Here is a 56,862-nt window from a genome sequence, read left to right as displayed (position 1 = left end):
CTGCAGTGTAGGTATCATGGTTGTGAAATGAAGACACCTTGTGTCGGCACAACCATCAATCGCACCATGCTTGAAGTTCTTTTTCCCACATGTGTATTTTCACCTGTGCCACCTTTCATTATCTATATAAGTATGCGCGAGCCAACCCGGCGTAGGCGGAATGCATGCAGCACCGATTATCACCTTGACACATTGTTTGCTAAACTATGTTTTATTCAGGTTTTTCAAATACAAGAACCCTTAATACAAAGAGATAACCATGAAAAACCGTGTGGTGCATGAACCACGTAGAGGTGCAATCCGTGTTGTATTAAATGAACTAAAATTTCAAAATCGCATCACTTTTTCAAAATTAGTTCATTTGTTTGAACCAAAGATAAAAGGCACCCTTATGATCGATCATTTTGCACCTCTGCCCGCACTTCCTTTGCAGAGGGTAGCATCCGACGAGGCTCCCCACGTCACAAATATGCGATAATCATGGGTCGGGCCACGGACCAGTCAAACACGCATAATGGTGTTCTTTCTATTTTTTCTTGAGATGGCGTGATGGAGTATTTTGGTAACTTGGGAAGCTATCATCACTTCATGACTTCATCGGTGGTAATCCTGCTGCTGTGCCAGATACGATTGGGGAGGAAAAGGACAGGCACTTGATAGAGTGCCGAGCTGATTTGCTCGTGTCCCCGCGGCGCGCAGCAAGGAGGAGTCCGTTTGTTTTCTTAGTTAGATGATGAAAAGAATATCGCTTTTGCTCACTCTTAGTTGCCTGAAACTTTTAAAATATAATCACACTATTATACAAAAAAATGGATCAGAATGTTTGCAAGTTTGTTTTGTTGGTTACAGAAGTGTCTTTTAAGATTTACCCGCAAAACAAAGTGTCTTTTAAGATGATGATGATCATCTGATTTGAGTAAATATCAAGGAACTAGAATAATCAGGGTTTCAGTTTCCGGAAACCACAATATTTGAATTTTTTTACTTAATCAGAAGGCTTAGTGTTACTTATCTGAAATCCAAATCATGGGATTAGAGGCATTTGACTAGAAAACTGATTGGTGGTCTCCACTGTCAGACACCACATGGCACTTAAGGAAAGACAGAAATCGGAGGCGTGTTCTCTCAAGAATTCAGTTGATTTCTGCAATGACGTGCGGCAGGTTTCAAATTTTAAAAGAGAAATACTTCAATACCAAAAAAAATACTCCCTCCGATCCTTATTAATTGTATCAAATTTGCCCAAATATGGATGTATCTATGCCTAAAAAGCATCTAGATACATGTAATATTTCGACAACTAATATGGATCGGAGGGAGTATTTGAAATTTCAAATATCATTTCGAACAAATTTTATCAATTTTGACCAAGTTAGAATTTAGGTTAGGATCTAGTTGGAATTGTCGAGGTAAAAATATTTAGCCACCACCAAAGTTACCGAAATTACCAAAATTACCGAAATTTTAGAATTTGCGTTGAAATTGTGAACCCTAATGGACAGGCAGACTGGCAGACTTGCAGGGATCTCCGGTTTTTTAAGACACGTGGAGTCTAGTAGTGGGCCCTGTAAGTCTGTTTCCAAACAAACGCCCTTAATCTTACTATTCGATTTGGGTTTCATGATTTTCTGAAACTTAAACCCAAAGTCACTGCTGGAGTATGTTTTCTTCTCATTTGACAACCTTTGACCAACTTCATCCTACCAAGATAAAGTAGTTATTAACCTCTGGCTTCTGCACAGCCCTAAACAGCGTTGGTGAAAACAGAGTCCAAAGAAAGCTGTCTCTAGTACCTAGGGCAACGTCTGGGCAGATGACAGGCTCTCACAGTTCTCTCGGACGGGGAACCTTTTGCTCACCAAACTCACTTCACGTGAACGGGCGCGGCCAGAGTCCTCCAGCGGCCGGCCAGCACATAGGGCTCCGCCCTCCGCGGCTTTGCTGAATGTAGCAAGGACAACCAAACCTGCCACACACAGGACTGATCAATCATACACTAATCTCGGTTCCACATCATGTGACGGCGATAAGATAACATGTGCCCGGCCGGTTCAGCTGGCGCAGTGTGTCTGCTCTGTGCGTGCGAATTCGCTTGATTAAGAAAATCAATCCAAGAAAGAACACTGGCATTAGATAAAACTGCAGCGAATTGGACCGCGGTCTCGTCTTGGTATTGCAGCTCGTGCGTGTTGTTGCTTCTGCAGTAAGTGAACTGCAGTATCTTTTTTGACATAGCATAAGCAATTAAGCATAGTACCGGATTCCTGTGACTTGTAACAATGAAAGCAATTCTGCAGTAAGTGAACTGCAGTAAGAGGGAGATGGAAATAAAGGAATCCGGGATTAAGCTCTGTATGACGAGTCAGTCAAGCTTTTGCATCCCATCATTTCCATGCCTTCCTTTCCTTGTTTCCTTCATCTGTTCTTACCTGCACCGCACACTGCCAAGGACCACATACGCCAGTTAACCATCCAAAGCCTAGACACTTTTCTCATCTTCTCTTGGAAAAAGGAGCCATTTGAAGTCGATGCATTTGAATCCAACTAGGTGCTTCCATCCAGAGGTGAGAACGAGAGTTTCCGATACGAATAACAGCAGCATGATAAGCAGCACAAATCCTTGTGGGGATTTCCCTTTCTGAGACGTGAATTGGTCCTTTTGATGGACATGTTTGTGAGCAGCGAATATGTCAACTGGAACTGTCATGGGCAAAGGAACCCCCCATCTTTTTTATCATCGTGTAATAAAATAGCACTACTACTAGGTCCAGACTCCAGACTGCAAAGGGCTATAAAGAAAAGGACTAATTAGTTGCACACTAATATTCTATCACAGGCCGCAGCGCAACGCAGCCTAGATTTAGCAGTTTAACTATGTAGCTGCATCAGGAAAAGGAGAAAAGACATCAGGCATGTGTCTGCTTGTCACCTAGCTATGGTCTGCTCTGTTTAGATCTTGTCAGGGGGCTCCAAATACATGTCCCTAGCGGCATGACCGCATGGGAATGTGATCTCTTGAGTTGTTTTATACTGCGTGTGTGCGTGCTTGCGGCTGAACACATGAGGATGGTGACAAGGAGGAGGATCGATGCCCTAGATTGCCGGGCCTTGAGAAATTTGATAAGCTTGTGTACTGCACGCTTGTTCGGTCCAGCATCCGTTTATTTGAGATACTAATATGGTCCAGGTGATTTCTTGGAAGAGGTCGGGAGCCTAAATTTTGATAGTTTTTCGAACAGGAGTGATGAAGTGACTCAATCGGTTAGGTAACCGAAAGAGAATTGTCAGGTTAATTATCTAAAAGGGATTAAAACCGTTATAAAATGTCTATATTATTATCATAGAACATGCCGGCAACCAAGACATAACGGCCAAACTAGCTACCAAAACGAGCTCAACTGTCGTCAAGGTTGCATACATGTGTCATCGTCGTCATGGATCTTTACGAGTTCACAACTTTGACTTCACCATTGGCATGAGCCAACTCTTGCCCAAATCCGCCACCATACGTCCCGGTACATCCCATCCTATAAGCTTCCCCCGTCCTGGCCACACACGTGCCCTCCCCCACATTTTCTTAATTCTCTCACATGCATGATTAGCAGATGGCTCCTCCCTCCCATCTCTCTCTGAGCGTTTCTCTGCCCCCCTCTCTCTCACGTCTCCCTCTCTCTCTCTCTCTCTCACCCTTGCTCACCCCCACCTCTGATCCAGCCCCAGGACGTCGCCGGCAGGCCACCACGCGCCATGATTAGCAGATTGCTCCCCCGACGTCTGCCGACCCTGCTGTCCCCATCTGCGGCCTCTCGGCCTCGACGCCGTCCCGGGCTCCGCCACCACCGCCGTCATTCCGGCTGCCGCCATCGTGTGGATCTTGGTATTGATTTGATTTGTGTATCCCCATCGTGGACATGGATAAAGGTACATGAGATACTTTGATTTGGGATCTCGTGATTTCTGTTTGAACTAAGAGTACAAACATAGATCAATGAGGTACTTTTATTGGAGGTATTGTGATTGAGTAGGTACTTAGGAAGGAAGGGGATAGTGCAAACATGTGATGATGCCTTGTTGAATTCGAGTACTTAGGTACTTGGTTCTGTTGAATTTAAAATTGAATTCGAGTTTTACTCTTCGACTTCTTCTTTCTATATCTTTGATCCATCGATTGCTGATTGCTATGATTGAGGACTGATGAAGTACTTAGGTATCTGTGATGTGTACTTTAATGTACCTGTCATGTAACTTGATGTATCTGTGATGTACCTTAATGTACTTGTCATGTAACTTGATGTATCAGTGATGTATTCTGATGTATTCATCATGTATCTATCATGTACTGTGATTTTTTTTTCTGGATAAATGTGATGTATTTGTCTTATAAGTCCATGTATACGAGGTACTTAAAAATTAATAAGGTACCTATGATGTACCATACGATGTAATAGTCTCATAAGTTCATGTACATAAGATATTTGAAAACTGATAAAGTATAGTCCAATTAATTACCATAATGTACTAAATATGTACTTAAAAACATGGCATGTACCACAATGTACTTGAAAGTGGAAGTGCTTGACAAAAGTATTGCTTTCTCTTTATCTCTCTGCAGTATGTGCCAAATTTGGTGGTCCTGAGATAAAACATGTGGCTGGGAAGGGGGGTGTAGATAGTGTGGGGGGGGCACAGCCTCCGCGTTACGCATCCACCATGGAAGGAGCAGCCCGATGCGAATTGATCGATCCCATCATCATTCCTCTCCTGATGCTCGTCTACTACATGTTTTCCTTTCTATTGTTTCACTTTCAAACGACCCTCTCCATCCCCTCACCTTCCAAAGCGCCTCCCCGCATGTGGCAACTCCCTCTCCCTCTTCCTTGCCATCCTCCTACTCCATCGAGCTCAGGTCATGGATGGCAACCTTCATGGTGGAGTTTGAGTTCATGCCACAAAGCTCTAAAAGGCACCAAGATCGAGGAGATGAGTCCTGGATTGCTTGCTCCAGCCCCGTCGAGGTTTCGTGAAGACGATGCATCAAACATGTGGCTATGGGAGCTTATGGAAATTTTAAATCTAGATGTTGCATAAGTTGTTTTGACACGCTGCAAACCCATATGTTGTTTGCTGTGTACACAAGGACTATGTGTTGCAATGATTAACATATGTTGTAAGGATTGTTTCCATGCCTCAAATGTTTTTTTGGTGTTGTGTACGCTATTTCTAAATGTTATTCCTCCGATCCTAAATTGTTGTTGTTCAAATTTGCACTAAAACAACAACAAGAATTTTAGGATCAACGAGAGTACATACATTGTTTTTATGTTGTGATCTCTTTTCCATGTTGCATATGCAAGGTGTTTTGCTCCATGGGGATGGCTGAAGTGTTGCAAGGTTTTTATGTACTTCTTTAAGAGGCCAATGTTTGCATGATGTTGCATGCAAACGGGGTTGTCATGTTGCCACAGCCCACAATCGGTCTACATCCACTGATTTAGGTTAGATCAGAGGTCGTATCAGGTGAAAATATCACCCAACGAACACGTTGCATCGCCCCCAAAGAAAATTAGCAACTTGTAAGCACCGAAAGAACTTCAAGAAGTTATCTTCCAAACAAAAGAGAGCTTAACCAGTTACCACTAGAGGTTTTCACAGAACCCCAAAAAGCTTGAGCACTTTACATCTGATGCCACAGCTGCGTAGAAAAGATAAACCTGGAAGAAAACCTATCGTTTACCCCGCAGAACAACTATGCTAGATTTTAATAATTAACATATAACTACAGCTTTCTCGCAGAAAAAAAAAACATTTTACTACATCTAGAAAGACTGTTTCTCATAGTTTCTGCACAAGAACCTGCGATAGATTACAGGAACCCGATGAATGAATCATCAAAAGTTCTGGGCAAAATTTTCGCACTAAAGGTTGTCAAACCTGAACCCAGTGCAGTAAGTTGCATCTAGAGCTAGTTCCAAACAAAATAGAGGCAGAACAAGTGCGTGGCAGCATAAGAGATATTAGTTTAACTTCACAGTTCGATATTCTAACTTCTGTTCCATGGTGTCATCATCCTTCGCTATTGATGTTTGAGATGATCTGTCAAGGAGATATATGCAACACATCAGAATTGTGCATTCGATGAATATCCTAGTTGCAAGTTTGAAATTTGAGTTTCCCATGGAATCATGGATATAGAACAAAATGAAGCAACCTAATCTACTTGCACAACAGCAGAAAGCACCAACTCAAATGAGGTTATTTTCCACCCACACCCCCTCAATGGTGTATTGTTACATGAACCCTACTTTTAGATTAGACAATACGAAGAAAGATTTGAAAATCACTAGCAGCTTCAGAATTCATAGCTCAATTGAAGTTATTTCGTGAGCTGGGGTGTTACTCCCAAGAGTAGCTGCTTTGCTGAAAGAAGTTCACATCATATTTGTAGTGCTTGTGCTAAAATTTATAAGGTTGTTGGAACAATAGTGCTACACTTCTTGAAGAAAATGAAGACTTGTTACAGAAATCTACATTACCTGATCCTCATACAGTGATACGCCCATGTGTTTACCCAAAATAATCAGGTGGTTGTTTTACTTCCTTCTCTATCAGTAGAGTCTTTAACGTCTCCATGATATCAAAGCCTGGGTCTAGTTTGCGTTGCCAGCCCTACAAAAGAACAAATAGCCATGGTAAGCATAATATATGTATCTTCCATAAGGGCATAGAGAATGGATTAGCTTGTAGCGTACAAAAGGGTAGTAACAAAACCTATACTAGCTCACTAGGCAAGTCCATATTTAAACATAAAACAGAAAGTACGCTTTCATAAAGAAGGAAGCAAATATGACGAAAATAAATCAATCCTGAAAGTTAATCCTGCCTCTGGTCGGCCATACACAATAATTTGTCATGAGTTTTTTATAATATAATCATTTATGTTTTACATATTTATGTACATATTTATATAAAAAGTAATGGTCAAGTTGCATGTTAGAGAACCGTGGCCATGTCCAAAACATCTTCTTTTTTTAACAGAGAGTATAGTTTTAGTATATAGTCAGTCAGTCACAGTTCACCGAGTTGGTCAACTTGGACATGGCTACGTGTGATCACTATACGTCCATATGTTATTACATAATGGTCTGATTTTGCAGATGGAAAAAACTATGGAGGCCCTTATCAAGTACCTGTCAAATACACTTTTATAGACTTTTAAAATAACTGAACCCTTTGCAAATATTCTACTGATATCAAGTGTATAGGTTTTACAACAGAACATTACCTCAAGAACCAAAATGGTAACCATTACAGTACAGATGTTGCCATCAATGTTGACTTTGTGGCGACGAACTGTGTCGAGCAATTGATGCATGCATTCAACAGGATGAAAAATGTCTCCTTCCGGTGTTCCCCAGAAAGCAAATTTCTTATCCAGTTCCTACCATTCATGAAAAATAGAATTATTATTATTGAAGAAACAATGTGTAGCAATATAACAGAAAAATCCAGAAGACAATATGAAACTATCAAAGGCTAGATAAAAAATACAAACAACAAAGGAGATCGAACTGGAAGCTAGACTGCTAGGTTGGAAACCATATTATGTGAATAAAAATAATAAACACAGAAGTTAACATGTAAGCCAAACATATGGCGGCACTTCATCAAAGCTGAAGGAACGCATGAACCAGGAATGTCTGAGCTAACAGGGAAAAGGATCTTTCATTGGTCATTTTACCGACATGGCTACATCCCTTGTGTCAGCATATGTCAGACAAGAGTCAAGCCCGCAAATCAGTCAAATTTTATGTTGCCCAAGCCCCAAATCTAACTAATAGAAATTTCAAATATTTTCCAGTGTATAAATTATTTTGAACTCCCCGCGACAATCCATGACACTGTACAATATCATAATGTCTGCATATTCAGGCACCCAAATGCATAAAGAGCACCAGCATTTACTATTCTGATAAGTAACGTACAAAAAGTGAATACATGTGACTATAATATGGCATCTGATTGCCAAAATGAAGGTAGCTATACTACATAGTAAGCTCTAAATATGCCCTGCAACACAGTTTCAAGCTTTACCTCAGTAAAGGCCACTGGATCTGGACAGTTCTGGTGCTTTGATAACTGTAGCGTACACTTAGCAGCAGTGTGACCATCTCTGATAGCAACTGCCTTGAAGAATTGTTTTAAGTTATCACGGTCATCTGTGGAGAGCTCAGCAGTCATGCCAACGTCAAGAAAAACAATATGTGGCTTAGATCTGAAAAACCTTTTCCTCTTATTCTTGCTCTCATTCAGACGGACAAGGATGTTGCCTGGGTGCATATCCGCATGAATAAAATTGTCCTCCTACAGAAACAGGATGGAAATCATAAATGAGAACTCAGTGCTGAATTTGAGTGGGGGCATCTAACAAATGTGAGCAGCTATTTGTAAGGTTAACCCCACAGCCCCTATATGGCCATACCCACTCGACCAGTCAAATACAAACACCACAACTCAGTAGAAATGAGAGAGGATAAACAGAATTAGACAACATCATACCAGGAGCATCTTCAAGAACGCGTATGTCCCAATGTGGGCAAGATCTTTCTTTATCCGAGCATTTCCTTCAATTTCATCCACAAAACGGGCAACACTTTCTCCATTTTCAAATGACTCAACAAGGACTGCAGGATGCACAAGTGGATATAATGGCTCTGGGAAAGAAACATGTCTCCATTTACGGAAGTTGTGTATGAAACGATGCAAATGACCAGCTTCCCTAGAAAGGTCAACTTGAGACATCATAAAAACTGCAAACTGGCGGACACTTTCATCTAGCCTTAGCCAGCTCAATCCAGGAACGACATTCGAAACTTTTGCCATAAAATTGATGAGTAAAAAGTCCTTCTTGATTGATTCTCCCACACCTGGATGCCTCACCTTAACTGCAACATACTTGCCAGGATGTTGATTTCTTAATGTAGCCCGATGTACTTGTGCAATGCTTCCAGAAGCTACAGGATTCTCCTCAAAAGTCTCAAATATTTCAGCAAGCTTGCGACCAAATGCCTTCTCAATGGCAGCTTTGCTGTAAGCAAAACCATGCATTGGAGCTCCACTGTGAAGCTTCGCAAGCTCAACACAGAGATCACTTGGAAAAAGATCAGGCCGTGTTGCAGCCCATTGACCCCACTTAATGAATGCTGGCCCAGCCTTTTCAAGGGTATGACGCACAAGAGAAAGCCACCTTCTTCTAAATTCTATACTGAAACTATCAGCAAATGGAGCTAATGCAGTTGCAGGGAAGAACAGGAATGCCAAATGAACTGCTCTAATAAACAAAGTAATACCCTCCCAGACTGACCAAACCATGGATGACAATAACTGGCCAGTATCTCGCGTCTTCATGACAATGCTTTCCATTTTGGGCCTGTGTGACGATGAGTCTGCCAGGACAGGCTGTGACAGTGCCATCTTCCCAAAAGCTAAAGCCATGACCCCAGGGATGACATGGGATCTTGTTAAGGACAAGCTTATAGCACAGGCTGCTCTGCTCAGCAGTGGGAATCTGGGGCCAGTATAAGAGTACTTATGACTGAACCGCTTCAAAGCCAATTGGGCTTGTTGTCTTGCAGATGAATTTGACAGTGCCACAGAGAGGGAACCATAGCCTCTGGAAATCCTCTTTCTGTAGTTGTGATCCTCAACTTTATTTCTGACGATGACCTTGTAATGTGAAAACATTCTAGAGAAGACGGATGGGGTCTTTCGCGACAAGCCATTGTCTCTCACTATTGCGTAGTACCCACTGCCGTGCTTCGACTGGGGGAAATGGGTTGCCCGCCTATTAGTTCCGATCGCCAACAGCCTGCTTGCAAATGTAAGATCACATCATCAAATTGCAAGTTTTCACACTTATCTTGAACTTGCGATAACACTTTTTTTAAACGAAGTATATTTAAGCACTCAATTTGTAAAGCATAACCATGTAGTTCACGTGTGTTCTCCAATTGTATAATCACCAATAATTTCCACAAAACAGTATCCATTTTATTCGGCATATACGAAGCAAACCCCAACAATGCATTCATGAAACCTCACACCAATTAATTCAGCCAGTGCATTCATTATGCTTATTAGTGATACACATGTGAGAACTGATGGACCTAAGCCAGATTGGAAGCCCAATTGATCACCGTTAGTAACAATCCCCCAAGTTTCAAAGTACAACAGCTTCCAATTCCACGGGAGACGGGACCCATGCAAAATTGAAGAAATTCGTATTCCGTTCAACGCATTATACTAGAAAATCGAGGGCTGCGCGTACATACAAATTCAGCAAAAAAAAACGTGTTGGTTCCAATCTGGACCCAAACAAGGCGCCCAGAAGATCCGCCTTTCCCCCTAGGCCCCTACGAGAACCGCACCAGCAGCAATAGAGCTACGAAGAGAAACTAAATGAGGAATAAGCGCACCTCTCGCCGATCGACTGTAGCCGCAGCATCAGGTTGACCGTGCCAAGCCGCCAGAAATCATACCACCCACCGCCAAAACCCCACGAGGAGAGAACCCGCCCTCACCACGAGCGCGCGCGCACGGGGGGGAGCACGAACCAAGCCCGGCCGACCCCAACCCCAGGCGGGAGACGATGAGAAGACCGGAGCCGCGATCCCCACGGCCAGAGAGCTAATCGAAGCGGCGGCGGCGGCGGGAGACGAAACTGAGATGCGCTGCCTCCGGGTCGGTGGCGGACGGACGAGGGAGTATGCTTTTCGTTTCCCCTTGTTTTTGGAGATATTTGTTGTCCACGCTGGAGCCCCGGCCCTTTCTTTCTTGGAGGGGAGGGCATCCACGAGGGTTTATTCGCCCCGAGTTTATTAAAGTCGTCCGACATTAACTCGCGTACTACGGTGATGCAGGGTTCGGGTCGGAAGAGAAGAGAGGCCCGCTTCGGCGTTGTCTCGGCGCGCCGACTTGCTTGGTGGAAGGTCAACAAAGCCTGGACGGCACGGGGTGGGGTGATACGTCGTGCTCGCCAAGTCGGCAATTCGGTTCGGTATCGTCATCGCCCACGCGTGGTCTTTGAAGAAAGCAGATTGAACTCGTGCGTGTCTGCGTGATGTGCCGGAGCATGAAAAGGTCGTGCGAACCCAAGGTCACATTGATTCGTACCAGTAGAAAAAATGTATTCCTTCCCATCCCATGTTACTTGTCGAAATATTACATGTATCGCATAAATACATTCATATTTGAGCAACAATTAATATGTACGTACATCATACGGAGTATTGTGTATTGGTCGCAGAAAAAGGGCTGTGAGTTGATTGGTTTGATGCGATGTTTGATATTCCCTTCATTTCATAAAAGTTGGCGTATTTCGTTTCGTTAAGACAGTCCTTTGATCAAGAATTACTTTATTAATATGTAAGTTATATGATACGAAACCATGATCAGTAGTAAGAACTTCTAAAAACGAATCAATTGATATAAATTTCATGTATGAAAAAACACATATTAATAGAATTTTCATTGATCAAACTATTGTCTTAACGAAACAAAATACGCCAACTTTTATGAAATGGAGAAAGTATATACCTATGGACATTCATGTAGTTTTGTGAATTTGCTAAGAGCTAGCGTACACACAAAAAGATTGAACTATTAAGTGCACGTAAGAAATTAAACACAGTACACCTGGTGTGTTACAAGTTAATTTAAAATTTTACTACTCCATCCGATTCTTATTAGTTGTCAAAATATTACATGTATCTAGACATTATTTTATACATAAATACGTCTATATTGGGCAAATTTGAGGCAATTAACATGGATCGGATGGAATACCCTTTTTTAAGTCTGCTTATATCGTCAACTTTGTGTCGACGTGGGCTTCAAAATTCGACAAACTTTTTTCAAACCCTTTTGTTACCACATGATTGAAAAATATATACCTTATACAAATCCGAGAGAAGCTCCCAAGCGCAAAAAAGGGAAAGTAGTGATGTAAAGTGGGATTCAGTTTAGGTTTGCTAAAAAAATGTTGGATTTATTTGACAATCCTTTTTTTAAAATAGATTTTTTTAGAGCTTTTAAAAAATAGATAGGAGAGCAGAATTTTGATCAGCCAACGAAAGGCTAAAACCGCTACAAAAAATGCAGTTGTTTTTTTTTTGCGAGAAAAAAAAATGCAGTTGTTGGGATAGCATAAGTATAAGAGGCCTCTAAGTATAATCTATCGTAGAACCCAATGCGGCACAGAAGTATAATGAGGATTTTTCTCGTTGTGTAACCTTGAGGATAGAAAAGACTATGAATACGGAAACTTTGTACCGGATAATTCGATTCAAAAACGAACGCCCAACCCAACGCAGCCCAGTTGTGCCGCCATTCAACCCAACCCAAGCATAGGCCCGAGAGGCTAGCCTATCAATTATAAGCCCAAGAAGGAACGAGCAATTGGGAAAACGGGAAAACGCATGCATGCGTGAAGTCCAACCAAGGAAAACCCTACTCTGAAGTGTATAGGCCCTTTGAAAAGGTCGTTCGAACCCAAGGGCCTATTGATTCTCAATTGTCCTTGGTTTTCCTTGTTTTCCTTGGATTACCCAGCCCGGTTCGTTGCTTCGTTCCTCGATTCTCAATTCTCATACACGCGCAACATCCCAACTCGTTCCAAGAAGTGTATGGAAAGGTATGAACTGGGTCCTGACCGATAAAATAAATGGAAACATGTCGATCGATCGGGTTGGGTCAAGCATCCTTCTCTGTTCTCTCGTTTGGGAACTGTACAAGGGAAGAACTCGAGAACACACGCCAAAGATAGATACCAACAACAACTACTATGCAGGTTGCACCTACTGGATAGATTTGTTGGATGCCTCAGTTTCAATACCGAGTTGTCAAGTGATCCTGCAAACGGTTGCGAACATAGCAGTACTAGTATATTGACATTGGAGTTGGGCCGTAGGTGAAAAGCAGAAAGGGTCACCAATTGACGCTACCGCTTAGCGACCTCTCAACTTATTTTGAGGAAGCTCTAGCTATAACGGTTTGGTGTGTTGACAGTGACTAACAAAACTAATTGTCCATCGTGTTCTCTGATTTAACTTCAGGAGCTAATCTTGCTGTAGCGCACAAGTGATGTTTTGATTAAGCCACGCGCGCAACCTAACTTTGAGTGTGTCTATCTATTCTAGAGTACCTTGAATTCGAACAGACATCAAATATTTGCTATTTTCTTCAGAAATAACACACAAAATCATATTTTCTACATGTATGAATTTTATTGGATTTGTCGAAAACTTGCTTTTCTTACAAACAAAACGGTTCAAATAAAAGGCGCAGGTTCTCTTAGGAGAAGAAAATCTTCAATTTCCACTTTTCGGCAAGTCCTTTGCAACGGAAAACACACGTGACTATGCATGAAAATTGAACCAGTGGTGATCGATGGAATGCACTGGCTTTAGCCACACTCCAAAGCTAGAGAACTCTCCAGCTCAAGCTCCTACCTTGATCTTTCATCCATCGAATCACCAAACAAAAATTGACCATGCAAGCCTAAAAAAGATGGCGCGGCTGTACGTACGTAGTCGCTACACACGCTTAATTGCCGCCTCTTGTATGCATATATAAACTCAAGTGCTTGTTCCAGCATTCATCCCATGCATCCTCACCTAGCCATACATACATCTGCCACTCAAGAGCTGATCTATAAGCTAGCTCCAGCTAGCCTCCAGTTGATATAGAAGCTCAAAGCCTAGGCACCATGGCCATGGCAATCCCCTCCGGTGTTCCATCTCCTTGCTCTCTCCTCATGGCAATCCTGGTGCTGCTCATCGTCCAAGTCCAAGGCATCACTAGGCACTACGACTTCAATGTAATCCATAATCCATCCACGCTCTGCACGCATTTCCGGCGGTGCATAGTTTTGGGTTCTAACACGCGTTGCTGTTTTCGTCCCGAAAATCATAATCTGTGCAGGTCCAAATGGCGAACGTGACGAGGCTTTGCGCCACGAAGAGCATCATGACGGTGAACGGGGAGTTTCCCGGTCCGGCGCTGGTGGCGAGAGAAGGCGACCGCGTCCTGGTCCGCGTCACCAACCAGGTCTCCCACAACATGACGCTGCACTGGCACGGCATCCGGCAGCTGCGGAGCGGCTGGGCCGACGGGCCGGCCTACGTGGCGCAGTGCCCGATCCAGATAGGCCAGAGCTACGTGTACAACTTCAACATCACCGGGCAGCGCGGCACGTTGTGGTGGCACGCGCACATCTCCTGGATCCGTGCCACCGTTTATGGCGCAATTGTCATCCTTCCTGAGCTCGGCATCCCTTACCCATTGGCCGCGCCGCATGAGGAGGTCCCCATTCTGTTTGGGGAGTGGTGGAAGGCTAACACGGAGGCGGTGGTCAAGCAGGCGCTCCAAACGGGCGGAGCCCCAAATATTTCCGACGCGTTCACGATCAACGGGCTTCCTGGCCCACTCTACAACTGCTCTGCCAAAGGTATGAACGAGCTTGTGGTTAACAGTGTCTCGGAAAAAGATGGAAAAAAATATTTTGCAGTGCATAGAGTAATATATAGCAATGCTTTCATTTTTGGCCAGTACAGTGGTTTCATCATCCATGGAGATTTATAAAACGTGACAAATAATATAGTAACCGTGGACACGTTGCGGACACGTTCAAGCTGAAGGTGGAAGCGGGGAAAACATATCTTCTGCGCCTCATCAATGCGGCACTCAACGACGAGCTCTTCTTCGTCATCGCCAACCACAAGCTCACTGTCGTTGAGGTCGATGCCGTATGTGTCAAACCGTTCACCGTCAACACCCTCGTCATCTCACCGGGCCAAACCACCAACGTCCTCCTCACCGCCAAGCCCTTCAACCCCAAGGCCAACTTCTACATGTCCGCCGTGCCCTACTCCACGATCAGGCCCGGCACCTTCGACAACACCACCGTCACCGGAATCCTCGAGTACCACAACCCCAACTCCGGATCTGCGTCTTCAAGCTTTGACAAGGACCTGCCGCTCTTTAAGCCGACTATGCCTCGGTTCAACGACACCGGCCCAGTCACAAACTTCACCACCAAGCTCCGGAGCCTCGCCACGGCTACTTACCCTGTTATTGTGCCACGTTCGGTGGACAAGCGATTCTTATTCACGATCGGGCCAGGTACGCTTCCGTGCCCGGTCAACATGACATGCCAGGGGCCTACCAACGTCACGCGGTTCGCGGCAGCCATGAACAACGTATCCCTGGTGTTCCCATCCACGGCACTGCTACAGTCGCACTATACTGGTATGGGCATGTCCAAGGGCGTGTACGCGTCCAACTTCCCGACGGCGCCTCTCACGCCGTTCAGTTACACGGGGACCCCACCAAACAACATAAACGTGGCAAAGGGGACCAGGTTGCTCGTGTTGCCATTCAATACATCGGTGGAGCTCGTGATGCAGGAGACGAGCATTCTGGGTGTCGAGAGCCATCCCTTGCATTTGCATGGCTTCAACTTCTTTGTGGTCGGGCAGGGATTTGGCAACTATGATGCTGTGAACGACCTGGCCAAGTTCAACCTCGTCGACCCTGTCGAGCGGAATACCGTTGGCGTGCCAGCCAGCGGGTGGGTGGCTATTCGCTTCCTTGCTGATAACCCAGGTGTGTGGTTCATGCATTGCCATTTGGAGGTGCACACCACGTGGGGATTGAGAATGGCATGGCTGGTGCTGGATGGGAGCTTGGCCAACCAAAAGTTGAACCGCCATCTGATCTTCCCAAATGCTAGTCGCCACACATTACCAGAGTTTGTTCTCCCTCGTTTGATTGGTTAAAGAGCTTGTGATTGCTTTAATTCTCTCATAGGTCGCAGGAGATTTTAGTGTGTTTAGTCCGCTCCCGGCTGGCCTTCTTTCGATTTTCTGTAATATTTGTTTCTTCTTCTTTCATTTGTTTACCAAGCTAAGACGACGATGTTTTGATACATGTTGAATAAGAATGACGAGAAATGCATGTCAAAATCTTGAAAAAAAATCTGCTTGAGGCTGTGAGCACTTATTTATAGCAATTTCTCTGGTTTCTTCTTTTTGGCACTACACGGCCGCCTCATATAGAAATTATAGGACATTTTTAACCTCCTTTAGAATCTCTAAAAAGGACACCATACTCTCCCGGCCCTGGTTACAATGCTTTAATATTCTTCCTGTAACCGCTTTGAGGTTTAAAGTTTAAACTTTGTATGATTGCCAAATCTCATCCAAGGACGAATAGAAATCTAAAAGCTTCCCCTGTTCTGGTAGGTAGATGTAGACATGCCATCATAGGTGCCTCCACCGGCCCGATGGCAATGGCAGTCTGGCACAATCTTTCACCACATCGATCACGGTCCTCCAGCTATTTCTGCACGATCTCGTCTTCCTTTGCTCTTCATGCATGTTCACATGCTTTCTCTCGGGCCACAACTATGGGTCTCACTTTCGAAAAATTTAGAATTTCAACCGTTTCGGTAGATAACAAAACGGTTTTGCTATATCTAAGTTTCCTGATTTTTAGTTAGAAATAATTTGATTCCTCAACCGTTGGATATGATTTGTGCTTTAAGATTCGAAATGGATGATGGAAAAAAATAGTAGAATGAGATCTAGATACTAATCTAACGCTTAGATTTAAGTATTTTACTTAAAATCAGGCAACTTAGATATAACCACATCCATAACAAAAAAGTTCCTTCATTAAACCCTAAATATTTTATCCATTTCAGTAGTACACGCAATTTAAATAGTTTCTTTTTCTTTTTATATAAAATTCATCAACCTTTGGCTAGATTTGAGTCAAACTGAAGTTAAAAAAAAAAGCTTGATCCTTTGGCATAAATCACCGGAATTCTAATTTGAGCGATTTCAGTCGTGTCCAAAATATTTCAAAACCGAAACACAAATTGCCCGCCCATACATGCAACCACAATAGTAGGCCACTTGTATGGTATAAGTTTTTTTAGCACAAGACCGCATGTACAGTTCCAATTTCATTGCAGTTGTCCTAAAAAAACAATTACATTTCTGCGAAGTGAGCTACGCTCAGCTGGTTGATTTCTTGTGGTAAAACCAGCTCACCCAGGTTCAAGTTTCGCATTTTCCTGAATTTATTCAAGGACATAACCGGCGTTATGTTTTCAGTAAAAATAACATACCCGTCAACCATGAGACGACACAGTTCAGAGAGGCGAGGGTGTGTGGGCGTGGTTTTGAGCGTGTTTCCTCGAAAAAGTACTCCGCGTTGATAGGAGTAGTTTTTTTTTACGCCAATCATTATCTTTCGGCCCAAGTCGTAGTATGCCGGCCATCGAGCATATTTTCTGTCACGTAAATCCTATCACGTCGCGTATTCGCGACTTCGCGTACATACAGTGTAAATACGTAGTTCCGCCACAGTATCGTCCATCTTGCTCCTGCCACACACGCACATGCCGCTCCTCCACCTCTCGCTTCCGCCGCACCGCCTCCTCGTCGGCCGCCGCCGGCTGTTCGCCCCGCCGACGCCTCCTCCCTCCCGCCACTACTGCATAAGGTCTCCTAGCTAGCGTCTATACGAACCTAACCCTACTCTGACCCCTGACAACCGCCGCCGCCGCCGCCTCGTTGGCTTATCAGGTTCTTGTTCTTTGACAGGGCGGCCGCGGAGGAGGCGTGTAGCCTCCCCTTCGCTCCGGAGCGCGCTTCCTATCACCGGGAGCTCGCCGCGGCCGCCGCCTCCGTCGAACGCGCCTGCCGCCTCTGCGTAGACGTGAGTTGACCTCATCCCTTGATCCCTTATCCCTAATAATGAGGTAAAATTGACAAAGTCAGCCACAAAACAAAACAAAACTTAAAAAGACTAAGGCCCTAATAAGACTGTAGACCTGTAGTCCGGAGATTTTGAGTTTGTTGGCAAAATACAATGACAGAATAGATTTTAGAAAGCCTTAAGTATTCTGCCCAGAAATGTCTCTTTGGTGTAATCAAGTAAATATTGTGTTGAAAATTCTGCAGAAGAAAATAGTTGTGGAATAGGTGGAGCAACAAAGTGTCAATTCAGTGCAATGCCAACATGGAAATGCATTCATAAAAGACCAAATATGCGTAATGCTAAAATCACACAAAAAAAATGTAGTTAATTCAGATTTCAGACCTATTCTTCGGTAGCATAGGTCAATCCACCCAAAAAAGTTTACACTGGTCACAAACACATCGTGCTTTTGGTTGCCATGCAATGCAAGTATGTCATCCACATTGCTAATTTATCATATGAATATATAATGCTTAATTTAGTCAATTTTACCTCATTATTATTAGTTAAATAGGTCAAAGTTATTTGCAAAATTTAACATCTATGCCTGGAGAGGAAATCCAGATCATGTCAAGAACTAGACTCGCTATGGGTTACTTGGAAAATCAGGAAAAAACGGGCCAGTGAAAGTAAGAGAATTATTTTGTGTACCAGGTCTTAGTTTATGTTCAAATAGGCAAACACCAAATTTGTTGAAAGAGAACATACGTACAACTAGAAGCCCCAGAGGTTTCAGCAGCAATAGACTGTACTAAACCCAAATGTGAGCTTGGTGAGTTACAAATTTATTATCCAATTGTGATGTGATATATTTAATTATTTTGCTTGGTATGTGACTGCAAATTTATTCAAAGACCTGATCTGCATGTTGCTGGTTAAATTGTATGCCTTGACAGGTGAAGAAATCACTGCTTTCAGGTGGAAGGAAGATTCTTGAAAAGAATGATCAAAGTCCTGTAACAATTGCTGATTTTGGAGTTCAGGCCCTTGTTAGCTTTGGTAATTCATATCGCAGTCCCTCAGTTCAGCTTATCATATGCACATTGCACCTATGTTTGATGCCACCTTTCCCCGGTGCTATTGGAAGAGCTCCAGCAATTGTTTCCATCAATTCCTTTGGTGGCGGAAGAGGACTCAGCATTTCTAAGGTCGTCAAATCCTGATGATAACAGTAGTAATGTACTCGTTGAGTCAATTTCAAGTGCAGTTGTGGACAAAGTGAATAACAGTGGTTCAAATTTAAGTCATCATGATGTATTGAGAGCTATTGATAGAGGGGGCATGGATGCTGTTTCCTTTGATTCAAATCCTGCTACTTATTGGGTAAGCTGCCAAGTTTTCATTTATCATAAATCCAGATCTGCAGTAAAGATGATGATGATGTGCTTTTGAAGGTACTTGATCCAATTGATGGCACTAAGGGTTTCTTGAAAGGAGACGATGCTCTTTATGTGGTATGTCCCTCTCTCTCTATATATAATTGTTTTTTGGAGGATTGAGCATGGGGACAAAAAAAAAAGCTAACCACAAAAAACTATTTAATCTGTACGACAATTTGCAAAAACATTAGTCTGTCTGGAGCTAAATACACAATTAGCACCCTTTTATTGCTCGCTTTCATTGTTCCTTGTGTTTAGGAACTTCAAAAAGGACCAACACCCGCCTCAAGATTACAAATGCTATCCTCCTAAGTTTTAAACACCACCAAAAGAAGCTTGTCGTGGCCAACCGCCCCTGCTTTTGCCCACCGTGAGGCCTTGGCCCTGATCATGTTGAGCAGGCTGACGATGTCGGGCTGCGTGTGCTCAAAGACGCCAGTGTTCCCTCCTTCTAGATCCACTGTGCTGTGCGCATGATCACGGAGAGGTGCCTTTTTGATACCCTGGTGGCGTGGAATGGTGGCCTGATGCCACCAGTCCTCTACTTTTTTTTAGATCACCAGTCCTCTACTTGACAGCGGAGCAATAGTTTTGATATGCACACATGTAGACAAGGTTCCTTGTGTCATAGCCTAGCACCTGATTATTGTACTCTCACACATCTTTGCCAAAGGGGCATAGCCCCATTTTCTCTGATGTTGTGATGTGCCGCACAGGGGGCAGGAATGTTGATGAGGACATCCTCTCTTGGTTAGGTTGTCGGCCTTAAGGACACTATCTATGCTCTATATTGATTGTAAGGCTCATTATTAGATATTGTTGAATGTTGATTGATCACAACCTAAAATTTGGAACACAGCCCCTGTCGTACTGTGTACAAAAGTGCGCACTTATCCGTATTATTTGTGGTTTTGACCATAAGGAAAGATTACAGCCTAAATAGCGTGAGAAAAGGAAAAGGAAAATCTGAAGCACGTGTGAAATGTCTATCCATAAGTTTTGCCGGCTGAGTACAAATTACAAGAACATAGTTAGGAAGACAACAAGATAAATATATGTCTGATATAGGTTGGTCATGTAAGATAAATAATTGCCTCCTCTTTATTACAAGAACATTTGTGCTAGAAACAGTCTATGCATTTATGTGACCATGCAAGTGCTCCCTCAAATTACTTCCAACAGGGAACGGTTCATTGAGGAACTGAAAAAATAACAATAATGTGTTAAACTGAAGAGAATATGCATCAGACTGTTTGTTAGGTTGACAAAGTAGCATGCAGACAAAGTAACATGCAACCTTCTTGCAGCTTTGTTATGGGACACACGTTTTCGTATGCATAAAAGTGCTTTCTTATTGCACAAGCATGGGTTCCTGAGTATTTTCCGCATAGCCGCATTGTATGTCAGCAATGTCACTTTTGGGGATTGTCTGTATTGGACACTGCAGCTCGCCTCAGACCTTCTGCAGCTGCTGCCTGTAGTGTAAGTGATGCAGATGTATGCATTAAACTCGAAGCCTTAATAAACATTAGGAGGTTCACTTGCAGTTTTTGTATGATGCTCATGTTCTTTTGGACTGGTCATCTTCAGTAATACAAAGTTTGACAAATCTGCAAGTATGAAGACCAAATATGTTTGCTCGCATGTGGCGAACATGGATTTATCTCTTATCCAAAAAAAAAGGATTTATCAAGTAATGCTTGATGCTTCCTCTATCCTCAGTACCTTCTTAGCATAGAATCTTCATTACTTTGTTTTCTTATTATTTTTCTTCTGATATGAAGCACTTTTGCTTTGTAAGGTGGGTCTGGCTCTTGTGGTGAAAGGAAAGGTGACAGCAGGAGTGATGGGATGTCCAAATTGGACCGATATTACCATAGCCAATGAGAAAGAAGAAAGTAATGCTGCTTGTCGTGGAAGTGGCATCCTAATGGTGTCTCATGTAGGCTGTGGTACTTGGTCTAGGGACCTGTCTGCTGAGATTGGGCAGTTCACAACATCACAGGATGTTTGGAAGAGATGCTTTGTTGATCACTGTTCAGTTGTACACATGGCACGCTTCTGCATTCCTGATAGCCAAACTTGGAATATGATACCGTTGTCTCTTCTCTTCAGCTCAACGACAGATGAATCTGATCCTAAAGATGAGAACAAAATCCTTCTACAGTATGCTTGCTGTGGCAGGTTTGTCACACTTTCCATTACCCCTACACCGGTTGTGTATGGTGCTTGTTTACATTCGTAACCAGTTTGCTGCTAGCGAATCAGCTATAGCCTATGGGCATTTCAAGTAATTTTGTGGTTGTTTACTATGATTTGTCAGTATAATGTAAAATGATACAGTTTCTTTCTGCTAATCGAATGACGGAAACGACCGTCTTGTTCTCAAAAAATAAAAATAAATGATAAATATATATTTTCTTTATTAAACTGTCCTGCTGCTAGAAGGGTATCTATCTGAGGTTGACACTGATTATCTATATCAATGATTAGCTTTATCAATTTAACGATGCATGCACGTCATAATGCTCTTGTTACGGTTTTGTAGCCTGTGCAAGTACCTAATGGTAGCTTCTGGGAGAGCCTCAGTTTTTTTCAGTCGAGCACGGGCGAAAACTCAAATCAAGGTGTCCTCTTGATTGAAATTCAGTTGTACCGCATGGCAAGTTAAACAATTTGCTTGACTAAGTTTACAATTGCACTGATCCTTTATTTTTCTGCTGTTTACATAGGCTTGGGATCATGCAGTTGGGGTAGTTTGTGTGCAGGAAGCAGGAGGTCAGGTATATTACCTGGTTTGTTAAACCAGAACTATGTGAATGTTGTGCATGCAATCTATGGATTCACTGCATTTAACATTATAACCATGGTGGTTTTGTAATTTGTTGAAACTGGCAGATCAGTGATTGGAGTGGAAAACCGTTGGATTTTTCAGCTGACCTAACAGGGCGCAGAATCATATACCCATGGGGCGGTGTTCTCGTGACCAACGGTGCTCTGCATGACCAGCTCGTTGAAATGATCTCAGCAAATTACAAATAGTTGTAATGTTGCATAGCTTCAAACAGCAGCAAAGTTTTGTTTTTCTTGTATACATTTTACCGCGTTGACCAACAACTGTATGCAGTGTCCACTTGAGAGAACAAACTTGTTCAGATCGCTTCCAATGCACTGTTAACCGATTACCACAACTTGTTTACACGAACACATGCTACTGTTTCTTTCTGAATCTTTTGAGTGCCTGGAATGAACTTTGTCAGGGAACTTCACTCCGAAGCTACACACCCGATACCCTGAGTATCTGATTGCTTCCAAGATTCCACGATCTAGCCTCCAGGGTCTCTGAATCTCTTGGTTAATCCTGGACCTGAAGCCTGAAGGTTGCATACTTGCATGGTCGCACAACGTCCACGCACACCTGAAGGCTGAGCCACTGAAGCAAACTCGAGTAAGCTTGCAACGGGGAGAAACTAAAATGTTCAACCGATCTGACAGCACCGCACCGCGCAAACAACGTTTGGCCACCCAATTCAAACCGACTCTCGATTCAAACAATCAAACCCAAGAAAATGACAGCTAAAAAACTTGCAACTCGATCTGCCCTCCATCTGTCCATCATCACAGGATAACGACTCAAGAAGGCAAGGAGCTTTACTGCTGCAGAGAGTACGGCCTGAACATTTTGTCTGGTTCCCCCATGAATGACGCGTCTGTATGCCTCTGCCCCCGGCTGCTGCCGATTCAGCAGACGAGTTGCTGTTATCTTCTTGTTGTAACTACGTTGACTCTGATGGGCTACTATTCAGAGATGGTTTTGTGGGCACAAAGTCGTAATTACGTTAGCGTCTTCGAAATACTCCTTTTGTTCTCAGGTGACTTTTTGTTACACGTATCTAGACGTTTTTTAGATATTGATAACAAATTGAAGTCGTCTGATGGAGGGAGTAGTACTGCTGTTCGCGCGGTGATACATTTTCAAGTTACTTAAAGACGATGCATGATGAGCTTTATCCTGACCTGGAATTAAATGCTGCACTGCACTGCATGGGGAGTAATCTGTCGCTTGTTGCAGGAACCGCCCGGACATGCATACCTAGAGTCAACCATTCCGGCAAATTAATCCCCGCCCGCTTGACGAACGGAAACAAATGACATGTATTGCATAAACAAGTGGGCCACCAACGGATGGAATTTAGACACTGTGTAATTTAAAAAAGGGAGAATCCCTTCGTTCAGACAGCCTAGTGAGAACTTGATCCCGTGGTGATATATGCTTCTTACCAAGAAGGGCGTGAGCTAGAGTTTTCGGAACGATCGACCGAACAACTAGTGATCACCAATCAATCTGTACATATGAACAGCTGAAAAAGGGTATCAAATGTATGTTCTGAATAATTCCGAATTATATATTCATCGTGCCAGCTTTTCAATCACCCGCACAACGATAGTTTATCTTCTTTTCGGCCCCAAATTATATATACTCGTATATACTCTATCTACGTACGTGAAGCTTCTGGTCGTGCTGGAATATCGATCGAGCAAGGCATATATGGAAACGAGAACCAAGTGTGAGCGTGCTGTCTGCGCCACCAACTTCCCTCATCGAGATAACAATAATGCCGGCCCGCATAAGCTAGATACACACACACCCTTAGAAAATACTCTTGCCTTTTTCCTGGCCATGCACGCATAAACAAAACATATGGAGGGAGCAAGTACGATGTGATGCTCTTGTGTATATATGCTTTGCATGCATGGGCCATGCATGAGGTGAGTGAAGCAAAAATTATAATGTTTCCGCCCATCTACTCTTGCTAACTATAGGCCGAGGCGATCCAGCTGGGTCACAACCGCACACAACCACAGGTGCCTCATCCCAGTGCCAAATGTGTACATTTTCTATGGAGCAGGTAATATATGATGCAACAGAGGCGCAAGGGCATAATGTGTACAGCTTGTATTATGTGTGTTCAGAGTTTGTTTGCTGCTAATTAATACTGGACACCTCATCCACGATCCACGTATGTATGTACGTACGTACCTCGACCCCCATGCAAATATGGCTTATATGCAAACCATGCACATGCATGAACAGTAGTCACAGATGCCAAGAAAATGGTACAGCACTAATATAGGAGATCGTCTCACAGTTATTGCATTTAACTAATCCCAATCATGCCTGAATCGTGATACAATCGCACCGCCAGATGACTGTTCAGCTAGGAGCACTAAAGTTATACAGATAGATTATAATAAGGATGGCTATTTCTACCTCGTCTGATTTTTAAGAAAATGGTTTAAATCTCAGTTAGAAGAGCTTGATTAAGATCTTAGGCTCATCCTCACCATTCTCTCTCCCACATGTTATCGTTGGATTAAGATCCGATGGCCAAGAACCTCGACTGATTTTTAACTAAAAAACAGAAAATTATTCAATAGCAAAACCGATTATCATATATGTGCCATGTTTTTTTTATCATGTAGAGCATGTTCTGTTATTGTGTTCTAAAGTGTTTTTTAGTAATTTTGTTCTAAAGTTTGTATAAGTTCATTGAAAAATGTTCTAGTATCTACAACATCAAATAAATATACTATATTGTACTCCCTCCGATTCATAAAAAGCGCTGTCAATTTTTTACTAAGTGGGCGATACTTAATTTTTATGGATCGGAGGGAGTAACTAATTTAGAATTGTAGATGTTGATAGATTTTCTATAAACTTACATTAATAAGTTTGATTTATTATTTGTATTGTATATATGCTAGGGGGTAGATAAATTATTTAATCGGAATTATTTTCCTCATGTACTACTTCCGTTCCTAAATGTTTGAAGTTTAACTTTGTCCCTCCGTCCCATGACTCAAATAAGTATAATATGAAAATATATAGGATGATGAATTTTAATAAACTAATTTAGAGTCGTATATGTTGATAGAATTTTCTATAAATTTGGCCAAAAGTTAAGAAGTTTTACTTAGAACAAACTTAGACCTTCTTACATTTGAAAAAAGAGGGAGTACGTGTGTCTAACTACTATTCTGCCTTGGTCGATCGATCTCACCACGTCACCCGTGGTGACTTCATTCCGATGTGTGTCAATCCTGATCCCCGATCCCAACTTGGCAAGTACTCCTTCCGTCCCATATCAAGTGACGAAATATTACATGATACATTTATATTTGGACAAATTTGAGTCACTTAATATGTGACGGAGGGAGTATTAACCATAGAAAACACGATCACATCCGTGTAAAGTGCAGCGAATTAACAAAGTCAGAGTTGCCTTCGCCTCCTGGCTGGCTCCATCGCCAGCTCTGCATTAATCTACAGTATCCAACGGCAACGCAGGATTTGCTCTCCGGCCGGCCGGACCGGACACAGCAGCAGCTAGCACATTGACTCGACACGAGTCACGGCGTCTACACCCCAGATTTTCAACCCGTTTCCTGGTACCTTTCCCCTAAAAACAATCAAATCCAGATCAACAAGACAAAGGAACCCTCATTATTTCTTCGCAGGCGTACGTAGTAGTATAAACGGGGCGATTTGAATACGTTAAACGTCAATGTTAGGACGAAGCAGGCGAGACCGGCCGGCTGACCTCACGGAGATCTCTCGAATCACCCAACCGCGAATTAAACTATGCGCGCTGGCGCGGCTGATCCATCGGCCAGGAGCTTAGCTCAGCCCCTCAGGGCATATCCCACTGGCGCCGCTGCTTAGCGCCTAGATTATTGGAGGCCGAGGGACACGTAAGGGCACATCCAGGCGTCGCGTTTAATTTCATAACAACTCCGATCCCCATCAGAAGAAAGAAAAATTCAAGGAGATATAGCTCAGGGGTCAAACTGGGGCGATGTCAGCGTATACTCCGTTTCCGGGCAAGCGATACGCCATCGAACCCTGGCCTCGCGCCACGTGACCCCCAAATCGGGTATTACGGCAATAAACAAGATTGGGGGGGAACGGGTTTGCGTGGCAATGGTTGTTAATTTGGGCGTGTGTTAGCTTGAAAACTGCTGGGGATTTGAGTATGGCATGAAAGGTGGCTGGTGTCTCCATGGCGAGAGACATGGCCGGGCGCGTGTACTATTAAGTTAAGGAGGATATGATCAAGTTAATTACTACCAAATCTAGCTAGCTTGCTGGCGCAAGTATTTATCCGTGTGTGCTCTGTCTAATTATAAGTAGCTAGGTTGGTGTGCTAATTGTATACGATATGTGTATGTATCACTGCATCCGTTGCCCGTTGGCGTATATTAACAAATAGTAACAGGCATTAGCTAGTTTATCTTATCTACTAACAACTGTGTTGACTCTGCATATCAGGAGTGGAGTATGTTTGAAACAAATCTAGCTAGCTAGCTGCATGCCTAGGTAGGTTGATTATATATGTACACGTACGCAAGCTATATGTATGTATCGCGCGGTGTATCTGCCTAGCTAGGAAGTTAACTACTCCCTCGTTTTAAATTAACTGCCTCAGATTTCTGTAAAAGTTTATATAAATTGACGTCAGTTAATTTAGGGTGGGGAGTACAAGAGAGACTGTGTGATGTTACTGGATGTACGTATTTCACGATTTTTTGCTTACAACTCTGATTGCGATCCGTGTGCGTACGGACACAGGTTAAAGTACTCCAGGGCTGCAAAGCTGGTTGCGAAGCAGCTGCACGCAATGCTCGCTGGCACTTCACACGTGTGCACCGTGCATGCCCGGCCCAGGGCCAGCTGCTGTTGTCACGTGCGCTATAATCTAATCGTCTGTCGGTAAATTTTCCTCCAAATAAAGTTTGTTGGGTAATATTGGGTTCGATCGACGCTTAATTACCGTTGTGCTCTCATCACGCTCAATTAATTCGTGCGAAATCCCATTAGATGTAAGTTTAAATGCAAGATGCCAGTACTGCTAATATTCTTGACTGAAACAGTGATGTGGTCACTGATTACTTGCATACCGTACCGTTTTCCTAAATTAAATCTGAGAAGGACTTTCGCACAACTAGTCTAAAAGAGGCACATTTTCATGACATATGTACGTAAATGATGTTCGCGTTTGGAAATGGTCCCGGCCTAAAAGTGCCTGTCTATAGCTCATGAAGAAAACTATACTAATGATCAGTGTGAATCCGTACCGTTAGTGGAGCGACTTGCATACTTGCTTTGCCTAATTTGGCTTGGTTACTTCCTGTTTAAACTAAGATGAGTGCGCGCATTAGTTGGGAGATCTTGGCTAATCTGGCTAATCAGGGAGTGGCGGTACAGGTTTGTGGTTGGGCAACAGAGTTAATTAATCCTACATTACTACTATCTGCAAGTAAGCATTCTACTACTATATGAATTGACTGTTTTAGTTGCGCGTTCGATGGAGTGGATGAGATATTGGTTACATTGTTAAACTGTGTCTTAAGCTACACACTTTCCTTTCTTCTCCCAACCTTCTATTTGCAGCTATGCTCATCAGCTAAATTAAACTTGTATGATCGTTGGTTTCCTGTGTGCTACTGCTACTTTGGAATATTGATCTGCCTAATCTTAATCTATCTTCTTCTCCTAATGGAAAGAAAATAATGCTCAAGATTTCGTGTTGGAAGGAACCTTAGGAGGTCAAAATGATGACCAAATTAATACTGCTCCTTTTTTTTGGGAGCAATTATACTGCTCCATTGAAGTGCCCTGGTGTACTGGCATGTACAAGTGGCCCATAATGTGTATTTTGTCGAGCAATTATTGTGATGGCTAAATGGTCAACTGACGTGGACACTTGACGCCCGATTGGCAGACACGCGTCAGTTGAGCTTAGTAATACTATGTGTCCTTTGTTGTGATTCATAAACTAATGAGAAAAATTAAAAATGATCGATCGATCATGCTAAATGGAAAGAAAGAATTTTTGCAAAGGAGCAACCTCGTTGTTCCTCCTTACCCTTTGGTCTATATGGAAAGAAAGAAATAACCGTATTTTCCAAAGGAAGCTAATGCGAGCTGTTCAGGTCGTTGAATGTAAAAACCGAGGCAGTCCTTTGTCGAAAGGTAGATCAATTGTCCCTCGGTGCTTTAGTTTCTGGTTTGGATGATGTACCATAATTTGTTTCTTGAGACATCGTTTGACTTCTTTTTGGTTTGTTTTTTCCTCCCCCATTTCTAGTTACCTTTGTAACTCCTCCATGTCGAACCCGTTTTGACTCAATTGGCAATAAATGACACGTTGTGTTGTTTCGTCAAAAAAATCATACTAAATGAAGGACTAAAAAAGTAATCTTCGAAGTCAGTTTTTCAGAATATGAATGTTTCTCAAACATCGATAGTCTCTCAGACACATCTGAGACCACAAATTGCCATCATGCTATATTCATGTAATCTAACAAAAGTACATGTGGTGTGGAACTAACTTCCAAAGTCAATTTGGATATGAATGTCAAGTACTATCCATCCAAAAGTTCTGTAAAATGTTATGTCTAAAACGACTACCGGATTACCAGAGGGCCGTAATTTCTTGGTTACTCCATACTACCCTAAGCCTAAACTTGCGACACCAGTCGTTCACGCTTCATTCACCTGATCTCGCATCCGTACAACCTGTAGTAAAAAAAAACTCTTTTGGTTACATTTTTCTCTTGATGTCACTTTCAACCCCCCTTTACACCTTCTTCTTTACTTGAGGAAACTTTTTTGACATTCGTTTTCACTTTAATAAACCAAAAAATAATATCCGCAAAGAAACGTCGTCTGTTGGCCGTGGAGAGACACGAACGCACGTACGAACACGATCGAGATCAGTCGCCATTGCCAGGACACAAAAAAGCACGAGCCGTTCGAACGCACACCACAATCAGCTAGCAGCAGGTGGTACACCTGTCTGTGTGCACACCTGCATATATATACTTGTCAGCCGCACGGCCGTCCCCCGGCACACACGACACGATCAGGAATCTCTTAAATTAACCGCAGAAACTTTCCATCGATCGTTTTACGGACCATGGATGGATGGATCGTCACACGTCGAGATCCGCAGGGATTCGGAGATAGATACGCCGCCTACGAGGCACACGTACGTACGCCGAGCAAACGGCGTCTCGAAACGGGCGTGGCGCGCCTTCGTTTCGTTTTCCTTTGGATCACGGTGAGATGACTACTATACTACAGTAGCTATCAAGTGGCCGGCCGGCCGGCCATGCCATGCCGAGCCGTGCGGCGTGGCGGGTAGCGACGACGTTAGAGAGCTGGCGCGAAGGCAGTTGCATGCACCTACACTGACTGTGCACAGGAATTAAAAGGAAAGCTGCCACACGCGGGCGGGGGCCTCCGCCGCTGCCCGGTTATCGCTGACGCCTCCTGTGTCCTGTAGTCATGTGCTGTGAGCTCTGGTCTGGCCCCCTCCGTGAGCAGGAGCGTTTCCCTTCCATGCAGAGACTACTAGAGCTGGCCGGCCGGCAAGAGTCTGTGGGGCGTACGTACGACGTCCCCAGTGCAGGCACCGACGTACCGTACCACGGGGGGCAGGGCAGGGCAGGGCTATCCTTCCGTCAACGCCAGCCAGCCAGGTGGCAGGCAGGATACAGGGGTCCATGAACCATGATATGGACGAGACCGAATGACCGATCAACCGGTAATTGTAATTCCTCTTGGATGATTACCCGGGCGGAGCGGCCTTGATTATTGGTCATGTAGTCAAGTAGTGAAATGTAAATTGTTTGTTTTTTCACTCTATCATTGCGGTTGTCTTGTAGCGATCGACAAGCTGGGGGTCGATCTAGATCCTACTACCACACTGATTAAAATTAAACCATCCAGCTGATTGGGGATGTCTACTATGGTAGGCCGATGAAATCGGCACGTTCCCTAATGAGATGGGCGCGCGCGCATGCAGATGCAGGGGAAGGGAAAAGATATATCCACACGTACTCTCTACTCGACCCGTAAAGGGGTCGACACATGTGATTATCCCAGCCAAAACATAAGACTAATGGCTATAGAGGCTCAGTTTAGTGGCTTTTGCCTGAAACGATGGGATAGTCCGGTTGGCACGTCAGCGCGTGCCGCGGGATCTGTTTGGCTAATTTTGGGGGTGCATGGCTTATCCTGCGTACGGAGTACCACGTCTCTTTCCTCGAGGGAGGTAGAAACAGAGGAGCTAGGCCGGCCCGGACGAGACGCTGATCCGTGGCCCTGAGAGAGAGAGACGTACGTGACTGTAGCTCGCAGCCACGTCGCGGCCGCGAAAAACAAAGGCCGGCACCGAATCCTGTTGACTTCGACCACCACCCGAGCCCCGTCGCCCTCGCGCCCTTTATAAGCCTTTCAATCGCCCCACACACCTTCGTCTCCCGTCCTGTACCTCCGGCCGGCTTTCACACTCGTAGTAGTTCTCTCCCTCGGCCTAGCTTCTTCTCCATCCCTGTAGCTAGCTCCAAGCTGCGAGACAAACCGGGCCTTTTAATTTCCCCTGACCGCCGTCTCTCTACAGTTGCTGTTGTGTCGTCCATCGTCGTCCTGTGTGCGCGCGTGCTTTTGTGTGTTATTGATTTGATCGGGCGGTCGGTCGGTCGATGGGGCGCGCGCCGTGCTGCGACAGGGCCGGGCTGAAGAAAGGGCCGTGGACGCAGGAGGAGGACGAGAAGCTCGTCTCCTACATCAAGAAGCACGGCCAGGGCAACTGGCGCACCCTCCCCAAGAATGCCGGTGAGCGACTCGTTCAACTATACTTGATCTCTTCTCACACAAAATTAATGGTGCATGCCAGCTGATACTAAATTACTACTCTATCTGCTTGTGTTGTGTGTATGTGTGCAGGGCTGGAGCGCTGCGGGAAGAGCTGCCGCCTGCGGTGGACCAACTACCTACGGCCGGACATCAAGCGCGGCCGCTTCTCCTTCGAGGAGGAGGAGACCATCATCCAGCTCCACAGCATCCTCGGCAACAAGTAAGCATAACTACTGTACTCCAGTTAACACCATCAACAACCAAAACTAGCTTAGCTAGCTTCCCTGTTGCGAGTTTGATTGATTTTTGATGTTAATTTCCGTGCATGATTGCTTTGCTTGATATTAGGTGGTCAGCCATTGCGGCGCGCCTGCCGGGGCGGACGGACAACGAGATCAAGAACTACTGGAACACGCACATCCGCAAGCGGCTCCTGCGCATGGGCATCGACCCCGTCACCCACGCGCCGCGGCTCGACTTCCTCGACCTCACCTCGCTCCTCAACAAGCACCACCACCCCGCGGCAACAAACGCCTACTACCCCACGCAGGCCGACCTCGAGGCGCTCCGTGCGCTCGAGCCGCTCGCCAGCTACCCTGCCGACCTCCTCCGCCTCGCCTCCACCCTCCTCTCGCCCCCAAACCAAGACCAACAGCAGCAGCAGCAGCAGATGCTCCTGATGCCTTGGCTGCAGATCATGGCCCAGCAGCAGCAGCAGCAGCAGCAGCAGGTGTCTGATCAACGTGCCACGGCTGCAGCTGCGCACCAGCTGCTCATGCAGCAGCCCTGCGGCCTGGCGGCGGGCCAGATGCCAGGCCTGGTTCACCACGCGAACTTGCAGGAGGATCACATGGTGCCGGGCTGTGTCGTCGACTACGCGCAGCCCCCGGCAGCTGGTGCCTGCTACGACTACGTGCCGGCGCTGATGCACATGGTGTCCGACGCCGACGCGTCCAACAACAACAACAACAACCTGCAGTGGAGCAGCACGGTCGACACGGGTAGCAACAACAACGTCGGCTCCGGCGTGTCCACGCCGTCTTCGAGCCCCGCGGCGGGCCGGGTGAACTCGGCGTCCACGACAACGACGACGACAACCGCCTTCGGCGCCTTGAACGACGTGATCGCCGCCGACGACGCCGACGCCGGGCTGTTCGACATGCAACTGTACTCCGATCTCCTGGATGTCAGCGACTACATGTAACGACCGAAAACCCAACGTACACGCGCGCGTAACCGATCGAGACCGAGCTAGGGAGCAAAACACATGCATGATGATGATCACGAGAGGCAATTTTTGTACAGGGTTAATTAATTGTACCATTTTTATCCAGTTCGTGTGCATGCATCAGCATCACTGGTTACTGTTAGAAGCTTCACCTGGATTTTGTGGCTATTGTTATTTCGATCTTGAATTAATTAGTCCATGTTTGTGTGGTGCATGTCAGTGTGGGGGGGATCGTGGCAAAGGTGGCTTCATATGATTGGTGGAGGCGGCTGCTATCCCTCTCACTTGCATCATCGCCTTTGTCTCCAGCGAAGAAAAAATAGGGTCACTACTCCGATTGCTTTTCTGAGAATGCTACTCTATATTGTCCATTTGTCCTTGTTCATTACACATTTATTTAATTTTTGCTAGCTGCCTCTTTTATTTCATTGGTGTACAGTGCGTACGTACGTACCAGCATATATAAAGGCAGAAATCGTCAAGGGGAGGAAGAAAAAAAAAACTTGAATAAGGACACCAGTAACTGTCAAGTCACTGATATGATATGGTCACATGATAAGCAATAATTTCGTGAATAGTTGGGAAATATAGACTAGTATACGTTGGTGTGTAATTTTAATGATTGCTGCTCAATCTGCCTGGTCGATGAGCGAGCTACAGCTATCCAATTGACAACAGGTATTGATTTCCGTTGAGTTTTTTGTGAAGTCAACAAAAAATCTATGATATGTGATGGATATTGATGTTAATCATCAAGTTACATCGAAGTTTACATATGTAGTTTTATACTATATGTTGCAGCTTAGTATATTTCGCTTGCTTTTGCGCATGGTCAGGTCAAATGGTCAATGTATGACTCCTGTTGTCGCGGCAAGTCGCAACTCTCACAAGGTTGCATGCGACTACACTCTGCTTAATTATATCTGCAGTACTATACGTAAAGTGTGTATGCAGGCCGATTGCAATCCGCTAAGACGCGTGCATCAGAAGTTCTATAAGTTTGACCAATCATGTATTGTTTCAACTGTGTAGGAGTACTCCGATCGATATATACCATACGTATGTACAAGTCTCAAAACGCAACACAATGTATGCATGTATAAGTATTCTTATAATAAACATGCATGGGATGGGACGTACATCATGAGGAAGGGCCAAAGATAGAAGAGATGGCGACAACAGGGAAGAGTGCGGCGATCGTGCCCAAATGCTACATGCATGTATGAAACGGCGCATTGCAGCAGTGCCCCGTAGTACATCGAACATGATCCTTGAGAGCTAGTTCGGTTATGCTCTTCAAGGTGGGGATTGACAGAGAATGTGAAATTTTAGTTCAGTTTCTCTCTAATCCCTCTCAATCCCTACATGGATTACTGCAAACGAACAGGCCCTAATTTGTAGCTTGTCCTTGATGCTGCAGACAGTTGGCCGAGGTGGAATTTTTGTTTAGGGTGGGCAACTAGGCCTTTGCGAAATTAAAAGAGATCACGGATGAAAAGGAAAAGCTCTTTAACAAAATACACCAGCTTGTTCTGAAATCTGACCTTGAACTCTGAAAAACCATATTTCGACAAGTAATATGGACCGGAAGGAATACTATTTTTATGCCACATATACTTTATATTGATAGATCAATTTTTTTTGTTTAAATCATGGTTAAAAGAAACGAAATGTGCTTTATATTTTGAAACCAAAGAATGTATATGTACTAGTAGAGAGGTAGTTCGGACGACATATGCATAAATCGCACGTACCACATTTGGGTACGTTCGATTTGGTGGATCGACAGCAAAAAGTTGGCAAGAAAACGTTGTAATCTAGCTAGAGCTATCTTACTAGACGATACTACTATGTAGTAAACTGGAAAATCTGCGCTGCCAGGACAACGTACGTACTGTGGCAGCAGGGTGCCCAGACGACACGGTTTTAGTTGAGCAAGGTAAAGCTAGCGTGACATGTGATTCGGCACAACGATCGATCGAGAAGATCGCTTGGACCATACTACGCCCGGCCATCCGTGGATAGCTAGGACCAGTGCGTCGACCATATCACGTTTCGAATTCGAAAGAAGGGAGAAGAAGAAAAAGTCAGTACTGCGCGCAGACGCCGTGCGCGCGAGAACAAAATTACGGAGCGTCCGTTCCTGCCGCATGCAGTCTGCATATGTGTGTGTGTTGTCGCGTCGAGACGGGCCGGAATCGCCGCAGCCATGCGAATGTTTCGGCGCTACGTACTTATCGATGCGTAGTACATGCGAGACACGGACGTCGCGCGGGGCCGGTTTGACTCCGTGGCGCATCGCGGCCGTCCAATGCGCCTCGGCGTGGACGCGTGGGATGCCCTGCCTTGCCACCTCGGTGTACGGCCGCCGTCGTTGTCGCCCGTCTCCCCCAATCATCTGACTTCTCCCACGCCCGACCCCGATCATGTAAGTAGCCATGCTTTCGATCTCTTGCGGACGTTGGGCTTACGTGCGCACGTACGCCCGTAGTAGGTTAATTACCGGGTGTTTAATTTAGCCGTCCTGGTGGCCTGGGATTATCTTCGCTAGCTTCCCTGTCGACCGTCTCACTCCGGTAGTCAAATTGTTCTAGAATACATTTTCGACAGCGACAGATTGTAGTGTTGCAGAGCAGGAATTGAAACTCTGCGACCATCAATTTCCGTACTCCGCGCGTTCTCGCAACTTCAATAGGGCAGCTTGATACTTTTTTTTTTGAGGAACGGCAGCTTGATACTGATACACATCTCCTTTGGAACCCGATCGATAGGCCGGCATGCAGAAACACAAGACCCGTGCATGAAACCATCACGCTACTCGAAGCATGAAAATACTCCAAACAAGCGTCTGACCTTGCATGCACAGTAGTTTGACTCGACGGAGCAGGCCAGCATCCTTGAGAAATTAAAGTCTGCCGCAAAAGGTGAGTCCCAGGAGGACCACCACATGCATATATAATGAGCTAGGTGTGGCACTCCGCGACGCCGGGCAAAAGCCCACGCCCCACCTGGCAGGCGTGCACACGCGACGTACAGTGCGACGCTGTGGCTTTGACCTCAGACGCGAGTTAAAATACGGCTCGATGAAACCGTGCGCACCTTTTTTTCTCCCGAGACTCGCCCCCGGCCGACCAAGAAAGCGGCCGCGCGCGGGGGGCGGCGGACGACCGGCGCGCGGGCGGGCCGCCCAACATCCTCTTGCGGCCGATCCGGGGCGCGAAAAGCTGCCTTTTGTCCGGCCCATCACACGTATCGATCCGGCAGCCGTTCCGTTCTGCTTCCAGCCTTTGACTGCCTGACCCGCCGTGCAGTGCCTCTCCAGAACAGCTGTGCAGTACGCTGCTGCCTGCTAGTACTACACTACTACTAGCTTGGTTATCCACTCGACTTTGCAAGGCGTTGCGATCACCACAGTACTACACGACTAATAACTAGTCCACTGCTAGAGTCTAGAGAGCAGGGAGGCAATTCCGGAAGAATACAACAGGCATGTTTGTAACGCGAGAATGTCGTGGCGCTCTAAACGGTGCGCGCTCTAGCCGGCCCAGGGGACAGGGCGTCTCGGCCCATGCCCACCGTTTCTGTGGCCTCTTTCCGCAGGCCATCTTGTTTCCATTCAAAAAAAATTACTCCCTCCCATCCGTGTTACTGTCGAAATATCACATGCATCTATCTAGACACTTTTTAAACATGGATACATTCATATTTTGACAAATTTGAAGCAAGTAATATGTGTCGGAGGGAGTATCTTATTTTCATCGCGCCAGAAGATTTTTGAAATATAATAAAGATAAATTCTGATGACGATAAACAAAAGCACTTTAGTCAAAAACTTGATACGAGTAACAATTAATAAAACTAAATTAATAAAACATGTAATTGGATTTCAAAAGGAATTGGTACGACGTATTAGCATTGCAAGTTTAATCCATGCTTACGCCGTAAATACTTGATTCAAAAGCATGGCAGCTCATCCAATGCATTCACACATTCCAACTAAAGACAAAATAGCAGGAAAAAAAATCCAAGATGTCGACGTGCATTTCACGTCATTTTATTCAACATGTATCAAAACATCATCATCATAACTTGGTAAACAGTTCAGGAAAAGGGAAAAAAAGGAAAAAAAAAAACAGAAGAAGGTTAGCTGGGAGCGAACTAAACACACTAAAATCTCCCGCGACCTATGAGAGAATTAAAGCAATCACAAGCTCTTTAACCAATCAAATGGGTGAGAAAAAAACTCTCACAATGTGAGACTAGCATTTGGGAAGATCAGACGGCGGAGGAAGCAACTTCTGGTTGGGCAGGCTCCCGTCCCGTACGAGCCACGCCATTCTCAATCCCCACGTGGTGTGCACCTCCAAATGACAATGCATGAACCACACACCTGGATTATCAGCAATGAAACGAATAGCCACCCAGCCGCCCGCTGGCACAGCGACGGTGTTCCGCTCGACGGGGTCGACGAGGTTGAACTGGGCTGGGTCATTCACAACGTCGTAGTTGCCAAACCCTTGGCCGACCACGAAGAAGTTGAAGCCATGCAGGTGCAAGGGGTGGCTCTCTATGCCGAGAATGCTCGTATCTTGCATCACGAGTTCCACTGATGCATTGAATGGCAACACGAGTAGCCTGGTCCCCTGTGCCACGTTCGTGTTGTTCGGCGGGGTCCCCGTGTAGTTGAATGTCGAGAGAGGCGCGGTTGGAAAGTTGGATGCATACACGCCCTTAGACATGCCCATACCGGTGTAGTGCGACTGCAAGAGAGCCGTGGAAGGGAGCACCAGGGAAACGTTGTTCACGGCCGCCGCAAACCGCGTGATGTTGGTAGGACCCTGACATGTTGTGTTGGTCGGGCACGGGAGCGTGCCTAGCCCAATCGTGAAGAAGAACCGCTTGTCCACCGATTGTGGCACGGCTGCGGGGTAACTAGCCGTGGCGAGGCTGCGGAGCTTGGCGGTGAACTTTGTGACGAGGCCGGTGTCGTTGAAGCGAGGTAGCTTCGGCCTGAAGAGCGGAAGGTCCTTGTTGAAGCTTGATGACACAGAGCCGGAGCTGGGGTTGTGGTACTCGAGGATGCCGGCAACAGTAGTGTTGTCGAAGGTGCCGGGCCTGATGTTCGAATATGGCACGGCAGACATGAAGAAGTTGGCCTTGGGGTAGAACAGCTTGGCGGTGAGGAGGACGTTGGTGGTTTGGCCTGGGGAGATGACGAGGGTGTCAACGGTGAACGGCTTGACGTAGACGGCATCAACCTCGACGACCGTGAGCCTGTGCTTGGCAATGGAGAAGAAGAGCTCGTCATTGAGTGCCGCGTTGATGAGGCGCAAAAGGTATGTTTTCCCCGGTTGCACCTTTAGCTTGAATGTGTCTGCAAGGTGCCCACAATTAGTATATCATTTTTCACGCTTTATAAATCTTTGACCGATAGCGAAACCACTATACTGACCAAATACTGACCAAATAGAAAGCACACCTAGCTAGTCTGGTCCAAATGTTTTTTAGCTACAAGATCACTCCCTGTCGGTGTACCAAATGTTAGTCGAGTACTACCGGATTCCATGAGAATAACACTGGAATAACTCGTCCAAACTAAAACATCATTGCATTTGATAAACTACAAGAGTGCATCGCAGACATCAAATATATTTTTTTGTCTCCCCATTGTGATGGTTCCATGGACGGTGAAGTATTATTTTCTCGCTTTCTCCGAGACACACTGTTAACCAGAAGCACGTACGTACCTTTGGCGGAGCAGTTGTAGAGCGGTCCAGGGAGTCCATTGATCGTGAACGCGTCGGAGATATTCGGGGCTCCACCCGTTTGGAGCGCCTGCTTGACCACCGCCTCTGTGTCAGCCTTCCACCACTCCCCAAACAGAATGGGGACCTCCTCATGCGGCGCGGCGAACGGGTAAGGGACGCCGAACTCAGGAAGGATGACAATTGCACCATAAACGGTGGCACGGAGCCAGGAGATGTGCGCGTGCCACCATAATGTGCCGCGCTGCCCGGTGATGGTGAAGTTGTACACGTAGCTCTGGCCTGTCTGGATCGGGCACTGCGCCACGTAGGCCGGCCCGTCGGCCCAGCCGCTCCGCAGCTGCCGGATGCCGTGCCAGTGCAGCGTCATGTTGTGGGAGACCTGGTTGGTGACGCGGACCAGGACGCGGTCGCCTTCCCTCGCCACCAGCGCCGGACCGGGGAACTCCCCGTTCACCGTCACGATGCTCTTCGTGGCGCAAAGCCTCGTCACGTTCGCCATTTGCACCTGCGTGTGTACAGAGATAATCAATCAAGGTTTGATCCAGATTACTGCCGGAAATGCATGCAGAAAATCGTAGGTGCATGAACTGTGGATTATATAAATACATTGAAATCGAAGTGCCTGGTGATGCCTTGCGCTTGGACGATGAGCAGCACCAGGGTTGCCATGAAGAGAGACCAAGGAGCCGGGAGACCGGGAGAGGCAGCCATGGCCGTGGTATCTAGGCTTTTAGCTGCTGCTATATCTTGAGTTGTTTGTTCGATCAGCTCTTGAGGAGCAGATGTAGCCAGGCAGGGACGGAACGGATGTTGGAACCGAAGTACTTGAGTTTATTTATACACGCAGGAAGTGGCAAACATGCACCAACTACGTACCGCCGCGCCATTTCCTTGAGGTTTTTCTACATTCCCTGGTCAATTTTCGTTTGGTGATTCGGTGGATGAACGATCAACACAGGAGTGTGGCTAAAGCCAGTGGGTCTGAAGGATCACCTCTGGTTTCGTTTATTTGCATGGGCAGTCACGTAAGGTTTCCGTTGTAACCATAATTAAAGGAAAAGCATGTGGAAGGCAAAAAGGACGTGGATTTTGTGTGCTCCCGTGTGGGCCAGCAAAAAGTCGTTTCCGAAGAAACCCATTTATTTGAAGTTCATAATCGAAACATCACTTGCACATTGAAGTTAGGTCCTGCAGCTTAATCGAAACATCACTTGTACGATACAGCAACATTAGTTCCTGGAGGAAAAACAGAACACGATATGGACAATTAGTTCCGTTAGTCATTGTCAACACACACACACACACACACCAACAACCTACTCCATATAGGTTCAGAGCTTCGTGATAAGTTCAGAGATCGCTAAGCGGTAACGTCAATTCGATCGTGATGGTTTCTTTCACCTACGGTCCAACACCGATGCGCTTATACTATGTTGACCAACTTTTGCATGATCACTAGCTTGGTCGGCAACTCGGCATGGAAACGGCCGATCGAGGCTTCCATATCCTGATATCGATCTAGTAGGTGCAACCTGCATAGTTGTTGGTATGGCATCTATCTTTGGCGTGCGTTCTCGAGTTCTTCTTTCCTTGTACAATTCCCAATAGAGAGAAGGATGCTTGAACCAACACGATCGACACTTTGCCTCGTATTTTATCGGTCAGTGTCCAGTTCATACCTTTACATACACTTCTTCCAGGCTGCTGTGTTAATTTGATCGAGGAAACGGTGCAGGGAACTGGACCGAGTACCGCAAGGGCCGAACGGCGGGCAACAAGGGGACCGGCCACTGTCCGGCCCGACAGAAGAACAGAGGAGAGCGGCCCATTGAGTGTTTTGGGTCCGAACCAGCCCAGAGGAGAGGAAGGCTGAGTGGGCTGGATCGATCAACATTCTCTTCATGGGCCTAGCAAGTCTAACGTTCTCGGCCTGGGCCTAGCTCTTTTTTTTTGGGAATTTCACAAAACAAAATGAAATGGAAAACAAATGTCAATCTGAATCATCGACACACTAGTAGCTCATGATGTGGCTGCCAGAGTGTAATCCCCACATGAAAAATCGCCAGCTCCTGGCTGTGTATGCTTTTGTTCGTTACTTTGTAACTGAGGGGAAAAAACCAACTCAAGAGAAATGTACAAGTGGATGCATTAATTCACCGTTGGTTTCATATATTACACAAATCACCAAAGTCATCCCAGCAGCTCTCCTAAGTAACCAGACCTGCGTTTAACCAACAAAGTATCGTCCATCTTCGTGCCCTCTCACCGCTCATCACAAAACTAAACCAGCCACACGTTCGTTCGTAGTACACGAACTCGTCGGTCCATTTCGCAGCTGAGCTGACAGAAAAAACGTGTACACTGTTGAAACGACCCATAGGACTAGGTCTAGGAGCCCAAGGTGTCGAAGATGGTGGTGTGCAGCGGGTCGCTGAGGTGGGTGGCCCAGTTGTTGAGCGGCCCTTTGCCCGTGGCGGCCGCCTGCACGGCGAAGCCGAGGAAGCCGACCATGGCGAGGCGCGCGTGCTTGATCTCCGCCAGCTGCAGCCGCTCCTTCTTCTCCGGGTCCGCCGCCAGCCCCAGCGGGTCGAAGTAGGACCCGCCCGGGTACAGCCTCTTCTCCGGGTCCAGCTCCGCGTTCCTCTGGAACTCGATGTAGCCGATCACCAGCACCTCGATCCAGATCAGCGTCGTGATCGTGAACGGCAGCGGCTGCCCCAGGTACGACGACCCGTCCACCAGCTCCACCTACATCAGAATTCATACGTCGTCCTTCAGAATTCAACTCAATTGCCTATATATACATATATGCATATATATGTGGGGGATTTTGGGTACCTTGCCGGCGTCCTGCCAGGTGACGCCGGTGAGCCACTCGACGGTGAGGGCGCCGAGGGTGGCGAGCATGGCCCAGCGGCCGTGGATGAGCTCGCACTCGCGGAAGCGCTGGAGGCCGAAGACCTCGGCGTAGGGCTGGAGAGGGGTGGACTTGATGTCGGCGTCCTCGAACCGGGTGCCGATGACCTCGCCCGCAAGGTTCTGGGCCAGGTTCTGGTCCAGCGAGTCCGGGTCGTACTGTAGGTACTCCGCGGGCTTCCCGAGCCCGAACGGGTCGAACCCGTAGTCGCCCACCAGCGTCCCGTCCAGGTACTCGGGCGCCTGCGCCCCCGGGAACCACAGCGGCCGATCCGTCGTCGGCGGCGCCCGGGACGCCTTCTTCGCCGGCGCCTTCTTCCGCCCGAGCCCGAACCCGAACCGCGCCACGATGCGCCCGTTCTGCGGCGCCGGGTCCGCCAGACGCGTCCCCAGGAACGTGCTCGCCGCCGCCGCCACCGACGAAGCCATGGCTGCTATACGTACTCACTCGATCTCCTCCGTGTGGTGCTGAGGCGGGGTGTCTGCGGTGTGTGGTCGTCACGGCCACGGGGGACGAATAAATAGGGTGCTTATAAGAAATTCGCGGTGTTATCTCTGCGTGGCAGATCGGACGGCGAGGGAGGCGACTGAGATCTATCTGACGGGCGCGATCGGCGCTGCCTTATCCGGGTCTTATCTGTATCGTCCTATGAACGGGGGAGGTTGCGTTGGACGTCTGCGACACGTGGACGTGCCGGGTTGGATGGAGGGGGCTTTGGGACGCTTGTGATTTGTGGTCTTCAGGGTGCGTAGGACCTCAAGATATCGGTTAAAATGACTCCGCAATATTGCGCTTCTAGCTCAATAATAAATGTTGTGGCAGTGTATTTTTGTCCTTTGTGGAAACAATTTGCTTTGAATTTTCGTATAGTCGTGCTTTGGGAAAGCACCATTGTTGACTATGGCTGTGTAAGCTTCCATGCTAGTACTTCAGTAAACCATCAGTTCCCTAATTTTCTTTAAATTTTTCTTATGCTATGTTGAAGTGTACTGCACTTGGGTGAAATAAAGGAGAACTTTCCAGAAACTTTACAATGATCCAGCACATATTTGACCTAGTTTATGATCCTCCTTTCCACCACAATATATAATTTCTCAGTTATAGAGCCTTGTAAATGCAGATTCAGATAAACAGAACCATGCAAAATGATTTCTTTGTCATCACAATATATAATTTCTCAGCTCGTGAGTAAATTGATCCTCAGACACCTCTTCGTGCTGTAAAACATGTGAAGAAAACAATACATTTTCGACAGAGAAAAGGAGAATTACAAAGTATCGAGCTCAACACTAAGAATAATCTGGATCTTTTTTGTACGGCAGATTACTACACCACAGGATGAGCAGCCAAAGATGCCCCTGATAGTTTCTCTACGCAGTCCAGATGAAACTGTTAATATCTGTTATCCGGCCATGCTCTCCCCTAGGAAAAGCTGAGTTAATGCATCACGGGATAAGAGTTTCCATCGAATTTTGCCACAGGTTCATTCGGCTTCGGAGTCTCTAATCTTTCTTCCCTCTTCTTCTTTTCCCTGCCAATGTAGCACAGCTAGCTTACTTCAATTCATTTCAACAGTCTAACACAGTAAAAATGGTACGGAGTACAAGAGATTACCTGTCGATGTATTCCTTGAGAAGTTCCTTGGCTTGAACTAATTTTGAGAGTAAGTTGCGGTAAATGTCGAGGTCTCTATCCACGCTTCTTTTATTGATGTTTAGAGCGGCACAAAGCTATTAAGCAAGTAAAGTAAGTCAGTACCTATGGTTATGTTAGCAAAGTAACAGTTAAGAGCATACTCCATTTTGAGATCATCACCAAGCACTGCCTAAACGGCTCAAAATGCTATGCTGGAATATTTGTTGTACATTGTGCAAATGTACTTCAGTGTATGCTAGAAATAGAATGCCTCGCTGATGCTTTTCAAGTACTCCTATACTCTGCAGCCTAAAAAAAAGTACTATACTCTGCATGTTACAATATCTTTATTGTGCAGTGCAGTACTAGTTAGATACCCTGGTGCTAAATGATCTAGTAGCAGCTGTTCTTTACTCTCGCCATCCAAAAGATTAAAGCAAAGATAAAGAGAGGGAACGAGAAATAAATAGAGGGGTAAACCAAAATGATAAGTGTAAATAATATCTTAGGGCCAAGCAGAAATGGCAGGCTATCATTTCTATTTCGTAGACATATTAGAAAGAAATATAAGTAAACAGTGCAGGTCTACCCTACTGTCTTTATTTTTTGCGAGATACCCTACTAGAGACATATTAGAAAGAAATATAAGTAAACAGGGTAGAAGAGTTTACCATGCCAATGACATGCAAAGGTCAAAACAAAGTCCACAGCAGAAAGCCTAACTTAAAAGGTCTACCCACAGAAAAATATGGATGCGCACCTAGAGACATGCTACAAATCAAACTTACCTTGAATCCCCTATTTCAGCTCAAGAAACACCAGAAATCATAGAAACCAGTACAAACTTGAATAATGACATGCCAAAGGATTAGCATAATCTACAACCTCAGCCACTGGAGAACAAGATTTGGGAAGGCCAGTGCAGCAGTGCAAGCTATGTAAACACAATAGGAGTAGTTTTTGAAGCAATCATGGTTGCTAAGGATGAGATGCATTCACTCAACTGAATTATGATAAATTTTCTTGTTCTTGTGTCAACAAAAAAGACAATGAAAAACAAGTTTTTTGAGGTAAAAATTAGGAAACATACAAAATTGAATAGGAAGCACAATTTATTTAGAAGAAAAACAACAAAAAACAGAAAATATGCGAACAAATAAATAATGGCAAGAACAACCTTGTCTAGTACTGTTGGCTCCGTTGCATTTGCAAGTTCAAGCAAACGGAACAAGCCAACTGCAAAGAACCGGCTGTAGCTGAAGTTTCCGTTACCCTGGGCCCTTTCTGATATATCTTTCAGAACGGCCTCTATTTCCCCATCTCTGGAAGAAAATTCCACTAACAGGCTACCATTCTGGGCACGTGCCCACTCTTCCATCTTTTGTGCGTCAGCTCTGGACATAGAAAACAACACACTTAATATATTTGTTTGAAATAGAAACATTATGCAAAGAGGAACAGACTTCAATTGATGCCAACAAAACAAATGGAGTACAGAACTAGTAATCCAATAACACCTGAGATTTGGATGCACAGAAAGCAGAGCAACTAATAAGGACCCAAAAATAAAAGCATGATGCAAGAACTAGTTGAACTGGAAATTTTCACCAGAGATAATGTGCATAAATTGATTAAACATCTCTAAGAAAATTCAGAGTTGCTGAGTACATTTAAAGGGTTGAGGTTAATATACTCATGCAGAAACACTGACAGAAGTGAAATTATGACATTAACTTGGACAACAGAGTGTGTATATGAACAAAATTACTCTAATATGAAATACCAAGATGCTCACAAGACACTGGTTGAAGTTAAACTATATAAGTTCTAATATGTACCTGTATTGCTCAGGGTCTTCATTTAACGCTGTTATATATGACTTGAATATAGCATCCCTGTCCTCATTGCTGGGGTACCCTTCCATAAGCTGGTCGTAGACAGTGACAAAGCCAAGAGCAAACACAGGATCGTACTGGTAGGTACTTTTGTATCTCATTAGATGCTGCTGCACTAAAAGTTCTTGTAGGACTGTACTGTAAATGCTGGGGATAGGACGCTTGTATGACTTGAGAAAGTTCATCTTTGTATCCGCAACAGTAGGTGGAATATCTGTACAAGATTCAGAACAAATGAAAACTCAGACTAAGACTCGTAATTCAGTCATCCTATACATGATTAAGCATCTTCAGTGGATATAAATCACACCAATTCTCTTCAGTTGCATTTTCAACATACTCAAACGCCACAGAATGCACCAAAGTTGCATATGAATTACCAAAGTACTAGCAGCTGAATGTCAGATTAAGATCCTTAATTTGAGTAACAGAACATCTTCGGCCATTCAGACGTTCACTCCGTTTTTTTTTTTGAGCCAGACATATGCTGCTTTTTTAGCACGGCACAAATGATGGGTAAAAATAAGGTATTTGTAGCAGACACAACAACCTAGTAACACAGACTACAGCCGCAAATCATAAGTTCATCGCAAAACCAATCAAAACGCAGGAATAGTGAGGTGTGAAGAGCTTAGAAGCACGACCTCCCCGACCTCGCATCCAAGGCGGCACAAGTTAACAAGAAATATCCAAAGTTTCTGCTAAGAAAGAAATGTTTTCCAATCTTGGGCACAGGTTAGCCAAAATAAGCAAATCAAAGCAGTAGGTGCCTGGTGCACATGGAACATCCAACATGGTAGGGAGGATCATGGAGTCATTGACTGCATCTTCCATACGTCACCGAGGCCTTAGAATGCACTGGTTGGTGCCATGACTCCACCACTTGCAGACTTCCCTAGCTTATCAAATGACTATCCAGTAAATTTAATATCAAGTATCATGCTAACACAGACACTAAACTTGCTCTGCTGGTTCATTCTGCAATAGAATAGCTACTTCTCCATCCAAAAACTACAGGGACAAATTTGAGGATTGAGGGAACCAAGGAAAAATTCTCCCAAGGATGCTGAAGTCGATGAGTTTACTCCTGCATAAATTCCACTAGGCCAACCGCAGTGCAACATTGAGTAGAGGTGCAATTAGGAATCAATTTGGCAACGAGGACATAGGAACGTGTGATGGGAGTTCCAGGATCAATTTTTCCTTGTATTTTTGGATTTCTCAGATTAAGATTTGTCCTTGTATTTTTTGGACGGAGGGAGTACCAGTTGATTTAGCCGAACTGTACAATGACTTTGTTGCACCCATTTATTAGCTTCCCGTGCTTTTTGACATACTCTCCTGATGAGCAACTGTAACATTCAGATTAAACCTGTGATTAATGGGTGGAGGACCTTTACCATATCAATAGACTATAGCTGATCTTCCTGAGGCAGAAATGAAAGTAGAAGTCCAATTCAATGAGTGGCAAAGGAAAAAAAAACAAAGTTTCTTGATGGCAGTTTGATGCATTATTACCTCGAATGCACAAAACGAATTACAACTAGAAAGGTACAAACTACATGCGTCCAGACTACACTTCAAGAAATAGATAAGAATGAGACCAACAGTTTCAAAAAGACAACCTATGGTATGAAAAATTGATCAATTAGATACTGAATTCGTAAAAGGCGTGCTGGCCAAAGTGGTAGCAACGTATGGCGACTCGAGGCCCCATGCCCTGCCCAGACGCGCCGCCGGTCACCGGCTCAAACGAAACGAGGGTTACGGAGTAGGGGTGGGGCTTCATGCACTAGTGTGCCGCTCAGCGGCAACGCGTATCAGCTCGTCTCAGCCACGTTGTCTGGGCGGTCTCTGCAGAGGCACAACGGTGCCGCCGGGCCGGTTAGCTCGAGCGGCGGCCCATCACCGGCGGGATGCAGAGAGGGTGGGGAAGTGGGGAACTATGGCGTCTGTCAGGGGCCACAGCAAACAATACGAGAGACAAAGCGCGAGCAAACTCACCAGCGGTCGCGGCGACGCAGCGCACCACGGAACGTGAGCCGCGCCGAGCCCTCGCGTTGAGCACGACACCGCCGGAGATGCCCACCGCTGCAGTCGCCGTCGGCGGCCTCCAGTCGGCGGCTCGGCGCAGTGCGGCGAAGGGAATCGACGATATGGCCGCCATGGCACAGTCTTCCGGGTACTACCGCCCTTGCGCGGGAGGCGGCGGCGGATGGATGGTCGACACCGCCGGCGAGGGCAAAAGGGTAATTGCAGGTTTGCAGGGAGAGGAGCGACGAAAGGCTACTGCTCGCCGGGAAGGATGAGATCTTTCTTATCCAGTAGGCGAACAAGGGCTTCTTGGCCACCAGAAGTTGCCACATGGGATGACATTCTTTTGATTGGGAAATTTCTTGTTTTGGGTGGTATTTTGATAGTTTCTTGTTGAAATTTTATGGGCCTGAGAGGTTGGATTTGCTTCCGGTTTACATTTAGGACTCTTAGAGTAGCAGTTTGATGGATTAGTTTCAGACTTTACCAGCTAATGTCCATTGAAGTGCTTTGGCATGTTGTTATTTGTTAGTTGTGTGCACGCAATTAAAACATATTGGTTTAGGTAGACATAAATAAAATGATAACAATGGACAATTCCAATTTTTTAATTAAAATCTCCATTTAAAGTTTGTATTTCTAATTGTAGATCTAAAGGACGAGATAACATTGGTTCAAACATCTGAATTTTTTATGAGAAAACATCCTTCCTTCTCATCGATGTATATCTAGGAACTCCAAATTTTTTGATGACATGGCACTTTCAAGTACCACCACGAGCGTTACAGATGCACTAGACTTCTTTACCGGTACTCCTCTTTTTTCTCTCTCATCTTGAAACTCTCCAGATTGATAGATATGAGACAAAGTCTGGGCAGAGGAAAGTAAGATGTTTGGTTCGACAGACCATCGCATATTCATCACTCTCTTATCTCTCTCACTACAAGGACATTTAGAAGTAACCATGGTTTTCTCTATCACTGAGTTCTTGGACTATTCCTAGTCCTACAACATTTTTCTTGGTTCATTTTATCCCCATGTCATTGTACTTTGCGGAGAACAAGAGACACTCTAGGGTGGGAAGTGAAAGTAGGTTATCAACTTTTGTTTTGGGGGGGATGAGTTAGATGAAGCGAAAACTCCAAATTACTTTTGGGCTATCTTTAGTGACCCTATTTTCCAAAACTAATAATGGAATCCCATTTTTAGTTTTCAATTTTTCGTTTTGAAAACCTTCTCACATGTACATGTAGGTGTGCTCTACGTTTCTGTAAATTAAGAAATTGTCTTCATTTGTGGGTTACAGAAAAAAAAAAGTTTGGAACCATAATAGTAATCACAAAATGTTTTTTTATGAAATTCTGTAGATATGTAGTATCTTCGCATGCACATGTGATTGTTTTTCCATAAGACACCCAACCGCTAAATAAGGTTTTCATCATCACGATTTGCACTACCAACATGTCATAGTTTAGAAGTTGAAGCCACCGAACTAAACTAAATACAGGGAGAAAACCATTTGGAAAAAAGAGAGGCGCCACCGTTTTAGTGGTGTGCATGCCATACCACATGTGACGCTACTAAAGCATGGACTTTCTTCCTAACCCCTTTATCTGATGACTTCCCCTCATACGTCATCGTCTTCTCCCTCCTGACCATCACCACATCTACCATTTTTTCCATCATGAGTGTTGCATCACTCCATCTATTTCCGCTCCTTCTTCATCTAACCCATTTCGTCCGTCGATCATTGAGTTTGGCTGTCCATCCACATTGCCGACGGTGGCTCAAGTCTCGCAGATATAAGCGGTACATAGAGAACCTTATAAGTTTCCCCTAATTGTACATTCATGACATCTTCAAAAATACATATGTTAAGTTGTAACAAAAACTGTCTCATCTACCTTGAATCTTGTGCATAGCTTGTATATTAACATAGTACATACAACATTTATGTTTTTCTTCATTAATAAGTGCCACATCATCAAAAGCTCAGACTGCTGTACATAACAAATTTACCAACAACTATTGGAGATGACCACAGACTTCCAAAACATAGGTTTTTATTTTTATTTTCTAGACAAATTATTTTAATACTTTCATCCTACTATGGAGTATTTTGTCCTTCCAGCTTATTGTCTTTAAAGGACTGCATGTACAACTAATTAAAAATTTATGAAGTATCTTTGTGGCCAATCTAGTATTTATTGCACAACGAAGTGAGTATTTTTTTTTGTCTCTTTCGTAGCACCGTAAAACATTAGTGCAGTTGATATAAATTCCACTGCCCTTTGCTAATTCGGGGTGATAGTAGTAGCGGTAGTAGAATTAAAAAGCCTTATCTCGACATGCTATATCAGTTTCACTGCGTCAGTCACCCCGTTATTACACACTACCAAGTACGGAGTATATAAAATTTGTAGATCCATCACGGCTGCATGATTAGTTTCACTATACCAGTGGCAGCATAAAGCCGGAGTCCACAGCCCAGCGTGTAAAAGTCAACCAGAGAAGAGATTAAAGAGGCGAGATCGAGGATACAGAATGTACTGTAGCGAAAGCTGAGGTGAAAGAAAGATCACTTTAGAAGAGAGAGAGAGAAAGCAGAGCAGAGAGCGCAACTGAACCACATCCTCCGGACCTTCCTGGTAACCGGCAACTCCCCAGCCCATCCCATGGCGATCTCCGGCGACGACAGGTACGCGCCCGCCGGCGACTCCGGCAGCGTGAAGCTCTGGAACCTCTGCCGCATGCCCTTCAGGCAAGCTGGAGGCGCGCCGGCCTCGTCGTCCGGGATCCACCAGTCAGCTAGCCGCTACGGCCACGAGGCGCCCGTCGCCGCAGACGGCAGCGCTCCTGGGGCATCTGCTGGGATCTCGACTATGGCCAAAGCTCTGCTGCCGGCGCGCCGCCGCCTCCGGCTCGATCCGCCCAACAAGCTCTACTTCCCATGTGAGCGCTCCAGGAATTCAAGTCTTCTTTAGCTTTTCTTGTTCGATTCTGTGTCGAGGTCGCGAGGAGCTCCGAAAGCCGCGGCCTTTGCCGAATTTGCTGCTGGAGCGTGACTAGTGCCGTCCGATTGCGCTAAGTTAGGGGGGTTAATTTTGGTTAAGTTGCTTGATCTGCACTGTTTTTAAGTGGAGTCGGTGGGCAATGTAGGAAGTCGCGACCTTGAAGCTTGATGTGGCGGAGTAGTTGCTTAGCTCTGGGGAATGCATTCGTTGGTGGTCGATTTTGGTGACGAGTGGGAAAAGTTGCCATCTGAGTTTCTTGATCTTGCTGCAGGAGGTAGAATATCTTCGATCTGGGCGTTGGATCTAGACCGTAATGGAATTTTCGTTTGTAGATTTTCTGAAAGGCTGAGATCTCGAGTAGAAGAGCGACAATTATGGTAGACAAGTTCTAACATGATTGTTGCCTTAAATGCAGTATTGAGGTGCATGCATCGGTAGAAGTTTGTTACACTGGGAGCTTAGGTGATAGAACTCCTTGGCAGACTGGAATCATGCAAATAGGACAAACTTTATGCATGAGTTTGATGTATGATTAATTTCTAGGGAACAGTTGTCTAAATTTGCCGTCGTGACACGCAGGGGGGAAACATTCTTACTGCATTTGGCACGAGTTCAATGCTACTTTGTGATAACCTTACATTAATCTCAGGATCTTCTAGGCGTGCGCCCCTGGGGGATTTCTGTGGGTGAAGGAGGCCTCCTTCCCCAGGTTAGGGCTGTTATCTAACTTCCGCATCTTACAAAAAAAATTGGTCTGCGTCTAGGAAAGCTGTTAACAAATTGGCAAGCACCCCAAGACGTTTGTGAAGCCAAGTCTTATGGGATGCCCTCCCGTAATGTAATACCAAGTGGATTATTTTAATTTTGTGATGCATATGAAAAGTATTTGGTTACTATATTGATGTTCAAATGCTGGCACGTGCTAGAAACTTCTACAGAATTACATAGTTATTCAATGGACATGCGAAGTCTGATTGTTTGAATCTCTTAGATGTGGAGTTTAATTTATCTCTGTCTTCATGAGTGCCGAATCACTGTGTGTATGTGTTAGCATGTAGCATGGATAAAAGGAGGCGAAATAAGGAGATGAACTCCAGTTCTGCTCCCTGCCTTCTAATTGTTTAATACTTTCTCTTCTGTATAGAAAGCTAATAAACTTCTGGCTTGCCTTGTGTAGATGAACCAGGAAAGCAGGTGAAGAGTGCAATCAGGATAAAGAACACAAGCAAGTCTCATGTAGCATTTAAGGTTAGTGTGAGTATTGCTTTGCGTAGTTCCTCCAGTGGCAGATGGACTGAATTTGCAGTTAAAACTCCAGTGTTTAACACTAGCCCTGTTGGTAAAGATATTTTTCTGACTGTTTACTGATATTTAAATTTCTAGTTTCAAACAACTGCACCCAAGAGTTGTTTTATGCGTCCTCCTGGAGCCATACTTGCCCCTGGCGAGACTGTCATAGCAACTGGTAAATTGCACTTGTCACAATGGATCTTTACTTAGCAAGAATAAGTTTTCTCAAATCTCAATATACCCTTATTTGGTGCTTATTTTTGTTTCCTTTTTACTTTTCAGTTTTCAAGTTTGTTGAGCACCCAGAGAATAATGAAAATGTTCTGCAAAAGTGCAAGGTCAAGTTTAAGATTTTGAGCTTGAAGGTCAAAGAACCCATGGACTATGCACCAGAATTGGTTTGTGCTCTTTTCTTTCTAAGCTTTTACTTTCCTGCATGCCTGTTAATTCTAGTAAGTTTGGAGGAGAACATTTTGCAGTTGACAACATATATCTACATGTATTATTCTTATTGGAATGAAGTTAGTCCCGTTAAAAGTCAAAATCTAAATGACATTATGCTTCATCTATATTTCCAATGAAAGGAACCTTCCTGCATATTCCGTTTGATCAATTCTTGTCTAATTGATGGAAGAATGGAGGATGGCAACCCAGGGGTGAGGCCTGTAGTTATCACAAGATATTGCTTAGGTGGGGATGTCTCTTGGTTGATATCAACAGAGGTCTGGCAGGGAATTTTTTTTCACAGATGGGAGAGTTTTGCTAACTGTTAAATAGCGAGCTCATGTGGTAGCCAGAGCCTAGGTGGTCCGACATGATAAATGTGTTACTGATTCTCCAAATCAACTCTGCCACAGCCTGAGACACAGAGAGGGAAGTAGATTGGTGCCAGTGTACATCTTGCGTCGAATTAGCTAGGCAGGAAGCTCATTTTCAATCATATGAGTACTAAAGGCCAGTGGTGGAGCTACGAAGGAATTCATGGGCGGGCCAGGCTAAAAAAGAACACGAAATTTTTCTTTTCAAGCAAGGGCAAAAGGATCAGTTGTTGCTTTCATAGGATCTTCTTCAACTCTACAATCCAATCAGTGCCATGTTATGAAATTGACAAATTGCAAACTACAGATTTGGGGAAAAAAAACATACTACTTCAATAGAGAAATTGAGGAAGAAGAGGGCAGCGGGCAGTGGCAGTCTGCTGGGAGGCGGCGTGCGGGGCGAGCGCGGCGGAGAAGCAGCAGCCACGCGATGGCAGGTGCATGGCTGCGGGCACGCGAGGCGGCGGCAGGCACTGGAGCGAGCAGCGGCGGCGTGCAGGGCATGCGCGCGGCAGCGGTAGCAGGGCGGCGGGCACGGCGAGGCGGCGCGGGGCAGCGGGCGCGGTGAGCCGGTGCAGACCAGTGGGGCGAGCATCGACGGCGTGGAGGGTGGCCCTGCCTGCCTGCTTCCGTCCGTTGTCCTCGGGGGCGAAGGTGCCCTAGCTACCGGCCATGTGAGGGCGACCCAGGCAGGCAGCTGCACAAAGGGGAGCACCGGAGCAGGCCGGGCAATGGGCATCTGCTGGGCTGGGCCTCTGATTAGTAGTATAGACTTCTTTTTTGCAAAAAACCTGGGCGGGCCATGGCCCGGTTTGGCTTGTACATAGCTCCGCCGGTGCTAAAGGCCCCGCCACTCTAATGGGCTAACGGATTTTGCGGCTGGGGACAGTTAAGGTTGATTAGGGTTATGAAGTCAGAATTAAGGGGCATTCCTGACAACCTCTGCATTTTCATTGTAACCTACAAGGTCCCTATGATAAAAAAAGATAACGGTCCCTATGATAATTTTATAGCGAACTAGGCTGTGCATTCATTCCAAGTCCATATCACCACCCTACCATTAGTTTATATGCTAAATCTCATGAGAAAATAGGCAAACCCCACAATTCAGCGTCATTCAGATGTATATGGAGATGGCAAAGATCAAAACTCAACTCCAACACCGACAGACTGACTTTCCTTCATGAGGGGATATGAACATAACACCTAAGCTTTTGCTGCCTCCATAATCCATATTGGGAGTATAAACAGCTGCACACTCACCACATAGCACTAGAGAAACTAGAGGTTCAGGAGAAGGTCTGATTCCAGTTTGGGTGCTCTTGCATGATCTTGATCAAGGAGACAATCAAAGGGCAAAGGGTTAAAACACGTCCGTATGCACGTCCAATTTGACCCATGTGTTCTTGGCCCCAAGCTCTTTGATTTGCACTTTTGGATTTAGGATTGGTTTGTTGGAGCGCCATATATGGGGATTTTGTTAGTGTGGTATGTAGTGATTTCAGAACTGTATATGGATGCCTAGTTTGAGTCGTGAAACTTTGCATGGATTTACTGATATTTCAACTTGTTGGAAACTCAGGGATCAACATGTACGCCCAGTTCCTAAAATCTATGGTTTGCTATATAGCTTAAAACTGATGAAGACAGAAGCTTGAACTCTTTCTTTTTCTGAATCTCATGCAATGTAACAAGCTATCCAATAGATGGTTCCTTCACCTTCTTACTAAGATCTGCAGTTGATTTGTGATGTTCTACAATTGACTCCAATTTCGTGGCCTATATTTCTCAATTGTTCAGTGACTACTTTCTGCACAACAGGATGGATGTAACATTCTGTGCAATTATGAATAACACTGAATGCACATACAAATTCCACCTGCTCCAACACACCACCACCACACCAGATTGCCGAAATCCCCATTTGTCTCTCCTCCAGCTTGCGACCATGCCAGAAAATGAGCGACATGACGGCATGCCACTTGTCCATTCATCCTCCTCAGTTCCTGTACTTCACCGAGATGGGAGTAGGGAGGAGCTGCGGGGATCATTTTTTGGCATCAGGGCCTGCAGGGGCACATGGGAAGAGAGGGTGTGGCTACATAATAGATCGCGTTAGTTACTGTGGGACCAGGGGCGGAGCTACATAGTCCCTCCCTGGTGCACAGGCACCAGGTTCCAATTTTTTTTTATTAGCAATTAGGACAAAAAGTAACCATGTGCACCAGGTTAGATCAAGAAAAGTGCACCATGTCTTGAAAATTCATTTCATTTGCATACAACAATGCATTATTGTGCACCAGGTCATTCTTTTCTCTAGCTCCGCCCCTGTGTGGGACCAAGGAAACGTATTTAAGTAAAGAGCTCTTTTAAGATGCTCCAACTTACCTAATAGAGTAATAGGTGGTAAGAGCACCAAATCAGTGTGGACTATTAATTCTTGTTCTTGTAATAGATGGGACCAGACTATTGGCATATGCACTATTAACCGGCTAAAGTTGGTCGCCACTCCACCGTAAATATATCCCCAGATTATCCTCCACAAAGCTCCAATCTCAAATCCCGGTTTTCTTACCCTCTGCCTGCCAATGAGTTCACATACCAAATATTTTGGCTGTTGCTGATCTTTGCCAGCAGCCGGCCACTATGGCAGCTGAGATGATGCCTGTGTCAGAATTAATTACGTCTGTAACTATCCGATTTGCAAATCACTTTTCAATTTCTTAAATCTTCTGTTTGAAATTTGCATATGTGTTAATTTCATTTGTCTTGGCATGTGAGAATATTTAGGCAAGGATGAGACTGTTTGATCTTTAATTTTGCCGTGTGTAGAAGTCAACTGGAAATCATGATTATAAGATTTAAGGCCTATAAATATGAATCCATAAAATGTTATTTCCAAAAAGATGGCACTAGTGTTAGCATTTGCTTATCGTAAAGAAGTTCAAGGATATATGACTCATGTCGCTGTGCATATTTGTTTGTCACAAGTCACACACACATTGAATCCAACCACTTCTCACTCAGTATGGTAGCATTATGCAGCAATAATTTTTATCAGTTTGTACATTTCAAATGTATTATTTCCTTTTATGCTATATATCTGGATATAAAAGCCTAAAAGCCAATATTACGTAACAGTCATAGGAGGTAACAGTTCACTTTTTCAATATAGTCCTTTGGAATTTGGATCAAAAGAAATTTATGGCACACAATAGTTTGGCATCATCTTAACATTTCTCTTAAGTAACAACTAATCGTCCAATGGAATATTTTCTCGAAAAGGATCCGACTTCGATATTTTCTTGGTCCTTGGTAGGCTAAACGTTGGAGTAATCCTAGTGCTAGGTGGCGTTGCTATTGTAATACATTTGCCCCGGTCTGCTTTTAGTAGTTTAGTTGGATGGGAGGCAATGTTCTTGCTGCTGATCCTGCATCCAAGGTATGATTTGAAAGATTTGAAAGATGTGTTTGTTGTCTAAGAGTGTAGGGTTATGGTCTTACAGAATGTTTATGTTGTTGGCAACGTGGTTAAAACCTTGTTTTAGTTTCATATGTTCAGTAGCATGCTTGTGGTTCACAGAATATTTGCTGTTTGGAAGAATGACTTCTTTTGTTGGTTACAGTTTGATGAGCAGAAAGATCAAGCTGTGGTTGAGAAGCTACTGAGGGTTATTTTCTTGGATGTTCAGAATCCCGGTCCTGTAAGTAAATCATACCAACACTGTTGCACATGTAGAATTTCTTCCTTGGACATAGAATTAAAATAGTTATAAACTCTTGTTTCTCTGTCTCCAAAGCAACTAGAAAAACTAAACACTCAGTTAGCGGAGGCAGAGGCTGCACTTGAGGCGCGGAAGAAACCTCCAGAAGAAAGTGGTCCTAGAATTGTTGGTGAAGGGCTTGTCATTGATGAATGGGTATATCTCTTGAGTCTCTCATAGCTTTCTAGCTCTTTCTTCTCTTCGTATATTTTGTTTTCCGGTGCTAAAACGCATCCTTCATCTTCATTTGTTCGCCGCAGAAAGAGCGGAGGGAAAGATACCTTGCGCAACAACAGGTTGAAGTGGTCGACTCGGTGTAAACTGTACCTTCTTCTGCGAGTGGAGCAATGCATATGGTTTCAACAATGTGCTGCGATAATTCTTCTGAACTGCTAGGTTTGTGCTAGTTTAGTGTGTGGTAGTTTAGAGTTGTGCTTGCAAGATCAGTCCTTAAAGAACAAGCTAACTTCCTGTGTTTCAGTGCGTAATGTACTGATTTGTAACGGTAATAACAGATACGTGATGTTGGATGCTGTGGTGCTAAATTGATTGTCACGACAATGAAGTTCATAAGCGTACCCTCTGTTTATTACTTGCCAGAACATATCGAAATTATTGTCGTAAGAGTTCCATATCTTATTCACCTTGCTTATAATAGGAGTTCTTATTTTATTTTGCGAGCGCTTATTAAACAGTAGTACTACTGTTTACTGCTTCCTATTTACTCATTTCTTAACGGTAAACACTTCTAATTCTATACGCCCCCCTCAGGCCCATGAAAACACAAGGACGGCTGCGATTGAAGCGTACCCCTTCAGCCGTTAGGGCAGTTTTGTAAATATCGCGGCCGTACAACCCAGCGTATAACCCTCGAAAGCCCATCTGGGTCAAAGGGGGTTATACGCGTATACGTACTCGCACGGCGTACGTCCGTTGTAGCATAAAAAAGGCAATGTTGATCCCTGGAGTATGCCATATATAGGGATCTCATTTAATTGACGCTTTCAATCAATCAGATTTTGCTATAGACTCGTGGTCGTAGTACTTGGCAAAATTGATTGTTCCAGGTTGGAATCAGATTATTGTGAGAAACGACAGGCCATTGATCCATGAGGAGGGCGGTGATTGGAGGGGTCGGCCGACGGGCATGGATCCGTGAGAGGAGGGCGGTTGGGAAGAAGGAGGCTTCTTGGCCAGAAAAAAATAACATCAGAATTAATCTCGACCGTTAAATTACAAGGAAGCACGGACGGGAATACATGCAAGCCGTGTTGACGGTAACCAAGGCAGGTTCTCACCTCGCGCGTCATTAACAGCAGGCTTAACAGAAAAATTACAAAAAGAATCTAGTACTTGTCGTTTCTACTTCCGAAGGAATTAATGGCCTAATGTAATTGTAGGGACAACTAACCATTCATTTCCTTTCCTCTCCTAGGCAATTAGATATGCATGGCAATTAACTCCAGTAAAGAGCCGACGTGGTTGTTTCCTTTCCTTGAAATCCTGAGTTAAGTAATCAGTCAGTTACGAGAAAAAAGGAAACGTGGGGCTCGTATAAGGGAATCGGGGAGATAGGACAATCAATCTGAAATA

The 56,862-nt window shown here is 44.9% G+C and overlaps 7 protein-coding genes, 1 long non-coding RNA gene and 1 pseudogene across 9 annotated transcripts; 5 read left to right on the top strand and 4 right to left on the bottom strand.

Moving 5' to 3' along the window:
• Nucleotides 1–5,643: 5,643 nt before the first annotated feature.
• Nucleotides 5,644–10,843, bottom strand: LOC100845973 (probable serine/threonine-protein kinase abkC). The gene is made up of 6 exons (XM_003562879.4): nucleotides 10,473–10,843; nucleotides 8,557–9,865; nucleotides 8,092–8,361; nucleotides 7,283–7,438; nucleotides 6,534–6,666; nucleotides 5,644–6,093 (listed from the first exon to the last, which is right to left on the bottom strand). Exons 1-5 carry the CDS (start codon nucleotides 10,499–10,501, stop codon nucleotides 6,565–6,567), a joined length of 1,866 nt encoding a protein of 621 aa, XP_003562927.1. The 5' UTR covers nucleotides 10,502–10,843; the 3' UTR covers nucleotides 5,644–6,093; nucleotides 6,534–6,564.
• A 2,827-nt stretch (nucleotides 10,844–13,670) lies between these two features.
• Nucleotides 13,671–16,013, top strand: LOC100845667 (annotated as a pseudogene).
• Nucleotides 16,014–17,405: 1,392 nt separating this feature from the next.
• LOC100845163 (putative PAP-specific phosphatase, mitochondrial) lies at nucleotides 17,406–22,431 on the top strand. Of its 2 annotated transcripts, none has more exons than XM_010238791.3 (9): nucleotides 17,406–17,565; nucleotides 17,667–17,781; nucleotides 18,720–18,822; nucleotides 18,911–19,146; nucleotides 19,218–19,277; nucleotides 21,004–21,386; nucleotides 21,751–21,829; nucleotides 21,935–21,980; nucleotides 22,101–22,241. In XM_010238791.3, exons 1-9 carry the CDS (start codon nucleotides 17,462–17,464, stop codon nucleotides 22,106–22,108), a joined length of 1,134 nt encoding a protein of 377 aa, XP_010237093.1. In that variant the 5' UTR covers nucleotides 17,406–17,461; the 3' UTR covers nucleotides 22,109–22,241. The 2 variants fall into 2 exon arrangements, with proteins under 2 accessions (XP_010237093.1, XP_003562924.1); XM_003562876.4 differs by having other exon boundaries at nucleotides 17,407–17,565; nucleotides 21,935–21,985; nucleotides 22,101–22,431.
• An 8,096-nt stretch (nucleotides 22,432–30,527) lies between these two features.
• On the top strand, nucleotides 30,528–32,476 carry LOC100841283 (transcription factor MYB41). The gene is made up of 3 exons (XM_003560049.4): nucleotides 30,528–30,885; nucleotides 30,997–31,126; nucleotides 31,255–32,476. The coding sequence occupies exons 1-3, from the start codon at nucleotides 30,753–30,755 to the stop codon at nucleotides 32,108–32,110; spliced, it is 1,119 nt and encodes a 372-aa protein (XP_003560097.1). The 5' UTR covers nucleotides 30,528–30,752; the 3' UTR covers nucleotides 32,111–32,476.
• Nucleotides 32,477–36,142: 3,666 nt separating this feature from the next.
• LOC100835303 (laccase-4) lies at nucleotides 36,143–38,728 on the bottom strand. Its single transcript, XM_003562845.4, has 3 exons — nucleotides 38,509–38,728; nucleotides 37,882–38,407; nucleotides 36,143–37,508 (listed from the first exon to the last, which is right to left on the bottom strand). Exons 1-3 carry the CDS (start codon nucleotides 38,611–38,613, stop codon nucleotides 36,394–36,396), a joined length of 1,746 nt encoding a protein of 581 aa, XP_003562893.1. The 5' UTR covers nucleotides 38,614–38,728; the 3' UTR covers nucleotides 36,143–36,393.
• Nucleotides 38,729–39,417: 689 nt separating this feature from the next.
• On the top strand, nucleotides 39,418–40,171 carry LOC112269734. Its single transcript, XR_002961668.1, has 2 exons — nucleotides 39,418–39,562; nucleotides 39,638–40,171. It is a non-coding gene; the product is annotated as an uncharacterized LOC112269734 (long non-coding RNA).
• On the bottom strand, nucleotides 40,025–41,331 carry LOC100834994 (chlorophyll a-b binding protein CP29.2, chloroplastic). Its single transcript, XM_003562844.4, has 2 exons — nucleotides 40,741–41,331; nucleotides 40,025–40,650 (listed from the first exon to the last, which is right to left on the bottom strand). Exons 1-2 carry the CDS (start codon nucleotides 41,245–41,247, stop codon nucleotides 40,291–40,293), a joined length of 867 nt encoding a protein of 288 aa, XP_003562892.1. The 5' UTR covers nucleotides 41,248–41,331; the 3' UTR covers nucleotides 40,025–40,290.
• A 609-nt stretch (nucleotides 41,332–41,940) lies between these two features.
• On the bottom strand, nucleotides 41,941–46,707 carry LOC100839581 (protein THYLAKOID FORMATION1, chloroplastic). The gene is made up of 5 exons (XM_003562859.4): nucleotides 46,354–46,707; nucleotides 44,293–44,563; nucleotides 43,632–43,848; nucleotides 42,434–42,549; nucleotides 41,941–42,350 (listed from the first exon to the last, which is right to left on the bottom strand). Exons 1-5 carry the CDS (start codon nucleotides 46,514–46,516, stop codon nucleotides 42,257–42,259), a joined length of 861 nt encoding a protein of 286 aa, XP_003562907.1. The 5' UTR covers nucleotides 46,517–46,707; the 3' UTR covers nucleotides 41,941–42,256.
• Nucleotides 46,708–48,915: 2,208 nt separating this feature from the next.
• Nucleotides 48,916–55,881, top strand: LOC100836529 (vesicle-associated protein 4-2). The gene is made up of 7 exons (XM_003562849.4): nucleotides 48,916–49,335; nucleotides 50,575–50,645; nucleotides 50,781–50,862; nucleotides 50,970–51,085; nucleotides 55,132–55,209; nucleotides 55,306–55,425; nucleotides 55,530–55,881. The coding sequence occupies exons 1-7, from the start codon at nucleotides 49,059–49,061 to the stop codon at nucleotides 55,587–55,589; spliced, it is 804 nt and encodes a 267-aa protein (XP_003562897.1). The 5' UTR covers nucleotides 48,916–49,058; the 3' UTR covers nucleotides 55,590–55,881.
• Nucleotides 55,882–56,862: the final 981 nt, after the last annotated feature.

Source organism: Brachypodium distachyon, chromosome 1, assembly GCF_000005505.3.
Source record: "Brachypodium distachyon strain Bd21 chromosome 1, Brachypodium_distachyon_v3.0, whole genome shotgun sequence".
NCBI classification, from domain to species: domain Eukaryota; kingdom Viridiplantae; phylum Streptophyta; class Magnoliopsida; order Poales; family Poaceae; genus Brachypodium; species Brachypodium distachyon.
The sequence above is the reverse complement of the archived record's forward strand: the minus strand, read 5'-3'. Positions and strand labels throughout refer to the sequence as shown.

Coding starts and splice junctions, on each gene's coding strand:
- LOC100839581 (XM_003562859.4), bottom strand. CDS start 46,516: ATGGCGGCCATATCGTCGATTCCCTTCGCCGCACTGCGCCGAGCCGCC. Junction 43,849..44,292: donor GAAGACCCTGAGCAATACAG/GTACATATTAGA, acceptor TTCTATGTCCAG/AGCTGACGCACAAAAGATGG. Junction 42,550..43,631: donor AGCCAACAGTACTAGACAAG/GTTGTTCTTGCC, acceptor CTTGCTTAATAG/CTTTGTGCCGCTCTAAACAT.
- LOC100835303 (XM_003562845.4), bottom strand. CDS start 38,613: ATGGCTGCCTCTCCCGGTCTCCCGGCTCCTTGGTCTCTCTTCATGGCA. Junction 38,408..38,508: donor CCAGGCACTTCGATTTCAAT/GTATTTATATAA, acceptor GTACACACGCAG/GTGCAAATGGCGAACGTGAC. Junction 37,509..37,881: donor CTACAACTGCTCCGCCAAAG/GTACGTACGTGC, acceptor GGCACCTTGCAG/ACACATTCAAGCTAAAGGTG.
- LOC100845973 (XM_003562879.4), bottom strand. CDS start 10,501: ATGCTGCGGCTACAGTCGATCGGCGAGAG. Junction 9,866..10,472: donor CTACAGTCGATCGGCGAGAG/GTGCGCTTATTC, acceptor ATTTGCAAGCAG/GCTGTTGGCGATCGGAACTA. Junction 8,362..8,556: donor CGTTCTTGAAGATGCTCCTG/GTATGATGTTGT, acceptor CTGTTTCTGTAG/GAGGACAATTTTATTCATGC.
- LOC100841283 (XM_003560049.4), top strand. CDS start 30,753: ATGGGGCGCGCGCCGTGCTGCGACAGGGCCGGGCTGAAGAAAGGGCCG. Junction 30,886..30,996: donor CACCCTCCCCAAGAATGCCG/GTGAGCGACTCG, acceptor GTATGTGTGCAG/GGCTGGAGCGCTGCGGGAAG. Junction 31,127..31,254: donor CACAGCATCCTCGGCAACAA/GTAAGCATAACT, acceptor GCTTGATATTAG/GTGGTCAGCCATTGCGGCGC.
- LOC100834994 (XM_003562844.4), bottom strand. CDS start 41,247: ATGGCTTCGTCGGTGGCGGCGGCGGCGAGCACGTTCCTGGGGACGCGT. Junction 40,651..40,740: donor CCTGGCAGGACGCCGGCAAG/GTACCCAAAATC, acceptor ATTCTGATGTAG/GTGGAGCTGGTGGACGGGTC.
- LOC100845163 (XM_003562876.4), top strand. CDS start 17,462: ATGCCGCTCCTCCACCTCTCGCTTCCGCCGCACCGCCTCCTCGTCGGC. Junction 21,387..21,750: donor CAGTATGCTTGCTGTGGCAG/GTTTGTCACACT, acceptor ACGGTTTTGTAG/CCTGTGCAAGTACCTAATGG. Junction 21,986..22,100: donor TGCAGGAAGCAGGAGGTCAG/GTATATTACCTG, acceptor TGAAACTGGCAG/ATCAGTGATTGGAGTGGAAA.
- LOC100836529 (XM_003562849.4), top strand. CDS start 49,059: ATGGCGATCTCCGGCGACGACAGGTACGCGCCCGCCGGCGACTCCGGC. Junction 49,336..50,574: donor CAACAAGCTCTACTTCCCAT/GTGAGCGCTCCA, acceptor TGCCTTGTGTAG/ATGAACCAGGAAAGCAGGTG. Junction 50,863..50,969: donor CGAGACTGTCATAGCAACTG/GTAAATTGCACT, acceptor TTTACTTTTCAG/TTTTCAAGTTTGTTGAGCAC.